The sequence below is a fragment of the Sciurus vulgaris genome, assembly GCF_902686455.1.
Source record: "Sciurus vulgaris genome assembly, chromosome: 2".
In the NCBI taxonomy this organism is placed as follows: Eukaryota; Metazoa; Chordata; class Mammalia; order Rodentia; family Sciuridae; genus Sciurus; species Sciurus vulgaris.
Genome location: NC_136462.1, coordinates 173,473,619 through 173,545,707, shown reverse-complemented (window position 1 = coordinate 173,545,707; position 72,089 = coordinate 173,473,619). Strand labels below are relative to the sequence as shown.

The 72,089-nt window shown below is 40.2% G+C and overlaps 2 long non-coding RNA genes and 2 pseudogenes across 5 annotated transcripts; 1 reads left to right on the top strand and 3 right to left on the bottom strand.

Moving 5' to 3' along the window:
* Positions 1–21,746: 21,746 nt before the first annotated feature.
* Positions 21,747–48,512, bottom strand: LOC306655001. 2 transcript variants are annotated; one of them, XR_013762155.1, is made up of 3 exons: positions 48,427–48,512; positions 47,710–47,794; positions 21,747–22,227 (listed from the first exon to the last, which is right to left on the bottom strand). It is a non-coding gene; the product is annotated as an uncharacterized lncRNA (long non-coding RNA). The 2 variants fall into 2 exon arrangements; XR_013762156.1 differs by lacking the exon at positions 21,747–22,227 and adding an exon at positions 44,444–44,904.
* Positions 30,477–49,629, top strand: LOC306655003. The gene is made up of 3 exons (XR_013762158.1): positions 30,477–30,604; positions 44,467–44,540; positions 49,391–49,629. It is a non-coding gene; the product is annotated as an uncharacterized lncRNA (long non-coding RNA).
* Positions 39,437–40,888, bottom strand: LOC306654133 (ribosome biogenesis protein NSA2 homolog; annotated as a pseudogene). The gene is made up of 2 exons: positions 40,631–40,888; positions 39,437–40,493 (listed from the first exon to the last, which is right to left on the bottom strand). The product of its transcript is annotated as a ribosome biogenesis protein NSA2 homolog (transcript).
* On the bottom strand, positions 43,269–44,359 carry LOC306653727 (ENTH domain-containing protein 1-like; annotated as a pseudogene). Its single transcript has 2 exons — positions 44,341–44,359; positions 43,269–44,306 (listed from the first exon to the last, which is right to left on the bottom strand). The product of its transcript is annotated as an ENTH domain-containing protein 1-like (transcript).
* Positions 49,630–72,089: the final 22,460 nt, after the last annotated feature.

Here is a 72,089-nt window from a genome sequence, read left to right as displayed (position 1 = left end):
CCATCTTCTATATGTATCAGCCTAACTCAGATTGTTCATGGTTCCAAGTGTTAAATGCTTTCACCGTCATTTCCAACAGAAAAAGAGGAACTATTTTCCTAAGTATCTTTGAAAGCAAGGGGCTCTTTTCCAAACGGTCGTCATCACAACCTCGTGCCTCAGTTCAAATGGCCAGAGAGGGGCTGCGTACCTCTCAGTCTTTGGCAAGGTGCACTTGTGAATGATGTAGGAGATGATGTTCTGTGGTATGTGAGGATAGTTACCACCAAAGTCCGTCGCCTCCTAACCATCACCTCCTAAACAGCAGCATTTATTAATCTAGTTGTGACCGTGGGAGCAGGAGCTGGAAAATTGACAGGCAGACGGGGTGGGACCTCCATAATTTTGTCTACAAAGTATCTGATGGGCCAGACAGCACGCGGTCAAGCATGTGAACAAGCACTTGAGCAAGCCCCTGAATAACACCTGATGAACAGCGGGGAGCGGCACAGGGTCACCAAGTGTCTCACTCTGATTGGGTGAAGAAACTCCCCTCCATGTCATCAGCCAATAGCTTTAAAGGTCATCTTCTTCAATACGGTATAAACCCCCTAGAGAGCGGCTACTTATTTAGGATCCCTCCCTTGTGAGAGTTGCATTTCCTCTCTGCCTAAAGAAAGAAATAAACTGTCATTTTGCTCTATGGGACTCGTTCTTCGGATCCATGGAACAAAGAACGTACACTTCCTCACTGCTGTTTCCTCTCAATAGTAATGCAAAATAGATTAGGAAGCAGTGGCTTGGGCCAGTGCCTCTCAAAGAACAGCGCTTAAGCCATCAGCATCACCTGGGAGGGGTGGTGCGCTGTCAGCAATCCCAGCAGCTCTGAGAGTGGAAGCAGGAGGATCGCCCAGTCTCGCCCAGTCTCGGTAATTTGGTGAGATTTTTCTGCAAATAAGAAATAAAAAGCGCGGGGATGTATCTCAGTGGTAAAATGCCTGTGGGTTCAATACCTAACACCAAAAAAAAAGAAAAAAAAAAAAAAAGAAAAAAGAAAAACAACATCACAGGCACAAGCTCACGCAAAAAGCTGAATCACTTGGAGAGAGGCAAGGCTGGAGGGGACATCCACTTGCTAGTGGCCGCAGCTTCCTTATTTGCACATCCTGATTGGGGTGGAGACAACAGGGCCTTTGGCATTCCCGTTGTGCTGTGGATTTGGAAAGTCACTCTGACTTTTTTCGTTTTCTCCCTTCCTTCTTTCCTCTTCTTCTTCTTTTTATTTTTATTTTTTGGGTTGGGGGAGGGCAGGAAGCACAACATAAAACTTGCTATTTTATTTTTTTTTATTTGGTACTGGGGATTGAACCCAGGGGCACTTAACCACTGAGCCATATCCCAGCCCTTTTTTATATTTTATTTAGAGACACACTTAATTGCTGAGGCTGGCTTTAAGCTTGTGATCCTTCTGTCTCAGCAACGCCCCCCCCCTACCCCCACTCCACCAGGTCACTGGGGTTACAGGATTTCATCATCATACCCAGCTAAAACTTTTTCACTTTATAAAACCAAAACTCTAATCATTATTCACCAGTTTCTGTCCTACATCACCCAAGTCCTTGGCAACACCTTTCACTTTTCTGTTACTATGATTTTGACCCCTTTATTTAGATGTTTCATATGAGAGGAGTTGTACAGTGTATGTCCATTTAGAGTAATGTAATATCTTCAAGATTTGTGTATGTTGCAGCATGTGACATGATTTCCTTCTTTTTAAAATTTATTTATTTATTTATTTATAGTTCCAGGGATTGGATCCAGGGAGCGCTGAAACACTGAGCCACATCTCCAACCCTTTTTATATTTATTTTTTATTTTGAGACAAAAGTCTCACTAAATTGCTTAGAGCCTCACCAAATTGCTGAGGCTGGCAACCTTGTGATATTCCTGCCTCAGCCTCTGAGTTGCTGTAATTACAGACATGAGCCACCACATCTGGCTCTTCTTTTTTAAATGTTTTTGCTTTGAGACTGCTGATGTGATGGGCCAAATGCTTATTCCCAAGAGGGCCTGTTCCCCTCAGCTCTGCCCTATCACTACATCATCACCAGGCTGAAGTTGACATCTGAGGACGTGAAGGAGCAGATTTACAAAGTAACTGAGACGGGCCTGACTTCCTCACAAATCCAGGTGATACTGAGGGACTCAAATGGTGTTGCATAAATAGGTTTTGTGACTAGCAATAAAATCTTGAGAATCCCCAGGTCCAAGTGCTCCTGATCTTCCTAAGAATCTCTGCCATTTAATTAAGAAATCAGTTGCTGTCAAAAACATCTTGACAGGTGTGGTGGCACAGGCCTGTAATCCCTACAGCTTGGGAGGCTGAGGCAGGAGGATGGTGAATTCAAAAGCCAGTCTCAGCAACTTAGGCACTAAGCAACTCAGCCAGACCGTCTCTAAATAAAATACAAAAAAGGACTGGAGATATGATATGTAGCTCAGTGGTTGAGTGCCCTGGATTCAATTCCCAGTACTAAAAAAAAAAAAAAAAAAAAAAAAAAAAAATCTTGAGAGGAAAGGATAAGGATTCTGATAGATTGCAGAACTTACTGATGGACTCAATATTATGAGACCAAGCAGGTCCTTCTCCCACAATGGAAATATGAGTCATCCACAGCCTCTGCCCTGGGGACCTAAATTTGTCAATGTACTCAAGTAATAGAATCATTGTTTAACTTAAAAAAATTATTTTGAGGTACTGGAGTTGGACCCCAGGATCTCATACATATTCAGCAAGTTCTCTGACACTCAGCTGCATTGATACTTCCCCAGTCCCCCCTTCTTAAATGCTGTATAACATTCCGTTGTGTGCCACATTTTCTTTATCTGTTCATCTATCCTGGGACACTCCTGGGACATTTGGGTTATCTTCACCTCTTATTTATTGCAAATAGTGCTGCAATTCATGTGACTGTGCAAATATCTCTTTGAGATCATGTTTTGAATTCATCTGGATATATACCCATAAGTAGGATTGCTGGATCTTATGGTTATTCTACTTAATTTTTTTAGCAGTCTTCAAAGTATCTTCTGAAATGGCTGTACTATTCTGATTTTTTCTTAAAGGTAGTAAATATTTTAGGCTTTGGGAGCCATATGACCTCTGTTAAAAATACTCAGCTCTACATGTTGCCATAAGCAACATGTAAATAAATGCATGGGGCTGGGTTGCAATAAAACTTTATTTATGCAAGTTGGCAGGGAAAAAAAGAAAAAAAGACCAAAAATAAAATAAAAGTTGGCAGCAGGACTGACTCCTCATATATTTGGGGGCAGGGAGTACCAGGAATTGAACCCAAGGGTGCTTAACGACTAAGCCACATCCCCAGCCCTTTTTATTATTTTGAGACAGGCTCTCTCTAAGTTGCTTAGGCTGGACTTGAACTTGTGATCCTCCTCCCTCAGTCTCCCGAGCTGAAGATTACAGGTGTGTGCCACCACGCCCCCATGATATGGTTTGGTGGTTGTCGGTGGTGGTTGTGCTGGGGGTTGAACCCAGGACCACGTTCTGCCAGAGTTACAGCTCAGCCCTTCCTTTAAATCTTGGCTCCTCTCTTCTTCCTACAGCTGGAGCACCAATCAATATCTGCCCAGGGTCCTGGAGGGCCAGCTTTCACCCAGCGCCAATGTTTCCATGGCCCCTGGCAATTTCCCTCATGCCTCTTCCAAGTTAGTACCCTCTCAGAAGATCATCGTGTTCTGACTTTTACTTATATTTTAATTTTCTGTGATACTGGGAATTGAACCAGGGCCTTGCCCACACTAGGCAAACACTCTACCACTGAGCTGCATCCCCAGTCCTTTTCTTTTTTTATTTTGAGACGGGTCTTGCTAAGTTGCCCAGGTTGGCCTTGAACTTTCAACCTTCCTGCCTCAGCCTCCCAAGTAGCTGGGATTATAGGTGTGAACCACTGAGCCTGGCTAATTCCTTTTTTTTTTTTTTTTTTTTTAATAGGTGTTTATTTTATTCATTTATTTATTTATATGTGTGGCCTAGAATTGAAACCAGTGCCTCACACGTTAGGCAAGTGCTCTACCCCTGAGCCACAACCCCAGCCCTATTGCTATATTTCTTATAATCCCTGCTTCATTTTGGCTAATTTATATTGCTGTGTCTTCAAATTCATCCTTTTCTTCTGCATTTATTATTAATCAATCAATCCAAGTTAGTGCCTTTTTTCCTTTATAGATACATTATTGGGCTCAATGGTGTCGCTGGCTCTTTGCGGTTTCAAAATCCGTGGATATTTGTCACCGCCTGCAGCAACAACTTGCACAGGTCTTATGGGTGGTGGAGTGGAAACTGAGGCATTTGTATCTTTCTCTTTGGTGCACTGCTTTCTTGCTTGTTTATAGAGGATAGAGGAAATGAGGTTTACTTGCTTTGAGAGGAGAGAGAGAGAGACTTTGCTTATCAGAGAGAAAGAAACTTTGCTTAAGAGAGAAACTTTGAAAGACAGGCTTTTCTCCGTTCCGCGATCTGCCTTCCACCGCTGCCCTACTCGCTGCTGTGTTCTTTCTTCTGGCTTTTTTGCTAATGGCTGCTGTGGCGAGTCTTCTCTGGCTACTGCCGCACGTGTGTCCTTCTTCTCCTGCTAATGGCTGCTGTCCGTGTTTTTCCCTCTGGCTGCTTCTAATGGCTGCTCGGCTAATTCCTTTTTTAACCTGCAACTTTTATTTTGATTTTTCATTCCCAACTTTTTATTTTGAAAGTTTCAAACACTCAAAAACTTGCAAGGAAAGTACAGAAACACCCATAAAGCCTTCACCAAGATTCTCCAATTGCACATTTTTTCCCTCACTCTCATTTTCTCTGGTTTTCCTGAATCATTTGAGAGTGACAGCAGATGTTGTGACATGTCATCTCTGTATACTTCACCAGAAATATCCTAAGAACAAAGACATGCTCCTACACAACCACAATATCACACTCACGAAATGTAACAGTTAAATTAGCACCGTTCTCTGACATTCAGGGCATATGCAAATTTCCACAAGTGTCCCAATAATGTCCTTTGTAGGTTTGTTTCTTTTTGATCTTGAATCCACTTCAGGTGACAAGTTTCATTAGCTGCCACTCCTCTCTAATCTCTTAATCCGAAACAGTTTCTTTACCTCCTTCTGTCTTTCATGGAGTTGGTGTGTTTGAAGAATCCAGGTTGCTCGTTTTGCAGAACATCAATTTGAGTTTGTTGTTTCCTCATGATTAGATTGAGATTAAATATTTTTGACCACTATCACAGATATGATACTGTGTCCATGTCAGAGAATCATATCAGGAAGCATTTTATTATTATATTTTTTTGTCCTGTTATAAACCATGTAGAGCAATTTTTTTTTTATTCATTGTGATAAATATACATCACTTAAAAAAATTTTAAGTATCTGGGGATTGAACTACATCCCCAACCCTTTTGAATTTTTTTTTATCTTGAGCCAGGCTCTTGGCCTTATGTAGCAAGTGCTCTACAACGGAGCACTTCCTAAGCACCTTTTTAATTTTATTCTGAGACAGGATCTTGCTCAGTTCCCAGGCTGGCCTCGTATTTGTAATCCTCCTGCCTCAGCCTCCCAAGTAGCTGGGATTACAGGCGTGCACTTCTAGGTCTGGCTTTTCTCTAAGAACTTCGTGTAAGAGAAACCAGTCACTCCTAGTTTCACTTAGTATAAGGTCTTCAAAGTTCATCCCTGTTGTAGCATAGCTTGTGCCAGAATTTCCTTTGTTTTGTGCTTGTGGGTGGATACTCGGGACTGAACCCAGCAGCACATCCCCAGCCCTTTTAATTTTTATTTTGAGGCAGGGCCTCACTAAGTTGCTTAGGGCCTTGCTAAATTGCTGAGGTTGGCTTCAAACTTGTGATCCTCCTACCTCAGGCTCCTGAGTTGCTGGGATGAAAGGAGTGTGCCACTGTACCTGGCTAGAATTTCTTTTGTTTTTAAGGCTGAATGATGATATTCCACTGTATGCATGTATTATGCTTTGTTTACCCTTTCATTTGTCAGTGGATTCTTGGGTTGCTTCCACTTTGGGGCTGTTGCAAATAATGCTGTTATGGTCAAGCGAATGTCCGTAACATACTTCTTTTTAGTCTATACCCAGATCATGAGTATTCTATGTGTAATTTTTTGCAATTTTCCATAGCAGCTGCACCATTTTTACATTTCCATCTGCAACATATCAAAGTTCTAGTTTCTCCTCATCCTTGCCAATACTTGTTGTTTTCTAGTTTTTTAAAAATAATAGCCATCCAATTGTGTGTGATGCAGCATCTTGTGGTTTTGATCTGCATTTTCCTAGTGATTAGTGATGTTGAGCATCATTTGAAGCATTTGTCGTTTTTTATAAAGCAATGTCTACTTAATTCCTTTGCCTATTTTTGAATTTTTTTTTTCGTACCAGGGATTGAACCAAGTGATGGTAACCATTGAACCACATCCCCAGTCCTTTTTTATACTTTATTTAGAGATGGAATCTCACTGAGTTGCTTTGAGACCTCACTACGCTACTGAGGCTGGCTTTGAACTCACAATCCTCCTGTCTGACTCTCGAGCCACTGGGATTACATGCATGTGCCACCTCGCCCAGCTGGGTTGTTTGTTTTTTTGAGTTGTGAGAGTTCTTTATATATACTAGATGTCAATTCCTTATCAGACTTATACTTTGCAAATATTTTTTCACATCTTGTGAGTTGTCATTTCACTCTCTTGATGTGTCCTTTGATGCAAACAATTTTTTAAAAAAATTTTTGGTACCAGGGATTGAACTGGGGCACTTGACCACTGAGCCACATTGCTTGGTCACTATGCTCTTCCAGACTTACCTGCTGGCCAGCATGGCTCTGCCTGAGAGCGTGGTGGAACTAGGAAGACCTTTTGCATCACTCGTTGCAGGCTGTGCATGGGAGGAAAGAAGGTTACTCCCAGCCAGAAGTGCCCCCATCCAAGACGCTCAGGCAGTGTTATCTTAACTCCCTAACTCTCCCTTCCATCCCTCTGCTAGGATAACTCTGGGAAATGAGTTCCAAGTGAGTCCCAGAGCTTGTCAACAGGATTTGGCTCCAGCTGCCCACAGTACTAATTTGTTGGACAGATGGTGCATTATCGGCTGCCTGTCCTTCTCTGTCTCACTTCTCCACTCCCTTCCTGCTCTTCAGTGAGCTTATTTCTCAAATCGAGTACTTGTACCAAATCGTTGTCTCAGTGTTTACTTGGGCAGAAACGCAACCTAGGACCCACATAAACACTGATTCCTACCTTGCTTGGTTCACTTAGCCTAACCTGGAGGTGGACCTGTGTCACTACACCAAGTGCTTACACATCTTCTGCCCCTCCCCCACTTACTGGGGTTTGAACCCAGGGACACTTGACCACCGAGCTCATCTCCAGCCCTTTTTCTGAATTTTAAATTTTGAGACAGGGTCTTGCTAAGGTGCTGAGGTTGGCCTCAAACTTGTAATCCCCCTTCCTTGGCCTCCTGAATAGCTGAGACTATAGGCATGCACCACTGCACCCAGCTGCTTCCTCATTCTTTTTGAGGACAAAACAGTATCCTCTTCCATGGATAAAGTTAAGGGTTGAGCTCTGGATCTGAATAGTCCGCAAGCTATTCCCCATGCCTTAAGTGGGAGTTGACATCTTTTTGTAGATAGCTGCCTGCTCTCTCCCGCCCTTTCCTGCTTCCATGATTCCCTCAGGCATCCCTTCCAGAAATCTGGGAAGCATCCCTAATTCCTCCCCACAATCTCTTGCTCCATAATTTATATATTACCAAATATATCACCTGGCATTCCCAAATGCTCTGCTTTAGTTTATAGCATCTGTCTTTCCTTCTTTCCTTCCTCTGTCCCTCCAGTCAGTGACTCCATTTGAAACCTCTGGTTTGGTGCCCTCATTCATGCAGGATCACCTAAATTGGAACACATTTTGTGATTCTGTTGGTCTGGACCCACGCTGGAGATTATGTTGCCTTTAAGTTTCCAGGTGATGCTGATGTTATAGTCTGGAAACCACACCTTAGGAGCAAGGATTAGTCTCTTTCCCCAAGACTTTTTTTTTTTTTTTTCAGTGCTAAAGATTGAATCTAGGGCCTTGTGCCTGCTAGGCAAGTACCCTACCACTGAGCTATACCCCCAGCCCTTCTTCCCAATTCATTTTGCATATCATTGTGAATTTATTTTTCTAGAACACTATGCTTTCTAGTATAAAAAGTCCTAGTGATTGTTGAAAATCCATGTCAGTAACTTTTCACTAATTCTTTATTTTGTGGGGGTGGGTACTGGGGAATTGAACCCAGAGGTACTTTACCACTGAGCTATATTCCTACCCATTTTTATTTTTCATTTTGAGACATGGTTTCACTAAGTTGCTGAGGCCAGCCTCGAATTTATGATCCTCCTCTCTCAGCCTCCCAAGATGTTGGAATTACAGGTGTGTGCACCACTGTACCGAGTTCACTGTTTCACTTCTAAAACCACAGAATATTTTGGTTTCCCCAACATAATATCATTGCTCAACTCCCATGTGCATGGTGTACAAGTTAGATATAATAGATGTGTTAATCGAAGTTGAAGAGAAAGACTTTGGGGGTTTTGACCCTAAAGTTTTTCCTCAACCCAGAAAGCTCCAGGCCACTGTGGCCAATCCACAACAATTCAAAACTGCATGGAACTCAGTTAAATATCAGAGATTTCGTTATGGTATTCCAAGGCTTTGGGAATTGAGTAACCTGCCTAAAGTCACGTAGCTGCAGATCCCTGGATTCCCCATCCCCTTGCATTCTCCTCCCTTAAAGCCCAGCCCAAACCTCCTGCTTTCTGCCCAGTTTTTCTTGGCCTAGTCACACCCGAGAACCAATATCTAGAGGCTCACCTCCACACACACAATACTCCAGCTTCATCTCATCCTAATCTCCTCTATCCCAAACTGTCTTCTTAAAAACAGGTTTGGAAGTGGTGAGAAAAAGGGTTCCAGATGTAGCTCAGTGGTACAGCACCCCGCTAGCATGGGTGGGTCCTGGGTTCTATCCCAGTACTGCAAAAGCAAAAAAAGGTAGTAAGAAAAGCGGGTTTATATCTTTTCTCCCCTCTCTTACCCTGCGATTCTTTCCACCTTGTGAAAAGGTTGAAGACCAGGTGATCCAGGGTAAAGTAGGTGTACCTCATTGACTGTCTGACCTCAAGTTCTCCATTCTGTGGCCACAGCCTCTGCCAGGTAAACATTGTACCTTATCTTCATACCCAAACCAGAGAAGCCGTCCCTCTGCCCAAGTTGGGGCTCACCTTCACCTGAAACCACCTTGCTTTCCTGCCTAGCCTGTGGGCCCTTGTTCACTTCTATGCCCTACACACTCAGAATGTCCTTATTATTTAATAAGGAGTGGTGTTGTTTGTGAATTTTTTTTTTTTTTGCAATGCTAGGACTCGAACCCAGGGCCTCACCTATGCTAGGCAAGTGCTCTATCACTGAGCTACACCTCCAGTCCTTGAATGAAAAATTTAAGGTTACAGTGAAAAGTCTTTAAGGAATGTAACTGGACTGTTTGAGAAATTAATGGCTCTTTTTAAGGTCGTGGTTCATCAGAGGTGAATAAGAGCATCTTTTCCTTTTTTTTTTTTTTTTTTTTTTTGCAATGCTGGGGAACAGAACCTGGGGCCTCAGGCATGCTAGGAAAGCACTATATACCACTGAGCAACATCCCCCAGCCCATTTCTTTTCTTTGTCACCTTTCCACTCAACTCCAGCAAGGGAGGAAAGGCTAGCAGCTTTCCCTCTGAAGTTCTGAACTTTGCGTATTAGACTATCCATTTTAAAAATTAAAGTGGACAAAAATATATGGGAAAATACCATCCACCAAAAATTGTTCATGAAGGAATAGAAAACCTGAATACACTTATGCATTAGTAATATTGAATCTGAAATTGAAATTCTAGCCACAATACACCTTACAAGTCCAGGTGTTCTCATGAGCAACTTTTGCAAGCCATCGAGGAACAGAAAACCTCTATCTTACCCAAACTAAGAAAGGAGATCTAACAACTTGGACTGGGGTTGTGGCTCAGTGATAGAGTTCTTACCTAGCACACATGAGACACTGGGTTTGACCCCAGCACCACATAAAAATAAACAAATAAAATAAAGATAAAATAAAGGTATTGTGTCCAAAAAAAAAAAAAAAAAAAAAAAAATCTAACAACTTGTATCAGGCTAATGGCTAATGTCATGAACTGCTGCCAGTGAACACCAAACCAGAAAGCACAGTGAAAGATGGAAACTAATAGTTTAGCTATGCTCATATAGAGGCATCAATTGGGAATAAAACATTAGCTAGTCAAAAGTAGCAATGTGTAAAATAAACATTGCCAAGTAGTATTCATCTCAGGAAGACAAAGATGTTACTTTACCATTAGGAAATATCAATATAATTTATACAGCTATAGAGTAAACAAGCAAAAGTCCTATGATTGTCTCAATAGATTTAGAAAAATCTATTGAGGATAAAGTCAACCAGAATTTTATGGAAACCATTAGTCTTCATGTGGGTTCCCCTAGAAGCAGACTCTGAACTAGGGTTCAAATATGAATAGTCAACACCAGAACCTCTGGGGAACATTGGTGATCCAAGCTATAGCATAGTCCTGATAACAAGAACTATCACAAAAGATTCTTCCAGAACCATAACCTGGCACAGGAAAGACTTCTGCAAGGATGTGAATCCATCAACTGCTTGTCCAACCTTGATGCCACCCTTGTTATTGATCCTTGGAACCAAGGATAATTGATTCTAAAGAACTTAGATAATCTTTCTCATTTTGTCCTTAAAAACTTTCCTCTTTGAGTATATCCTAGTTTGATCTGGCATTCGTATCTCCATAGCCATATTCTGTTACTCCCAAATTCTCTTTATCTCTGGAGAAATCTCTTTGCTCTTTAGGTTGAAGTATGTAAGAGAGTTGGGTGTGGTGGTGCATGCCTGTAATCCCACCTGGGAAACTGAGGCAGAAAGATGGCAAGTTTGAGATCAGTCTAGCAATTTAGCAAGACCCAGTCTCAAAATAAAAAAAATAAAAAAAAAGAGAACTCAATGGTAGAGGACTCCGGGGTTCAAATCCCAGTACTGTTAAAAAAAAAAAAAAAAAAAAAAAAAAAAAAAATATATATATATATATATATATATATATATATATATATATTAGAGAGGTGGGTTACAAATGCAACGGAAAAGGAATGGATGTCAAAAAATGTGACTGAGACAATGGGTTAGTCAGAAAGGAAAAAAAAAAGGCAGGCACAGTGGTATACACTGTAATCCTAGTGACTCGGGAGACTGAAACTGGAGGATTGCAAGTTCAAAGCCAGCCTCAGCAATTTTGTGAGGCCCTAAGCAACTTAGCCAGACCCTGTTTCAAAATAAAAAGTGTTGGGGATATGACTCAGTGGTTCAACCCCCGCTGGGTTCAATACCTGGTGCCAAATAGAAAAGGAAAAAAAATAAAATAAAAAAGGGGAAAAAAGCACCAATCAGATCCTTAACCCACACCACATTCAAAATAAGTTCTAGGTGGATTAAAAGTAAGAAAAGTAAAACTTTCAGAAGAAAATACTGAAGTATATTTGGGCTTCTGCATAGGGAAAAAGATTCATTATTATCTAATTCAACTAAATTAAAATTTAAAGTTTTGTAGAGATCCACTTTTCAGACTTGCACAGTCATGGAAAGCATACAAAATGAAAAGAAAAGCTACAAATTAGGAAATACGATTTTTAATATATATAATTGACAAAGAATTGTCATATAAAATATTTTTTAAAACCTACATGTAATGAGAAAAGAACAAACAATCCAAAAGGAAAATTGACAAAGGAAGGTATTTCTGTGACCAATAAACATATAAAACATATAAAGAGACAAAAAGAAACTCAACTACTTCTTCTTCTTCTTTTTGGTACAGGATATTGAACCTGGGAGCGCTTAACCACTGAACCACATCCCCAGCCCTTTTTATTTTCTTACTTTAGAGACAGGGTCTCACTAAGTTGTCCAGGCTGACCTCAAACTTTCAATCCACCTGCCTCAGCTTCTCCAGTAGCTGGGCAACAATATATTGTATTCTTGAAAAATGCTAAGAGAGTGGATGTAAAGTGTTCTCATCACAAAAGTGACAAGTATGTGAGATGAAGGCTAGATTTAATCATTCTACTATGTGTGTGTGTATACATATATGTGTATGCTTATATGTATATATTCTTCAAAACTCTGTTTTATACAGAAAATACATACAATTTTATCTGTGATTTTAAAAAATAAATTTAAAAAAGACACTGTAATGTTTTATTCATGGGCAAAAAAATAAATCTGAAGCAAATTTGTCTAAATGGTAACATTTATCTGAGTTGTAAGTTCCTAAGGGTTTGCTCTGTTATTTTCATGTCTTTGGATGTCTAGAATACTTAATTGCTATGGTTTGGATTAGTGACCCTCAAAGTCACTAACATGTTAAAGGCTCAGTCTCCAGCCTATGGTGCTGTGGGAGATAATGGAATCTTTAGGAGGTGGGGCCTAGTTGGAGGAAGTGAGGTCATTGGGGATGTGCCCCTCCTTTCCCTTTTCACTTTGCAGCTTCCAGGAAGTGAGCAGCTTTGCTCTGCCATGTGCTGTCACCATGATGTTCTGCCTTGCCAGCAGGCCAAAGGTAACAGGACCAAGTGACTGAAACCTCTGAAACTGTGAGCCCAAATAAATCTTTCCTCCTTCTAAGTTGTTTATCTCAGATATTTTGTCCCAGTGATGGAAAGCTAATATGTTCATACGTTAAAAAGAAAAGAAAGAGCTGTGAAATTTCATCTAAAGCCAGACTTCTCAATCTTTGGTAACACATACGAATCCCCTGGGGATCTTGTTAAAAGGCAGATGCTGGTTCATGAAGTCTGGGGTGGGGCTGGAGGCTCTGCATTCCATTCGAGTACAAGAGGTGGGATGCTGCTGGCTGCAGGGCCCTACTTTGAAAGGCAGTGTTCTAGGAAACTCTGTCCCAGGCCTCATGAAGTGGAAGTGAGGAGGTTGCAGATTCTGAGGGCACCTGCAGCTTTCCTGCCTATTTTAGGACATGCTAGAAGCTTGGTGTGTCCTAAAAACCTTCTTTCAGTCTCTCCCCAGCTGCCTCTAGTGGAATTTTTTTTTAAGTGTACTCTTCTTTTTAACCTCCTTCCTGACTATCTTTTTATTCTTCTTAACTTTTCATCATGGTAGGTTTGGATTCTGTTTTTATCTTTGCAGCCTTTGTAAAACCTTCCTTCATTGTGCTTTAGCTGTGTGCTCTGCCTTCATTGTTCTTTTTAAAATTCCTAATCTGACTTTGGAGAATTTTAAGATACAGTCTTATCTTGCTTCCCGCCACCCCCACCCCTGCCCTCTATGCCTTCCATGTAAACTGTCACCAGTATCCTTTTACTTTCACTGACTTGCTTCCTTCCCAGCCCTTCTTTCTTGCTCGATTTTTCTTTTTTCTTCTCTTTTCTTTTTCCTTGCTCTATTTCTGTTTTCCTTATTTTCTTTCCAACTCTTTTGATTTGATCCTCATTGTTTTATTTATTTATTTAGCAGTACTGAACCCAGGTTGAGCCCAGAGGTGCTGTATCACTGAGCTACATTCCAGCCCTTTTTATTTTGACATAGGATCTTGCTAAGTTGCAGAAACTGGCCTCAAACTTTCAATCGTCCTGCCTCAGCCTCCCTAGTTGCTGGGACTGTGCCAGTTGTAATCTTCATTGTTTTAATTCTCACTAATTTAATACCTCATTGAGGAATGATCATCCAGAAATGCCATCCTGGTTGACAGCAGGACTTTGGCACCAGGTTCTCTGACTTCAAATTCTGCCTGCAATCTTGGGAGTAGCTGAACTTCTCTGTGCTTTAGTTCTTCATGTGTAGAACAATACCTATCTCACAGGGTTATAAGGAAAATGAAATGCGTTACTATGTTAGGACAGTGTCCTGCTCAAAATAAGCACTGCAGACAAGTTAGCTGTGTTTTGGTTTGGATCTGGATTGTCCCTTAAAATCTCATGTGCTCAGAGGTGGGGCTTTTGGAAAGTGATTAGATCATGGGGGCTCTGACCTCATCAATGGATTAATCCATTGATGGCTGAATGGACTACTGGGAGGTGTAACCTCGCTGGAGGGAGTATGTCACAGGGGATGTGCACTGGAAAGGTTTATCTTCTTCCTGGCCCCTTCCTCTTCTTCTCTTCCCAGTTGCCATGAGCAGAGTAATTTTCCTCTGCCATGCTCTTGGGCCTTAAATATTTCTGCGTGGAGTCAGCCAACCATGGACTGAATCACAATAAGTCTCCTCTAAGTTGTTCTTGTCAGTGTTTTGGTTATAGCAACAAAATGCTGACTATGTATTGAATCTCCAAGATGGCATACAATGATCCGCAACTCCTGGTGTGTCCAAGTCATTGTACAATTCTCTCTCACATTGAATGTGAGGAAAGTAACTGGTGAAACAAATAGGATATTGCAGAAAAGATGGTAGATGACTTCTGTTGCTTGAATCACTTTTTTTTTTTTTTTTTTTTTTTTTTGAGATGCTAAGGATTAAACCCTGGGTCTTAAACGTGTGCTAGCCAAGCTCTACTGAGCTACACCCCGAGGCTTGGATTACTCATTTTGAAGGAAACCAGATGTCGTGTCCTGGGGAACTGAGGCCTTGTGCCAATAGCCACAAGAGTGAGCCATCTCAGAAGTGTGTTCACACACCCCATTAAGTTTTCAGGTGACTATACTCCCTGGCCACAGCTGCTGTCTTCACTGGACCCTTCTCAGAGACAAGTCAGAAATGCCACGAGAACCCCCCTACAAATTTCTGGTCCACTCACAGAAATGTTTATTGTGGTGTTAGGTTGCTAAATTTGGGGGTGATTTATCATGCTTTAAGAGAGTAATTTTACATATATTTACTGAATTTTCTAATTGAGTTCATTTTTTTTAGTTCATTTTTTAAATAAAGGTTAGCATTGTCTAAACTCACATTTTTTTATGTACACTTTCATCGTGATTTTCACCCACATTTCTTTTTTTTACTGGAGCATTATAGTTGTACATATTATTCTTCTTTTCTTTTAGAATTTATTTTTACATAGACTGGGAAGGAGGTGAGGGACAGAGACATTTTTATTTCCAGCTTCTCTTTGGCTCCCTAGGACTATTTGGCTGGAGTAAGAATGACCTTGAAAACTTCTCACATCCCCAGGAGCCTGGGAAAATAACTGCTTTTGTTTGCCACAGGACCACAGGCCCCAACAAGTACATTTGATTGACTGAGGCTTGCTGGTATGGTGTTGCCCCCACTGAGCCCTCAAACCTCATGCAAGAAAATGCATATCATGACATCCATGCGTTGTTCAGATGGAGGGTTGACAAACTACTGAGAATCAGAAGGGGCTGGAGAGGAGCCAGAAGGCGTGATCTGGGGTCTCTGGGAGTTAGTTCAGTCAAGGTTTGGTGAGCACATCCTGCCAGGGAGGTTCCATCCATGGAGGAGTTGCTTCAGGAGCTTAAAATAGGCTCCTGGATTCCCTCTTGTGTCCATGAACTACATCTTCTGTACCTGGACCAGTCTAGTCGGATGGAGATGCTCTTGCCTTTTGAGGCCATCTTTGCTCCCCTGGGAAATTTGGGGAGGTAATGTGGGACTGCTTGAGGGACTGGCATGCAACTCTTGGCAACACAGAATTGTGGTAAGGGGCATGGGCTCTGGAGTTTACATGAAGACTCTGCCACTCAAAAACTGTGTCCTTGGCAATCACTTAACCTCTTTGTGCCTTAGTGGCTTCTCCATATGAAGGCCAAAAATGGTCTAGTCTCATAAGATGCATATGAGGTTTAAAGGTGGTAAAATACGTAGAACGGACCTGGTGCAAGTAAGTTCCCAGACTCCATTATTCATCCTTGGAGACACTTGTGGATGGAGCTCAGGGTGCACTGCAGCTTACCAACTTCAGAATCTCTGGGAATGGAGACCAGGTCTCAGTGCTTCTGAAGCCCCCAGTACATTCCATCGGACTGAAAACTATTGCCCTAGGGAGACTTCTAGTGTCACTCAGATAAACTCTGGATTTGATGAAATATTCTTTTCAAAATTTCCATTGGGTCATTTTGGAAGACACCCCCACCCCTTTTTTTTCTGTGGTACCAAGGATGAACCCAGAACTATCTGTATGCTAGGAAAGTGCTCTGCCACTGAGCTACAGCCCCAGCCCTTTTTTCCTAAAATTTATTTTAAGACACGATCTTACTAAGTTACCCAGGCTGCTCTTAAACCAGAGATTTTCCTGCCTCAGCCTCTCAAGTAACTGAGATTACAAGCATTTGCCACCACACCCAGCTTGAGGGACCCTCTTATTGGAAGTCTTGCTCATGTTCGACAAAACCATTCCTCATCTCCTCTACCAAGCTGCAAACCTTACCAAGGTTCAGGAGTAAAATAGTTTTTGCAAATGTGTCCAGATAGAAGAAAAGTTCTCACTGACTCACACCACCCACTTTCTCCATCCCTCTTTGGAGAAGGGCACTTCCCAGGAGACATTCCTGGAAAAATTCTCCTTTGGTGTCACCAAAGAATTCAGCTCCCTAAACAACAAATCTCATCATTATGAACAACTATAATGTGTCAATAAACAATATGGAAAAAGAAATAATTCAGTTCCCCAGCACAAGTGACAACAATGTAAGAATTCACCTCCTACTAAAGAATGATTAGGGTACACACTATAAAATAATTTATAGACAGGTATGGTGGAGCACACCTGTAGTCCAGGGACTCAGGAGACTAAGGCAGGAAGATCGCAAGTTCAAGGAGACTCAGCAGCTTAGTGAGGCCCTAAGAAACTTAGTGAGACCCTGTCTCAAAATAAAAAGTAAAAAGGGCTGGGAATGTGACTCAGTGGTAAAGCGCCTCTGGGTTCTGTCCCCAATACCAAAAAAAAAATAGAGTGTATCTTAAACATGGTTTAATAGTTTGGAAATTCTTAATATTATGCTTTTTTCCTAAATACATGGAGAATAAGAAACCTAAAACTATGAATGTGGAAAGAGGGAGGAATGAATGTTGTAAAATCAGCCCCAGAATCCATCAGTGTTACTCATCACATTAACAGAATGAAGGACAAAAGCAACGTGATCATCTCAATGCAGAAAAAGCATTTGATGAAATTCAACACCCTTTCATGACAAATACACTCAGTAAACCAGGGATAGATGGCAACTAATAAAATAATAAAAGCATAATAAAAGGCACTTACAAAAACTCCACAGTAAACATCATACTCAATGATGAAAGACTGAAAGTTTTTCCTCCGAGATCAGGAACAAGACAAGGGTGCCTGCTTTCACCACTTCTATTCAACCCAGTACTGGAATTTCTAGCTAGAGAAATTAAACCAAAAAAAAAAAAAAAAAAAAAGAAGGAATGAATAAAAGGAAAATTATTAATTTGTAGATGATACAATCTCTTTTTTTCACATCGAAAAAGAACTTTATTTATTTTAAAATTTTATATTACATATACATATTGGACTGGGAATGTAGTCCAGTGGTAGAAGCCTTGTCTAACAAGCATGAACTCTGGGTTTGAACCCCAGCACTGCAAAAGTAAAAGTACACATTAATAGGATCCAAGACGATATGATCTTACATGCAGAAAATCATAAAGATTCCACCAAAAGTAAAATACTGTTAGAATTAATAAATTCTGCAAAGCAGCAGGACACAAAATCAATGCACAAAGTTAGTTGTGTTTTCATTTTATTCATTTATTTATTTTGTAATACTGGGCATTGAACCTAAGAGTGCTCTACCACTGAGTAACATCCCCAGCCTCCCCCCCCCCTTTTTTTTTAAAAAAAGACAGTGACTCGCTAAGTTGCTGAGGGTCTCACAAATTTGATGAGGCTGGCTTTGAATTTGTGACCCTCTGGCGTCAGCCTCCAGAGTTGCTGGGTTACAGGTGTGCCCCATTACACTTGGCTATGTTTTTATGAAATAACAAAGAACAATCTGAAAAAGAAATTAAGAAAACTATTCTATTTATGATGGCATAAAAGGAACAAATACTTAAGAATTAACCTAACCAAGGAGGTAAATGATGTGTACAATGAAAACTACAAAATATTGCTGAAATTTAAAAAAACATAAATAAATAGATAGATATACATGTATGTGGACTGAAAGGTTTAACATAGTTAATCTTGTAAGAGAATAGTTGAAGGACTTACATTTTCTGATTTCAAGAACTTTCCACAAACCTATCATAATTAAAACAGTGTGGTATTGACCTAAAGAGAGCCTAGAAACAAACCCATGCATATATGACAAATGACTTTTGATGAAGTTATGAAGAACATTTAAAGAGAAGGGACAGGGCTGGGGATGTGGCTCAGTTGGTAGAGTGTTTGCCTTGCATGCGTGAGGCCCTGGGTTCTAATCCTCAGCACCACAAAAAGTAAAAAAAATAAAGAGAAGGGACAGTCTTTTCAACATGTGATGTTGGGAAAACTTAGTACCATGTGTGAAAAAAAATGAAGGTGGACCCTTATCTAGCATCCTGTACAAAAATTAAGTCCAAATGGATCCAAGAACTGAATGTAAGAGGTACAACTATAAAACTCTTAGAAGAAAACATAGGGAAAAACTTCATAACATTAGATTTGGCAATGCTTTCTTGGCTACGACATCAAAAACACAGGCAGCAAAAGAAAAATTAAGCAAATTGGACTTTGCCAAAATTTTGGGGCTGCTGGGCGCAGTGGCACATGCCTGTAATCCCAACATTCCAGAGGCTGAGGCAGGAAGGATCACAAGGTCAAAGCCAGCCTCAGCAAAAACAAGGTGCTAAACAACTCAGTGAGACCCTGTCTCTAAATAAAATACGAAATAGGGCTGGGGATGTGGCTCAGTGGTCGAGTGTCCCTGAGTTCAATCCCCAGTACCCCTCCATGAAAATTTTAGGGGCTGAGGCCCGGTCACACCCGTAATCCCTGTGACTTCAGTCGTTGAGGCCGGAGGATTGCAAGTTTAGGCCAGCCTCAGCGATTTAGCAAGACCCTGTCTCAAAAAAAAAAAAAAAAAAAAATTAAAAGGGCTGGGCATGTAGCTCAGTGGCAGAGCACTAGCCCTGTTTGTCCCAGCCATTGGGTTCCATCTCCAGCACTACAGAAAGAGTTAGTAAGAGCCAGCTCCAATACACCACTGCAGCCATTTTCTGCCCCAAAGCTGGGAAGCCCAGCATGGTGATGCATCTCTGTAACCCTAGCGGAGCCTGAAGCAGGAGGACCACAACTTCAAGACCAGCCTCAGCAACTTACTGAGGCCCAAAGCAACTTAGTGAGACCCCATCCCAAAATAAAAATAAAAAGTTGCTGGGGATGTGGCTCAGTGATAGAGCACCTGTGGGTTCAATCCCCGGTACCAAAAAAAAAAAAAAAAGGTTGGAGAAACAGAGAAAGCCAATTTACAGAGACAAAAAGAGAGGAAGAGGAACAGAAGGAGCAAGAAGAGGAGGATAAGAAGAAAACACGAATGCAAAGAAAGGCAAAGACAGAGAGGTAGAGGAACTGTTGTCTGAATTTCTTGTTCAATTGTTGGTTCTACTCTGTCCTGCGATCTAACTGCATTTTTGCATCTCTGTATTATAAAGATGTACCCACATCCTTATCATAAATTCTACTCTTTTCATTTTTAATGCATGTATTTTTAACGGACAATAGACTATACATCTTTATGGGGTACATGTCTACCATGTGTACTGATCAGATCAAGGTAATCAGCCTCTATTTCTGCCCTTTTCTTGTTTAAGCTGTTGGCGTTTGCAAGCAGAAGAGCGTGTATTTGTAATACAAATACAGTTTCCTGTGGTCGGCCCTAAATATCATTTCCCTTTTCCAGTTTTATTTTTCCTTAGTCCCACTGTTTTTTTTTTTTTTTTTTTTTTTTTTTTTTTTTTTTTTTCCCCTCTTTACTACTTTTTTCTTTTTGGCAGGGTGAGGTTGCTGAGAATTTAATCACAGGGTGCTTTACCATTGAGTTACATCCCCAGTCCTTTTTATTTTTTATTTTGAGACAAGGTCTTGCTAAATACTGAGGGTCTTGCTAAATTGTTGAGGCTGGCCTCAAACTTTTAATCCTCCTGCCTCAGCCTTCCTTTGGGATTACAGGTGTGCACCACCACGCTCAGCTACCTTTTTACTACTTTCTGTATACCATGTGCAGGGTGATTTCAAAGTCTGTATTTTTAATATCTAAGTAATTTTTTAATGTGTGGTACTGGGGATTAACACAGGGGCGCTCTCCCACTGAACTACATCTTCAGCCCTTTTTATTTTATTTTGAGGCTGAGTCTCACTATTGCCCAGGCTTGTCTCAAATTCGTGATCCTCCTGCCTCAGCCTTCCAAGTTACTGGGATAACAGTCATGGGCCACAGTGCCCTATAATATCTACGTACTTCTTCCCATCAAAGTTTGAAAAATACTGAGGTGGGATGTCTTTGGGTTGCTGAACAGACAGAGAAACTCACCCTCTCCCAGCCTTCTGAAGGACTAATTGAAGTTCTTTCTCTCGACATACCACATTCAGTCCATTGGCAAATCATCTCAACTCCATCTTCAAAATATATTCAGAATCCGATGTCCTCTCACAATCTCCACTGCGATTCCCTCAATCAAGATTCTCCCTCCCACACCCTGGATGACTGCGGTCATCTTCTATCTCCTGATAGGGCCCTCTCTTCCCCTATTGATTCTCTCCAATCCATTCTCTATACAACAGCCAGACTGAGTCTTTAAAAATGTCAGGTGAGACTTTAAAGTCTCTCTTCTGTCTACTGAATTGTATCCTCCAAATGCATATATTGAAATTCTAACTCCCAGTACCTTAAAATGTGACTGTATTTGGAGATAGAGTCTTCAAAAAGGCAATTAAGTTAAAATGAGGTGATTAGGGCAGGGCCTAATACAATTGGACTGGTATATTTATAAGCAGAAGAAAATTGGACACAGATATTTACAATGGGAAGGCACAGGGAGAAAGTGGTCATCCATAAGTGAAGGAAAGCCAGGCACAATGGCACACGCCTATAATCCCAGGATTTGGGAGGCTGAGGAGGGAGGAGGATTATTGGGAGGCCAGCCTCAGCAATTTAGTGAGATCCTATCTTAAAAAAAAAAAAAAAAAAAAAAAAAGGAAGACAAGAAAAGGGTTGGGATGTGGCTCAGTGGTAAAGCATCCCTGGGTTCAATCCCCAGTACCAAAAACTGAAACAAAAAAATAAGCCAAAGAAAGCAGCCTCAGGAGAAACCAACCTTTCCCAACACCTCAACCTTGGACTTCTGGCCTCCAGAATAGTGAGAGAATGAACTTTTGTTGTTTAAGCCACCCAATCTGCAATGCATGGTTGTGGCAGCCTGAGTAGACTAATATTCTCAACAGATCTTGATTTCACACAGAGAAAAAGCCAAAGTTCTTACTTAAACCTGCAAAGACCTAAAAATAATAATAATAAACTTATCAGACTTTGAGTCTATTGCTTGGAAACTCGTTGTTTCAGCACATCAGAAGGTTGAAGAATTACCATTGTTAATAAAAACTAGATTAACAAAGTTATTGTTGCAAGAGGAAAAAATTTTAGCATTGGAAGGAAAATTGGCCATCAGTAAATATTAACTTTAATGATTGTTAAATAAATCAAAATTTCATCTCAGAAAGTCTAGCCAATTCTGCCTTCCTCCTTTTCTGATTGATCTGTCCTTCCATGGACATCATGGAAACAATTTTTTTAATGCCTTGTAGTTATACATAATAATGGGGTTTATTTTGACATATTCATAAATGCATATGACAGAGTTTTCTCCATCACGGAAATAATTCTTTAAGCTCTTTGTAGACAAGGCAAGACTACGCAAATCCCCTCAGTCATTAGAACTGGTTATTGATGGTAAGTTAAGGAGTGAAATACAGCAACACATGCAATTACCTGGTGGTTTATTGCTGAAGGATCATAAATCTCTAGGCTGTTGCACTGTTTCCATTGAGATGTCAAAACTGCTAACGGAAGTTGGGAAAGCTGGCTGGCTTCTGTCCAGGGCAGGCAGCTGGTATTCCATCCAGGAAATTAGCTGGCTCCTATAATTGGCACTGTAGGTCCCAATGGAGAGAAAGCAGACAGCTTTAAATGAGCAGTGTGTGAGAGGGTATGGTGAAGCCAAGCAGAGCTGGTTTGGGTGAAGAGCCTCCGTGAAGACACAGTGATACTTTCTAGACCTTGTGTACCTGCTAGCTAAGTCCACCAGGGCTGCTGTCACGAAGTACCAGACTGGGGAGCTTAAATAACAGAAACTTATTTTCTCAGCATTATGGAAGCTGGAAGTTTAAGATGAAAACTTCAGCAGGATTGATTTTTTTCTGAGGCTTCTCTCCTGCATTTGCAGAGGGCTGTCTTCTGTGTCCTCACATAGTCCTTCCTCTGTGTGTGATGTCTCTCTGTGTGTCCTGATTTCCTCTTCTGATAAGGACACCAGTCAGATTAGAGTAGGGGACCACCCTAATGGCCTCATTTTAATTCACTCTCTTTGTTACAGTTTCTACATCTCACTAGAGTCACATTCTGAGATACTGAGGTTGAGGGGACACAATTCATCCCATTCAGCTACCTGGTACGTGCCTCTCCCTGCTGCTGTGAGTGTTGGTTGCTTCAATGACTCACAACTTTTACCTTCTCCAGAGAATAGATCTTGGCTAACCAGGGTCACCTTGTCTTGGAGGTTTCCCATTCTTCAGCAACCTGTAATCAGTACTGCCTGGGCCTATTGCACCCAGGCTGGTCCTCTTGCCTCAGGGTGAGACTGACACTGTGGGATCATGCTAAGACTAGATTCTAGATGAAAATCAGATCTCTGTTCAGTTTCTACCTCTGTCCCATCCAGCCTACCTTCTCCCAGGAACTCTACCCCAATGAATCATGTGGACGTGAATCCCTGTCTCAGGTTCTACTTCTAGGGAACTTGACTTAAGACAGTGTTAGTTTAGAACTCCTTTAGGAATCTTTCTTTCTTTGTTTGTTTCTTTCTTTTTCTTTTTCCTTTCTTTGATAATACTGAATAAGATGGGTTAGATAATGGTCCCCAATTAAGGTTTTTGGTTTTTTTTTCTTTTTCTTTTCTTTTTTTAAATGTAAAGACCATTCCATGAAGGGAACCTCTAGAAACATTCCAAACATTCCAGACAACTCCTTTGTCCCAGGGCTGTGGGAAAAGGGAAGTAGGACAGACCTAAGTAAAGTCTAGGACTCAAGGACTAAACCAATAACCACTTTTCCAATACCTGTTTAGTATAAATGTTTACCAATTAACCTTGGTACTTTCCCAAGACCTGATTAACATAAATTTTGATCAATGCCCCTACCCAGTCACTATAAACCTCTAGACTGATACATTTAAGTGGCAACCCTCATCAGGTCCCTTTCTTTCTGTGTGAGCTCTCTTCTCTTCTCACTTGAATAAATCCTACTCTTATCCTCTTCCTTGTCCATGAATTTCATTCTTTAAATTTGTGAGACAAGAACCTGGAAAAAAGTCACAGGCAGGCAGCTGGGGTCTGGCCCACCATTGAGAGCTGCCACGTGCTCATAGGTAGTAGTGGAGAAGAATCCGGCTTGGCTGCAACCCTCAGAGCTGACAGCAGCAGGCATTCCCTTGCTGTGATTGGTTGCTAACACAAAAGTGGGCTTTCTCTGCTGCAGAGGACTGCTGCGACTCATGCAGACCCCACACACCAGCAGATGAGAGAAGCTGATTTCGCCTGGAACTCTTGTTTTAGTACCAGGGATTGAACCCATGGGTGCTCCACCACTGAGCTACAGCCCCAGTCCATTTTATGTTTTTTTTTTTTTCAGTGCTGGGGATTGAACTCAGGACCTTGTACTTGCAAGGCAAGCACTCTACCAACTGAGCTATCTCCCCAGTCCCCTTTTTATGTTTTAATTTGGTCTCACTAAATTGCTAAGGCTGGCTTTGAGTTTATGATTCTCCTGCCTCAGCCTCCTAAGTCACCGGGATTACAGGAATGCACCACTGTGCCTGGTGAATAATTTCAATTTTACACCTAGAAGGCAAAAAGTTATACTGTCATCATATTTTGTCTCCTCTCTCTTTGAAAGAGCTCTTCCCTCCTCTCTATTCCTACAGGCCTTGTCTTCACTCAGGGTATCATCAACTAATGCCTGGATAAAACATGACAACGGGTTTTCCTCCCTTCATTTCTCCACAGTGCCTTTTTGTAATACTGCTCGGATCATATTTTGTTTAGGCTTAAAACCTTAAATATTAGCCTATTTTGCTGGAACAAAATACCTAAGGCTTGGCACTTTGTAAAGAAAATAGGCTTTTTATATTTTTTATTTGTTCTTTTTAGTTATACATGACAGTAGAACGTATTTTGACATGTCAAACATACATAGAGGGCTGGGGTTGTGGCTCAGTGGTAGAGCGCTTGCCTGGCATGTGTGAGGCACTGGGTTCCATCCTCAGCACCACATAGAAATGAATAAATAAAATAAAAGTATTATGTCCATCTACAACTAAACTTTTTTTAATTTAAAAAATACGTGGAGTATAACTTTCCATTTTTGTGGTTGTACATGACATGGAGTTAAACTGGTTGCGTATTCACATATGGACATAGGAAAGTTGTGTCTGATTCATTCTATTGTCTTTCCTATTCCCATTCCCCCTCCCTTCCCTTCATTCCCCTTTGTCTAATCCAGTGAACTTCTATACCAACCCAAACTTATTGTGAGTTAGCATCACATGTCAGAGAGAACATTTGGTCTTTGATTTTTTGGGATTGGCTTATTTCTCTTAGCATGATAGTCTCCAGTTCCATCCATTTACAGGCAAATGCCATAATTTCATTCTTCTTTAAGACTGAGTAATAGTCCATTGTGTATATGTACCACATTTTCTTTATCCATTCATCTATTGAAGGTCATCTAGGTTGGTTCCATAGTTTATTGTGAATTGAGCAGCTATGAACATTGATGTGGCTGTATCTCTGTAGTATGCTGATTTTAAGTCGTTTGGGTATATGCCAAGGAGTGAGTTAACTGGGTCAAATGGTGGTTCCATTCCAAGTTTTCTGAGGAATCTTCACAGTGCTTTCCAGAATGGTCCTACCAGCAATGTATGAGTGTACCTTTTTCCCCACATCCTCAAGAACACTTATTGTTGCTTGTATTCTTGATAATTGCCATTCTGACTAGAGTGAAATGAAATCTCAATGTAGTTTTAATTTGCATTTCTCTAATTGCTACAGATGTTGAACATTTTCTTATATATTTGTGAACCAATTGTATTTCTTTTTCTGTGAGATGCCTATTCAATCTCTTTGCCCATTTATTGATTGTGTTATTTGGATTTTTGGTGTTAAGTTTTTTGATTTCTTTATATAGCCTGGAGATAAATGCTCTACCTGAGGTGCAGGTGGCAAAGATTTTCTCCATTCTGTAGGCTCTCTCTTCACATTATTGATTGTTTCCTTTACTGTGAAGAGCTTTATAGTTTGATACCATCCCATTTATTGATTCTTGATTTTCCTTCTTGCACTGTAGGAGTCTTGTTGAGGAATCTGTTTCCTAAGCTGACCAGATGGAGATTTGGGTCTACCTTTTTTTCTAGTAGGTGCATGGTCTCTGGTCTAATGCCGAGGTCTTTGATCCACTTTGATTTGAGTGAAAGATACAGGTCTAATTTCATTTTGCTACATACGAATTTCCAATTTTCCCAGCACCATTTGTTGAAGAGGCTATCTTTTCTCCAATGTATATTTGTGACACCTGCATCTAGTTTGAGATAACTATTTATGTATTTATGTAGAAGAAAACAGGTTATTGAGCTCACAGCTTTGAAGACTGAAAGACCAAGATTAGGCAGCACCATCGGTTTGGCCTCTGGCGAGAGCCTCGTAGTGGATGGCATCACAATGGCAGGAGTGTATGAGAAAGGGAGAGATCATACGACAAGATAGGAAGCCAGAGAGATTTAGGGATGAGGCTCACTCTTTCATAACAAGTTACTCTTGCAAGAACCAGTCAAGGTCCCACGAGAACTACACTGACCCCTTCTGAAGGCAATATTCCCAATAACCTAATTATCTTCCATTAGATTCCACCTGTTTGTTTGCTCTTTAAACCTCACTTCTTAAAGATTTCATCACCTCTCAACAGTGTCACACTGTGAGCCAAGCTTCCAGCCCCTGAACCCTTGAGGACCACACTCAAACCATAGCACCTACCCAGCTTGCTCCCAATAGCACCCTCCATCACTTATGCTCCTCACCTGCAGGAGAATTCCAAATGCAATACCATCATGACCTTCAAGGCCCTGCCCCAGGATGGTCCTACCTTGTCTTCTCAGTCTCCATACTCATCAGCCTGGGTGTTGATTCATGCTGCCCATCCTTATTACCTAGAATGAATACCTTTTTCCTCTCCTGTACTCCTACTTCACCTAGAAAAACCCTGCTTTTTTTCCCAAGACCCCACCACCTCTGTGGTCCCTCTATTCAGCTTTTTCCTGCCTTTCCCCTTCCCCAACTATCATGGCATACCAAGAACATCTGCTTTTCTGCTGTTAGGAGTAGATATGTACAAAGCTGCTACTCCTGCTGAAACATGAGCTCTTGGAAGAAAAGCAGCACACTTTGTCCATCCTTGAACCCCAGAGCCTCAGACTTGTTCTGACACAGGGCGATGCTTACTATATTTCTTTTTTTTTTTTTTACTGGGGATCGAACTCAGGGCCTTGTGCTTGCGAGGCAAGCACTCTACCAGCTGAGCTATCTCCCCAGCTGCTTACTACATTGCTGATGAACTGAACTAAATGTGTTTTAGGCCAGGGTAGTACACACCTATAATCCTAGCTGCTCAGGAGACTAAAGCAGGATGATTCTAAGTTTGAGATCAGCCTGGAACACAGTCTTAAAAACAAACCAAAACAAAACAAAATTGTTTTAGAGACAAAAACAACCTAATTTCCCCCCCTGCATGTAAAAGATATTCAGGCCAGAAAAGCTGGTAGCTTTTTTTTTTTTTTTTTTTTTTTTCAGTACTAGGGATTGAACCTGGGGTACTCTAACACTGAGCTACATCACCAGTTTTTCATTTCATTTTACTTTTGAGACAGGGTCTCACTAAGTTGCCCAGACTGACCTCAAAATTGTGATCTTTCTGCCTCAGCTCCTGAGTAGCTGGTATTACAGGTGTGTGTCACCAGGCCTGGTGCATTTTAAAGACGGCTAAGAGAGGCTTGCCCCTAAGTCATTAATTTACTGCAATATTCCCTATCAAATCTTGAACTTCAACCATATTGGTTAATATCAACAGAGATTTCACATGTTAGTTACTTTTGCTGTGTAACAAATTGCCCCAAATTTAGTGACTTGCAACAATGATACATATTTATCATCTCTCACAGCTTCTGAGTTTTAGGATTTGGAAGTGGCTTGACTGAGAGTCTCTTCTGAGATCATAGTCAGATATCAACCAGGGCTGCAGCTGTCTGGAGGCTTGGCCAAGCCTAAGTCCAATGGCTGGCACACTGGTTCCCTCCTAGCTGGGCTTCTCATCTTATAAGATTGCCTGTGTGGTCTCATGGCATGGAAGCAGCTTCCCCCAGAGTGAGGAATTCCAGAGGCCAACACAGAAGATTAAACACATTTTATAATTCAGACTTGGAATATAGACAGCATTTCTTCTACCATATCTATTGATCACACAGGTCAGTCTTGCCTCAAGACAAAGGGCTGGCAATGTAAGCTCAGAGGTAGCACACTTGACTAGCATGTGGAAGGTCCTGAGTTTCAGCCCCAGTACTGGAAAAAAAATTCAAAACACACAAAAAAAAAAGATAAGGGGAACTACATGGGGGAAGGACTCTCATGAAGTGACAATGATGGGGACTGTATTGAAAGCTGGTGATCACAACTAGACTGAGAACTTAGATGTATATTTCTATATAAAAGAAATAAAAGAACAAAATTTCTGCTGGGCATGGTGGTGCACACCTATAATCCCAGCAATTCAGGAGACGGAGGCAGGAGGAGCCAAGTTCAAGGCCAGCCTCAGTAAATTAGTGAGACCTTGTCTCAAAATAAAAAATAAAAAGACCTGGGGGTATAGGTCAGTGGTAAAACACTCCTGGCTTAAATCCACAGTAGCAAAAACAAACAAGCAAACCAACAAACAAAACACATGCACACAATTGGTATGACCTGAATGTGGTTTGTCCCCACTAACACTCATGTGGAAGCTTAGTTCCTTGATTCAGTACTGGGAGGTGGGGTACAGTGGGAGGTAGTTGGGTCATGGGGCAGAGCCCTCCTGAATGGATTACTGCTGTCTAGAGGGAATGAATTCTTCCTTTCGAAGGACTAGATTAGTTACCTCGGAAGTGGGTTTTTATAAAGCAATGTTACTTCTTGGGGTTTTTTTTGTTTGTTTTTGCCTTTTTGCACACAGTCACTCCCTTTCTACCCCCACCAAGATGCCTCTCCAGAAACTGACCAGATGGGAATACCCAGTCTTGGCTTTCCAGTGCCCAGACATGTAAGCCAAAATAAACCTCTTTCTTTATAAGTTATCCAGTCTCAGGAATTCTGTCATAGCAACAGGAAGTGGACTAAGACAATTACCCAAAGATTACTAGATCTTATATTATACCTTTGGAGGTTGCTCCTAAAACCTGAATGTCAGAAAAAAAATTTAATTTATGCCTAGGAGGAGGAAAGAAAATTTTAGATCCATCAGCAGCAATGATGTAGCTTAATTGATAATATTATTTATTTAAATAGCATTTCAATCTGATCTGGTGGAATATACCTGTAACCCCAGGTACTCAGGAGGCTGAGGCAGGAAGATAACAAATTCCATACCAGTCTGGGAAATTTAGTGAGACCCTACCTCAAGATAAAGGTCTGGTGATGTAGCTTAGTGGGAAAGCTATATCTCCAGTATGTAAAACAAACAAATAAACAAATAAAATAAAAAGCATATATATGTATATGCTACTTATTGATTTATTCATTTATTTGTTTCATGGATTCCAAAGATAGAAACCCACAACCTTATACAATATCTTTCTGGTACAAGCCAAATTCTTATTCCCTTGTATGGTAAACTATCTGAATTTGAGATATCCTCATGTATATAATCAAGAAATTATGTATATTTGTTGCTAAAGGAGTCTTCTTCCCATACTCTTTAAAACTGTCCTGTGGGGTCCTGTCTTTAGCCCTGTCTTATTCAACATGTTTATCAATGTTTTGCAATGAAAAAAATGGAAGAAATGTTAATCAAACTATTAAAGACTCAAAGCTTGCAGGACTAGTTAGTACACTGGATGGTACCACTAGGTATTGCAGCAATCTCTGTGGGCTGGAACAAAAGACTGCACATGGAAAATCAAATTTAACAGGGATATGTGAAAGGCCTATATTCAGTTTCACTTACTCAATTATTTAAGTCTAATTTGTCCTCAATCCACCCAGTCCTTTCTATTAGAAAGCACAAATGGTCTTGTTGTTTTTGAAAAATGCCCCCTTTTCCCTATTTCTGATACCCTATTTTGACAATCATACCCTACTCAAGATCCCCCTTCAGAATTTGGGGGAGAAGTTTCAGAGAAACTAGGCAAAAAAAAAAAAAGACCCCCATGCAAGTTCTCTATCACTGATCCATATCCCCAGCCCCCTGAGTAAGCTTCATAATATCCTTTGTCCTGCTTCTAATTTCCACCCTTTTTCTCCCCACAAGAGCCACACTACTCCTCATTTCAGAGTCTACCTGTGGGGAAATGAGCAAGAAAGTCCTCTTCTAGGAAGAACCCAAAGTTTGGATTTTTTTTTCTTGAAAAAATAAACCACCCAAAATTATTTATTAATTTGAAAGATACTTGTCAATAAACCCGGCAAGGAAAAATTAAACCATTACTGAAAGCACGTGAAAAAGAATACAAAAAGAAAAAAAAAAAAAGGAGGCAGATACCATGGACCAGCGATGTTTTCTTCAGCACTGATGGGTCACATCTTCAGGAGAAAATGGCGGCAGGCCACCACAAGGGTCTGGGCTTTATGGGGCCTTGGCAGAGCCAGGTCATGGGAGGAGTTAGTAACTCTTTGCTGCCCTTTTGGCAGGCAGGGCCAGAGCATGGGAGGGGTTTTGGTGGAGGGATCATATAGGGCAGGGTGGGAGGGTAGGTGGGGGAACAGGAAGGTAATTTCCTTAGGGCCAATTTTCTATACCCTTCATTACAGAAGGATTATATAACTCTGAAAGTTATATAATAAGTTGGGGTGATATCATATCTGGCTACTTCCTGCTGAGAAGGGACAAAGTAGGGGATCCCCTGTCAGAGATCTGGAAGACGATAAGGAGGTGGAAGATACTGTAGGCTCCTATACAGTCTTTTGGTGGTTATAGCTTGAGGGGATGTAGAGGGAGAAAACTTCAACATCATTATGGGTAAGCCAAAATAAACCTCTTCATCATCATTAAGTCCTTCCTTATGGGGCTTAAGAGTATCATGTGTGAACGAAGGAGGAGAATGTCTTTGCATGTTCATGGGAGGTGGTCTGGGCTAGATGGTTCCCCTTGTCAAGAAGTTGCTTCTGTGTAATGCTATCAAAGCAAGGGAAAAAAGTTATGACAAGAAAAGGAATAAACCAAAGGGCTCTCTTGCGTCTAGTGCGCACCATTATTGGGATAGGCAAACTTTTGGTTGTTAGGTACAATGTCAGTTTGAGGAGTAAGGAAGACCAAGGTACAGAAACTAGTCCAATTTTTCATAGGCAGGGGTAAATATGAGCCTTGCAAAAAAAAAAAAAAAAAAAAAAGCCTCAGAATTTGGGGGACACCAGGGCTGTGGGGCTGGCTTTTGATAGTTTTATCAAAAGAACTATTGTCTTTTCTTGTAAATGCCAGGTATGGCTGTACTTTGGTTATAACTGTTTTTGCTAGGTAGTCTAGACCAAGCTGGTGAAATTGATCTTGTTCCTATTTATTGTTAAGAGTTAGCTGAGTTCCCTCAGGGGCTTACTCTTGGGGAACTTGGGAGCAGCCTCTTAGCTCTTTTAGTGCCATCTGCTAGGATGGGTCAGGGTCCTTGACCATATGGCTTCCCTTGGAAGCATCAGGTACATCTCCCTTCTCCAACAACCCTCCTCTTTGGCATCATGTGCACTGGTCAGCTTTCTGTTCTCCACGGTCTCATGGATTCCTCTGCTCAGGAGGTCCTGTGACCCAGACAAGCAAAGGCTTTAGACAAGTCCCTTTATTGCTTGGGTCCAAGCTTCAAGCCTTGGTCTTAAACATCCAGATAGTCAGTTTCACCAGTCTTAAAGTATGAGTACTGGGTTTTAACTTTAATGTCTAACTTTACAGTCATTCATCCCTTTTATTTAAGTTGGGTCAGTATTAGTACTGGAAGTTAGCCTTACATCCTATTTGTCTATAGATGATGGTTGCAACTCAGATTGCTTTATTGAAATTTGTACTTCTGTAAGGCACTAATAACAGTTAAAGTTTATAAGGAAAATGCAAAATGAAATTAACAAGAGTAAAATCATATCAAGTTTATGTAATAACTATGAAGTAAGAAACATTTTTATAATCTTAAACCTTATTATAATTACAAACTATCTTGAGATCTCAGTAATCTTAACAAAAATTTATCCTTTTGAACGTAACTTTAAATGAGCTTAAGTCTAACCTACTTAGAAATTATCTTAACATGGAGTGAGGTGAGAGGCAGAGTCTTAACTCAGGTGAGGTGGGGCTCTTGGCTAATCGTAGATAAAGTGTTTTTTCTAAAGCTGATCTTTAATAAAGTTTATATATTGCTTCCTGAGTCTATAAGAAAGTTAGCTAACACAATATAACATTACATCTGAAACATGAATCAAACAACAGCTAAGAGAGCTTTTAGCCCCCTTTTGTGGGAAAGTGGCAAAATGTTTTTGTTTCACAATATTAACCTTTAAACAGATCAGCTCTCACATCTTTTAAAAATACATTTAAATGTCTAGCCCAGGGCAAAAAGTAACATAAAATTTGACATATCTTATTGATAACAGGTCCAGTTACAGAACATTAAATGACATAAATAAACCCCCAATAAAATTTTTTAATTTTATAAGTCTAAAATTACCATTAAAAACTTTAGTTTTGGAGAGCACCAGCTTGATAAAAATGTTCTATTAAACCTCCTACTTCAAGACTTGTGTACCTGGAAGATGTGAACACAGTTAGTATACAAAGAAGACCATAATAGCACCACAATTACGCTGACATTTTTATACTAATCAAGTTTACTTTTTTTTTTTTTTTTGTGGTCCTGGGGATTGAACCCAGGGCCTTGTGCTTGCAAGGCAAGCACTCTACCAACTGAGCTATATCCCCAGCCCTCAAGTTTACTTTTAAAGAAAAATTTAGACTCTGTAATGTAGGGTAATATTCTAAAATAACAGTTGTTGGGGTTTCAAGATGGCGGCCTAGAGGGTGGCTGCATTTCATGTTGCTCCAGGACTCAGGATTCAAAAGAGGAGATATTGAGACACTTGGGACCAACTCAAAGGAGCCGGGTGACTCTCTCCCTTTGGGAAGGCGTCCCGGATGGGACGGTGGTCCCGGAACACAGGGAACTTTGTGAAGTAGAGCTGCCGGCGAGACGCCCCTCCCCCCGCTGGAGCAGTGAACTCGGACAACTGGGAGCGCCGTAAAGGAGGCCGCTCAGCACAGTGCTGGGACTCGTAGCAACCACTGGGGCTCCGGCGGCTGCCCAGGGGAAGAGTGGCGAGGAGAGCTGTGTGGACTCAGAACACCGGGGCCTGCCCTGAGGAGGAGGAGGAGGAGTGCGGCCACTTGGATTCGGAGTGACTACACCAGAGCTACAGGCGGTTGCCAGAGAAGGGGCGGCGTGGCGAGCTGTTTGGACTCAGACCACTTCTGAACACCGGGGCCTGCCCGAAGGAGTAGGAGGAGGAGGAGGAGGAGGAGCGCAGCGGGTCGTTTGGACTCGCAGTGACTGCATTAGCGCTCCAGGCGGCTGCTCAGAGGAGAAGGCGAGTGGTGAGTTGTTTGGACTTAAAGGGACAGCTCCTGAACACAGGGGGGCTGCCTGGAGGAGAAGCGTGGTGGGTCGCTTGGTCTCGAGTGGCCGCACCAGAGCTCCGGGCAGTTGCCCAGAGGACCCGTGCTGCGGGTCACGTGGATTCAGAGCCACTCAGAGGGACTGCTCCTGAACACCCAGGGGATTATCTGGAGAAGGAGGAGGAACGGGGAGGGTCATTTCAACTCGGAGTGATTGATTGCCCCGGGCTACGGGTGGTTGGTGGGAGGAGGAGGCACGCAGTGAGTTTCTTGGACTCCTAGTGACCGCACCGGAATACTGGGCGGCTGACTGGAGGAAGAAGCCTGTGGCGGGTCTCTGGGACTCAGAGCGATTGTTCGGGGCCACAGGTGGCTGCTCAGAGGAGGGACCACACAGCCAGGCGATTAGGTGCAGAGCAGGGTCCCAGGATCTAGGAGGCTTCTGGGTGGAAGAGCCGCACAGAGACAGGCTTAGGGCGGAGCGAAGGTTCCAGGCCTGCGGGCAGATTCTCTGAGGAGGGGCAGCCCAAGGAGATTCATCTGCGAAGGGTGAGGCTCCCAGGCCCAGGAGGTAGGGCCGGGCCCCTGGGAACTTTGCAGAGAAAGGCAGCCCAGCCCAGGCGGTAGCTGTAAATTGAGGGGAAGCTCTAGGAGGGAACTGACCAGCGAGACCTCCCCACCGGGTGAGTCTTCCCTGCCGGGTGAGGTTTCCCCACAAGGACGGTAAAACCAGAGACTCAGGCCCAAACAGGCCTTGCCTCAGCCCGCAGCCTAGGTCCCCTTTGGATGACCAATGGTCAACAAGTGGAGGCACCTCTGCCCACTAGCAGGGATTGTACCCCACCTGAAGGCCAACACTCCTAGAGAGGCAGCTTCCTTGTGGAGCACCGCATTATCAACTTCCTCCAAGACTTCAGCCTACTGAAGGCTAAGGGGGGATATATATAGAAATCTTCAGGGACATTGTAAGTCAATAGAGGAAATCTGTAATATCTCAGTGGTCCACTGATACCTGAACAATATGAGAAAACAAGGAAAGAAAATGCTGCAAACAAATCTAGATGTTACATCAATAAAACCCAATGACAGCATGGCAGAAGAAATGACAGAAAAGGAGTTCCGAATGTACATAATTAAAATGATCAGAGAAGCAAACGATGAGATGAAAGAGCAAATGCAGGCATTGAATGATCGCACCAATCGACAATTAAAAGAGCAAATACAGGAAGATCATTTCAATAAAGAGTTAGAGATATTGAAAAAAAAAAACAAACAGAAATGCTTGACATGAAGGAAACAATAAACCAAATTAAGAACTCCATAGAAAGCATATCCAGTAGGATAGAACACCTGGAAGACAGAACCTCAGACATTGAAGACAAAATATTTAACCTTGAAAACAAAGTTGAACAAACAGAGAAGATGGTAAGAAATCATGAACAGAATCTACAAGAACTATGGGATATCATGAAAAGGCCAAATTTAAGAATTATTGGGATTGAGGAAGGCCTAGAGAAACAAGCCAAAGGAATGAACAATTTATTCAATGAAATAATATCAGAAAATTTCCCAAATCTGAAGAATGAAATGGAAAATCAAGTTCAAGAGGCTTATAGGACTCCAAATACACAAAATTACAACAGATCCACACAAAGGCACATTATAATGAAAATACCTAACATACAAAATAAAGACAGAATTTTAAAGGCTGTGAGAGAAAAGAATCAAATTACATTCAGGGGGAAACCAATACGGATATCAGCAGATTTTTCAATCCAGACCCTAAAGGCTAGGAGGGCCTGGAACAACATTTTTCAAGCCCTGAAAGAAAATGGATGCCAACCAAGAATCTTATACCCAGCAAAACTTACCTTCAAATTTGACGATGAAATAAAATCCTTCCATGATAAACAAAAGCTGAAAGAATTTACAAAAAGAAAGCCAGCATTACAGAACATTCTCAGCAAAATATTCCATGAGGAAGAGATGAAAAACAAAGAAGCAAATCAGCAAAGGGAGGAATTATCCTAAAGGAATTGTCAAATAAAGGAGGAAACAAGTTGTGTCAAACAAATAAATAAATAAAATTTAAAAAATGAACCAAATGACCGGGAAACCAAATCATATCTCTATAATAACCCTGAATGTTAATGGCCTGAATTCATGAATCAAAAGACATAGACTGGCAGATTGGATTAAAAAGAAAGATCCAACAATATGTTGCCTGCAAGAGACTCACCTCATAGAAAAAGATACCCATAGACTAAATGTGAAAGGATGGGGAAAAACATACCATGCACATGGACTCAGCAAAAAAGCTGGAGTATCCATCCTCATTTCCGATAATGTGGACTTCAAGCCAAAGTTAGTCAGAAGGGATAAAGAAGGTCATTTCATACTGCTTAAGGGAAGCATAAATCAGCAAGATATAACAATCATAAACATCTATGCCCCAAACAGTGGCTCATCCATGTATGTCAAACAAATCCTTCTCAATTTCAGAAACCAAATAGACCATAACACAATAATACTAGGTGATTTTAACACGCCTCTCTCACTACTGGACAGATCTTCCAAACAAAAATTGAACAAAGAAACCATAGATCTCAATAACACAATCAATAATTTAGACTTAACGGACATTTATAGAATATACCATCCAACCAAGAGCGAATACACTTTCTTCTCAGCAGCACATGGATCCTTCTCTAAAATAGACCATATATTATGCCACAAAGCTAATGTTAGCAAATACAAGAAGATAGAGACACTAGCATGTATTCTATCAGATCATAATGGATTGAAGTTAGAAATAAATGAAAGAGTAAAACACAGAAACTATTCCAACATCTGGAGATTGAACAATATGCTATTATATGATGAATGGATAACAGAAGATATTAGGAAGGAAATTAAAAAATTCTTAGAGGTAAATGAGAACAAAGAAACATCATATCAAAATCTCTGGGACACTATGAAAGCAGTACTTAGAGGGAAATTTATTTCATGGAGTGCATTTAATAAAAGAAGTAAAACTCAACAAATAAACAACCTAACACTACAGCTCAAAGCCCTAGAAAAAGAAGAACAGAACAGCACCAAAAGTAGTAGAAGACAGGAAATAGTTAAACTCAGAGCTGAAATCAATGAAATTGAAACAAAAGAAACAATACAAAAAATTGACAAAATAAATAGTTGGTTCTTCGAAAAATAAACAAAATTGATAAACCTTTAGCCACACTAACAAAGAGAAGACGAGAGAAAACCCAAATCACTAAAATTCAGAATGAACAAGGAAATATCACAACAGACAGGATTGAAATACAAAACATAATTAGAAGCTATTTTGAAAATCTATACTCCAACAAAATAGAAAATTTCAAAGACATCAACAGGTTTCTAGAGACATATGAATTGCCTAAACTGAACGAGGAGGACATACACAATTTAAATAGACCAATTTCAAGTACTGAAATAGAAGAAGTCATCAAAAGCCTACCAACAAAGAAAAGTCCGGGACCAGATGGGTTCTCAGCTGAGTTCTACAAAACCTTTAAAGAAGAGCTCATTCCAATACTTCTCAAAGTATTCCATAAAATAGAAGAGGAGGGAACCCTCCCAAACTCATTCTATGAAGCCAATATCACACTGATACCTAAACCAGACAGAGACTCATCAAGGAAAGAAAATTTCAGACCAATATCCTTAATGAACATCGATGCAAAAATTCTCAACAAAATTTTAGCAAATCGCATACAAAAACATATTAAAAAGATGGTGCACCATGATCAAGTGGGTTTCATCCCAGGGATGCAAGGTTGGTTCAACATCAGGAAATCAATAAACGTAATTCACCATATTAATAGACTTAAAGTCAAGAATCACATGATTATTTCAATAGATGCAGAAAAAGCATTTGATAAAATACAGCACCCCTTCATGCTCAAAACACTAGAAAAAATAGGGATAGTGGGAACATTCCTTAACATTGTAAAGGCCATTTATGCTAAGCCCATGGCTAATATCATTCTAAATGGTGAAAAACTGAAAGCATTCCCCCTAAAAACTGGAACAAGGCAGGGATGCCCTCTTTCACCACTTCTATTCAACATCGTTCTTGAGACTCTGGCCAGAGCAATTAGACTAACCAAAGAAATTAAAGGGATACGAATTGGAAAAGAAGAACTCAAACTATCCCTGTTTGCTGATGACATGATTATATATTTAGAGGAACCTGGAAATTCCACCAGAAAACTCTTAGAACTCATAAGTGAATTCAGTAAAGTAGCAGGTTACAAGATCAATGCTCATAAATTCTATGCATTTTTATACATAAGTGATGAATCTTCAGAAAGAGAAATTAGGAAAACTATCCCATTCACAATAGCCTCAAAAAAAATAAAATACTTGGGAATCAATCTCACAAAAGAGGTGAAAGACCTCTACAATGAGAACTTTACAACACTAAAGAAAGAAATTAAAGAACACCTTAGAAGATGGAAAGATCTTCCATGTTCTTGGATAGGAAGAATTAATATTGTCAAAATGGCCATACTACCTAAAGTGCTATACAAATTCAGTGCAATTCCAATTAAAATCCCAATGACGTACCTTACAGAAATAGAGCAAGCAATTATGAAATTCATCTGGAAGAATAAGAAACCTAGAATAGCTAAAGCAATCCTTAGCAGGAAGAGTGAAACAGGGGGTATTGCAATACCAGATCTTCAACTCTACTACAAAGCAATAGTAACAAAAACGGCATGGTATTGGTACCAAGATAGAAAGGTAGATCAATGGTACAGAATAGAGGACACGGACACAAACCCAAATAAATACAATTTTCTCATACTAGACAAAGGTGCCAAAAATATGCAATGGAGAAAAGATAGCCTCTTCAACAAATGGTGCTGGGAGAATTGGAAATCCATATGCAACAGAATGAAACTAAACCCATATCTCTCACCATGCACGAAACTAAACTCCAAATGGATTAAGGACCTCGGAATCAGACCAGAGACCCTGCAGATTATAGAAGAAAAAGTAGGTCCAAATCTTCACCTTGTTGGTCTAGGATCAGACTTCCTTAACAGGACTCCCATAGCACAAGAAATAAAAGCTAGAATCAACCACTGGGATAGATTCAAACTAAAAAGCTTTCTCTCAGCAAAGGAAACTAGCAGCAATGCAAAGAAAGAGCCTACAGAATGGGAGAATATCTTTGCCAATCATACTTCAGATAGAGCACTAATCTCCAGAATCTATAAAGAACTCAAAAAACTCTACTCCAAGAATTCAAATAATCCAGTCGACAAATGGGCTAAGGAAATGAATAGACACTTCACAGAAGAAGATCTACAAGCAATCAACAAACATATGGAAAAATGTTCAACATCTCTAGTAATAAGAGAAATGCAAATCAAAACCACCCTAAGATTCCATCTCACCCCAATTAGAATGGCGATTATCAAGAATACGAGCAACAACAGGTGTTGGCGAGGATGTGGGGAGAAAGGTACACTCATACATTGCTGGTGGGGCTGCAAATTAGTGCAGCCACTCTGGAAAGCAGTGTGGAGATTCCTTAGAAAACTTGGAATGGACCCTCCATTTGACCCAGCTATCCCACTCCTTGGCCTATACCCAAAGGACTTAAAATCAGCATACTACAGAGATACAGCCACATCAATGTTCATAGCTACTCAATTCACAATAGCCAGACTGTGGAACCAACCTAGATGCCCTTCAATTGATGAGTGGATAAAGAAACTATATATATATACAATGGAATATTACTCAGCCATAAAGAATGATAAAATTATGGCATTTGCAGGCAAATGGATGAAATTGGAGAATATCATGCTAAGTGAGATAAGCCAATCTCAAAAAGCCAAAGGACGAATGATATCGCTAATAAGTGGAGGATGACACATAATGGGGGGGAGGGAAGGGTTAGTGTTAGGGTTAGAGTTAGGGTTAGGGAGGGGGGCAAGTATGGAGGAAGGAAGTACTGTATAGAGGGAAAAGAGGGGTAGGAGGGGTGGGGGGAAGGGAAAAAATAACAGAATGAATCAAACAACATTGTTCTATGTAAATTTATGATTACACAAATGGTATGCCTTTACGCCATGTACAAACAGAGAAACAACATGTATCCCATTTGTTTACAATAAAAAATAAATAAATAAAATAAAAAAATAATAATAAAATAAAATAACAGTTGTTGTTTAACCAGAGTTGTACAAACCTTAATTCCTTTAAAACCAGTTGCTCTAACATAGATTAAACTTTGGTTTATACCTGTACATTAATATTTTACCTTAGGAAAAAGTCTTGAAGAGCTTTAATTGACTATGCCAATTATATATATGACCAATTCAGTTACACACACATACTTTTGAAACTTACACAAACCCTTTTGTAACTTGCTTAAACATTCTACAAGTTTACCACAAAGACTTTCTCACCCAGAAACATTTCCTTTTCCTTATACTTTCCATACTAAAACATATATCCATACCTAGAACCTTCTTATTTTTCTTGCCTAACTGTTGACCTCTTCTTTTCTTAATTTACACTCTGAAACAACCCATGTGAAATTTCTGAATTTAGACAAATTACTCTACTTTTTTTTTTTTCAAACCCGGTCATCTTAATGTTTTTTTGTTTGTTTGTTTTTTGTTTTTACAATTTAATAAATAGTTCTCTTAATGATTTGCAGATATGTAAGGCTGTTTGATAGTTTTCAGAGCCATCACAGTAATGGTGGGTTGTTGATTGATTTATAATGTTTAATAATTATAAGAATTATAAGGAGGGTAAAACTGCTGTCAAACCAGTAAGACCAAATTTATACATCCATCATTTTCAGGATTATTGGTAACCTGGGCATATTTCCCCCAAATAACTTTGCCTCCTGTGTTACAAAGCCCAAATCATTCACATTCACCTCAATGACTGTACCTTTGGTAATAGCACCCAAAGTTGTATATAGTGGGGTTGAGGGGTTCTTTTTCACACCTAGTATTGGTAGGCAAAGGTGGCTTTCAGTTCAGGATATGTTACATGGGTCTTTTTGAAATGTAAGTCCATGAATCTTTCCTATTTAGGTGATTTTCTTGTAAAGCCATCTCCAATAAAGCAGTTAATAACCATCCTTTTCCAGGCCTTTTTTATTCTCCTTCCCCACCAAATCACTTTTAATACTTCTGTTTCTCCCTTGGGAAGAGGGACTTCCCATTTTCCCCCCTTCTCTTTTCTTTTTCTTTCTTTTTTTTTTTTTTTTTTTTTTTGCGTGTGTGTGTGTGTGTGCACGGTGCTGGGAATTGAACCCGGGGCTTTCTGCTTGCGAGGTAAGCACTCTACCAACTGAGCTATATCCCCAGCCCCTCTTTTCATTTTTGTTTAATTGTGTTGGAAGGTACTTTTGCTCAGGTCTGTCCCTCTCTGTCCAGGAGATAGGCAGGCGCTGCTCCCTGTGGACTCTTTTCATCATTCTTTTGTTTGGTGTTTCTCTTTCCATGCATCTTGATAGTCTTTTTCTCATGGTAATCCAAACAACATCCATAGCAATTATGGTATAATTCAATATATTCATTTGGTGGCATGGTGACAGCTGCAGAGCTGCCAGGTACAGTCTCTGGGGTGAGCAGAAGCTCTCAATTTTCAGGTACCAAGGACCAAATTACTCTACTTTAATAAGATAAAATAATTTTACGTTATTTACAGTACTCTAACTGAAACTTTTGGACCCTTCGCGTATAGAATTATACCTGTTAGAACTTTAACTCTTAGTAAGCTCGTTTTCCATGAAGACACAGACAAAGCAACCTTAAACCTTTTTCCATTTAATGTTTAAGTATTATTACCCTAGGAAATTCAAGAAGCCAAGAGTGCTTGATTTTATATTTAGCAGTTACCACTTTAACTTTGTAAATTGATCAGATGTCTCTAACAAATGCATTTATGATTAATCCCGTTTATGTTCGATCTAATTTACTCATTTTTTAAATTTTTTTATTTGTTCTAATTAGTTATACATGACAGTAAAATGCATTTATGCATTTTGATAAATCATACATAAATGGAGTATAAGTTCTCATTTTTCTGATTGTACATATTGTAGGATCACATGGGTCATGCAGTCATATTTGTACATGAGGTAATAATGTCTGTTTCACTCTACTATCCTTCCTACCCCCATACCCCTTCCCCTCCCTTTACTCCCCTCTACTTAATCTAAAGTAACTCTATTCTTCCTAGTACCCCTCCCTTATTGTGAATTAGCATCTGCAAATCAGAGAAAACATTCGCCTTTGGTGTTTTGCGGTTGCCTTTTTTCATTTGGCATAATATTCTCCAACTTCATCCATTACAGCAAATGTCATAATTTCATTTTTCTTTAAGCTGAATAATATATAATTATAATTTATACCACATTTTCCTTATCCATTCCTCTGTTGAAGGGCATCTAGTTTGGTTCCACAGTCTAGTTATTGTGAGCTGAGCTGCTATAAACATTGATTTGGCTGTGTCACTGTAGTATGCTGACTTTAAGTCCTTTGGGTAAAAACCAAGGAGTGGGATAACTGGGTCAACTGGTGATTGCATTCCAAGTTTTTTGAAGAATCTCCATACTGTTTTCTATAATAGTTGCACCAATTTGCAGTCCCACCAACAATGTATGAGTGTACCTTTTTCCTCACATCCTCACCAACATTTATTGTTGCATTCTTGATAACTGCCATTCCAATTAGAGTGAGATGAAATCTTAGTTTGCCTTTCTCTAATTGCTAGAGATGTTGAACGTTTTTTCATATATTTGTTGATTGATTGTATATCTTCTGTGAAGTGTCTTTTCAGTTCCTTTGCCCATTTATTGATGGGTTATTTGGTTTTTTGGTGTTAAGTTTTTAAAAATTCCTTATATATCCTAAAGATTAATGCTTTATCTGAGGTGCATTGATAAAGATTTTCACCCATTCCATAGGCTCTCTCTTCACATTGATTATTTCTTTTGCTGAGAAAAAGCTTTTTAGTTTGAATCCATTCCATTTATTGATTTTTGATTTAACTTCTTGCTCTTTAGGGGTCTTGTTAAGGAAGTCAGATCTTGGGCCAACATGGTGAAGATTTGGGCCTACTTTTCCTTCTAGGAGGCGCAGAGTCTCTGTTCTAGTGCCTAATTCTTTGATCCACTATGAGTTGATTTTTGTGCAGGGTGAGAGATAAAGGTTTAATTTCATTTTGTTACATATGGCTTTCCATTTTTCCCAGCACCATCTGTTGAATAGGCTGTCTTTTTTCCAGGGAATGTTTTTGGCATCTTTGTCTAGTATGAGATAACTGTATTTATGTGAGTTTGTCTCTGTGTCTTCTAGACCCAGAATAGCCAAAGCAATCCTTAGCAAGAAAAGTGAAGCAGGAAGCATCACAATACCAGACCTCAGACTATATTACAGAGCTATAGTAATAAAAACAACATGGTACTGGCACAAAAACAGACACGTAGACCAATAGTACTGAATAATTCACTTATTTTTAACTGTAAAGACCAAGATATTCAGACAAGTGTAATTAACGGTAATAGCCATCTCTTTCTTGTTGAAGAAAAAATCCTAGAAGCAATGAATATTATATTCTAGACATTTTATAGAGAAATTAATATTCTATTAATTGATCACCCACAAAAACTTGTGAGTTAGTAATTTTAAAGACATCTTTATTCTCATCTGTTACATAATTTAACCAAATGAAAGCACACGAAAGAATACAAAAAGATGAGCTGGGGTTGTGGTTCAGTGGTAGAGTGCTTGCCTAGCATGTATGAGAAACTGGGTTCGGTCCTCAGCACCACGTAAAAATAAACAAATAAAATGAAGGTATTGTGTCCATATACAACTAAAAAAATTATTTTTTAAAAAGAGAATACAAAAAAAAAAAAAAAAAGAAAAAAGAAAATGGAGGCAGACCCCATGGATCAGTGATGCTTTATTCAGCGCTAGAGGGGCACATCTTTGTAGGGGAAAATGGGGGCAGGCCACCACAGGATCTGGGTTTTACAGGGCCCTAGCAGAACCAGGTCATGGGAAGAGTTAGTTACATTTGGAGGGCCCTTTTAGCTGGCAGGCCCAGGTCATGGGAGGTGTTTTGCAGGTGGGATCATTTAGGGTGGGATGGGAGGGCAAGTAGGGGAACAGGAAGGTAATTTCCTTAGGGCCTATTTTCCATATCCTGCAATTATTTTTTGCCCATGGTGATGGGAATCTAGAAAATGCTAATGTAAGTCTTTGAGACATAGAACCTCCAAGTTCTATCAAAAATCAGTTAAGATGCTTGGATTTGATCTGAACTGCCCTCAGAAGATTGAGGGTCCTATGAAGATTTGTTGGTTTGCAGAACGCTCCCGCTCATGCTCATGAGATGGCTGCTGATGACATTGAATTCTTGTCATCAATGCTCAGATCTTCATGTACTGTAAGCCCTGCACTTTTTACCTCCCCTAGAAGAATCTTGATGGAATTGTTTTCTGTGGGTTCCTTAAGCAAGCCTTTGGTGGACTGAAAACTAGAACAGGGCACAGAGGAGAAGTGTCTACATTTTAGATGGAAAACTCTACCCAATTACTGCTGGAAATATGACTTGTCTTCTTTTTAGCAGAATCAGAATTATCTGGAAGAATTTCCAGTAGACTGAGGTTGCTCATTTTCTTCTTCATTAGAAAACAATGGATCACTTGGAGCAAAATGGTGGTGGACCTTGGCCGTCTTACCTTTATGTTTAAGGGAGACAGAAGGTGACTACTGGTGGGACAAAGTCCAGAAGGAAGGTCCAGTCAAGGTTGGGGGTAAGCGATGAACTAAACTCTCTGGAGGGCCCAAATTGGGAGATGATATGGATAAAGTAGAAAAGGAAGATGTTCCCTCAGAGGTAGTTGGAAATTTGTCTGCAGAGATGGACTTTTTTCTGAGGGAGTAGGTATAGTATCTGCATCCCAGAGATTGCGAACTTCTTCTTGTCCTTCTGACAACCACATAGTTGAAGGGATAATGGAAGAAGGTAATGTTGGCAAAAGTGGCTTTGGATTCTCATCATAAAATAGCATCAGGTACTCTGTTGATTTCCAAGCATTTATCTTGAGTGGTAGAACCTCCTGGGACAATACAGTGACCGCAGGTGACTGCTTATCTTGATGCTGCTCTTGTTTCAATCCTGTTTTGTTTTGTTTTTCTACATAGTTTTGCCACCTTAAGAAGCTGATGCTTCTCTGAAGCAGGAATTTCTGGTGTGGGGGCAGATGCACATGCTGTTGGTGAGTTACCTGTACCGGGTAATCTTTTAGGAAATGTCATGGAATAGGAGGTACTGGTCTAGTCTGATGTGCCACTTTCCTCTCTTTACAGCATCTGTTCATCCATTAGCAATGTTATGACTTGCTTAGACTTTTCCTGGATATGATAACCTTGATCTTTTCTAGCTTCATTTATGTGTTGAAAGTCTTTTAGTATTTGAAGATTACAGAACCCCTCTCTGCAATGACAAATAACTTTCTTTGATCCATTCTTGATGAGAAAATCCATTCCTGATGAGATAATCCTTTAGGGTAAGGGATTTATACACATGGAGTCAGTTCTTCCCAGGATCACTGAGTCTCTGCCATAGCATATTCATAAACTCTGAGAGAGAAAAATTGTGTTGAAAGTCAAATCACTGATAATAGCATCAGAGAACTAGAGGGACCCCAAGGGTCATTAAAAGTTGGTTGCCTGACTTTATATTTCAACATCTGAGTAATTTTTCATGAAGTTTTTCACTTGCTCTGAATGCCATAGGTAGGACAAGTTCAAAGGTGAAAAGGGAGATGAGAACGATGGAACAGAAATTTATGTTACTGGTTTATAAAACTCCTGAGAGGTAGCTCTGCTGCTCCCAAATACAAGTGATTAATCTCCATGTTGATAAAGTATCAATTTCCTGAGTGGAAGGTGCCAGTCATGGCCCAGGGCCTTTTCCCTCTCAAATTCAAACACTCTGGATTTTACTTTAAATTTTACTTTAATCTGACTTTCATCCTTTGGGTGCCTAAAGATCCACCATGATCACTCATGGTCAATTATCTTTTCTTTGAATAGGCTAAAACTGCAGGTATGAACCAGGTGTGCTGGCATACTCCTAGGAAGGCTGAGGTGGGAGGATCTCTTGAGTTCATGACTTGAAACTAGCCCAGGCAACACAATGAGACCTCTCCTCAAAAAACCAAAAACTAAGACAGGCACGGTGACACACACCTGTAATCCCAGTTGCTTGGGAGGCTGAGGCAGGAGGATTGCAAATTCAAAGCCAGCCTCAGCAATTTAGCAAGGCCCTAAACAACTCAGTGAGACCCTGTCTCTAAATAAAACACAGAAAAAGTGTTGGGGTACAAAAAAATAAAAAAATTTAAAAAAGGAATATTCTCAATTCATATGTAAGAATATGGAACTTGATACCAAAATCAGGAAAAGGAAATGTAAGAAAAGAAAAGGATAGGTCAGTCCCTCTCCTAAACATATTTTAAAATGCTACAAACTAAATCCAACAATGTATATAAAGCATGTATCATAGTATCTTGAGTCTATCCAGGAATGCAAATTTGATTTAACACCTAATAAAACAATTCATTGCATTAACAGATTAAAAGAGAAAAATCATTTTATCTTTTCAGATAAAATGAAACAGATGGAGAAAAATCATGCAAAGAAATTTAGTACACATTCATGAGAGGAAAAAAAGGTGTCAATTCATTAACTTGCTGAAGAATTCCCATCAAAAATACATAGAAAACATTTTAAGTGAAGGAACATTAGGCATATTTTATATACATAGACCAGTGACTATTTATAGACTATTTATAGACTAGCATGTATTTACATAGACTATGTCTAAAGTTCCTTAACTTAAATGTTTTCTATACATTTTTGGTGAGTGTTCGTTGGCAGGTTAATGAAATAGTCACCTTTTTTTCCACTCACAAATGGGTATTAGATTTCCTTATTGCATTGTTATAATGTGTACATGTATGGATATGTAACAAAGAATCCCACTATTATGTATAATTATAATACACCAATAAACAATTTTTAAAATAGTCAAAAGAAAAAGGGCTGGGAATGTGGCTCAGTGGTTAAGCATTCCCAAGTTCAATCCCTGGTACCAACAAACAAACAAAAAACAGTGTGTTTGGTCATCAAAGGGAAAACAGATTTGGAACTCAAGCCCTCATGAATCTGTGTGCTTGGAAAAACAGGACTCCACTTTAGTTGGTGTAGTGGTAATGCTTCAATACCAAACAACTCCAAAATCTAAATGACTCCAAACTACAAAAGCTTATTTACACAGATTAACAGGCACTTCACCATCAACTGGCACCATATTGGGAAAGGAAGATGGATAATATGCACTGACAATTAATTGCTTTTTCATCATATGTGACACATGCCACCTCTGTTTATATTCTGTTAGACAGAATAAGTCCCATGGTCATATATAGCTCAAGGGAAGAGGGAATTGGAATCCTCCCTTATCCCCAGTCCATTAGTCTGTTTCTGTTACTAAAATGAGATATCTGAGATCAGATACTTTGTAAAGAAAAGAGGTTAGCTGGGTGTGGTGGCCCACACCTGTAATCCCAGAGACAAATGGGAGCTCTCCCAACTGAAGAAGGAGGATGTCAAGTTTGAGGCCCCCTCAGCAACTTATCAAGGCCCTAAGCTACTTAGGGAAACCCTGTCTCAAAATACAAAAGAATGGGGATTGAAACTTGTGGTCCTTCTGCCTCAGTGTTCCCACCTCCTCCCAAAAAATAAGAAAAGAGGTTTATTTAATTCACAGTTCTGGAAGTTCAAGGGATTGGCACCAGCATCTGCTCAGCTTTGGCAAAGGCCTCACAACAGATGGTCATATGAGATGCGGGGAGATCATGTGGTGAGACAGGATGGCACATGGCCAAGGAGTTGCCAGGATTGTTCTTTTATAACTCTCTTGGGAGAACTAACTTGGGGTCCCATGAGAGCTACCATAATGTCTCCCAAGGTCAGTGCATCAAGCAAGACCTAAAGAGCTCCTACTTGCCCACTTCTTACCATCACCACCCTGAGACCAAGATTCCAACACATGAATGGCACAAACCGCACCCAAACCTCAGCTTCCAGGAAACTCACCTGCCGGGGAATAATGTCAGCTTTATGTGTGTGTAGAGTAATGTGAAGGTCTTCGCATGAACATAATGATGCTATTTTTAATTTCTAGAACTAGGGTAAGATTTTTAAAAATTAACTTCTTTCTTTCTTTCTTGCAATACTAGAGATTGAATCTAGGACCTTCTGCATGTTAAGCAAGCACTCTATCACTGAGCTCTATCTCCAGCCCTGCCCCTGTTATGTAAAAAACAATTTATTCCATTATGTAAAAAGCGATTTATACCATTATACAGAAGCACTTACAGTTCGTCGTGGAGAGTAACAGCCTACTGGTGAAACAGGTCATCCAAAATGGAGAAGGCATCAACTAGTAATCAAAGACTAGCTCCTGAAAGGAAGGAAGGAAGGAAAGAAGGAAGGGAGGGAGGGAGGAAGGAAGGAAGGAAGGGAGGGAGGGAGGGAGGAAGGGAGGGAGGGAGGGAGGGAGGAAAGAAGGAAGGAAGGAAGGAAGGAAGGAAGGAAGGAAGGAAGGAAGGAAGGAAGGAAGGAAGAAAGAAAAAAGAATTCTTATCAAGGATTAATTTAATTTTAAAAACAAATATCAATTTGCTCTTCTCAACTTGATAGTCCACCTGTGGTACATCTGTCAGGTAAAAATATCTTACAACTGGGTGGTCCCAAGTTTAAATAAAAAACACACAGCAGAAAACATTTCACAGAAGGAAAGGAATTGCCAGGCACCGTGGTGCAGCCTGTAATCCCAGATACTCTGGAGACTGAGGCAGGAGAATCATAAGTTTCAGGTCAGCCTCAGCAATTCAGCAAGGAGACCCTCAGCAACTTAGTGAGACCCTGACTCAAAATTAAAAATTAAAAAAAGAAAAAAGAACTGGGGATGTTGCTCAGTAGTAAAGTGCTCCTGGGCTCGATCCTTAGTACAAAAGAAAGAACGGAGAGAAAAGGAACCAAATGAAAACAGCTGAAGAAATACACTTGTGAGCTGGGCTTGGTGACACACACCTGAAATCCCAGTGACTCAGGAAGCTGAGGTGGGAGGATTGCAAATTCCAGGGCAGCCTCAGCAAGTTAGCCAGGCCCTAATCAACAAAGAGAGAACCTGTCTCAAAATAAAAAATAAAAAGGACTGGGAATGTAATCCAGTGGTAAAGTGGCCCTGGGTTCAATCCCCAGTACCAAAAAGAAGACAAAAAAGAAATATACTATATATGAGCAAAAATACATGGGGAAGGAGGAACATGTAGTTTTCAAGTTAATTGAAGAAACCAAGAGGAGAATGGTCTAGAAAAAATGTGCATCCTGGAATGTCAAATGTGAAGATTTTAGAGTAGGAATCTAAATGACTTGAATCTCTCTAAATGAAAATGATATCTTGCAGTATTGTATTTCATGCCCAGTGCCTTTTATTAAGTTTTATATTGGGATGGTCTTCCTAAACTGCCCAGGTTGGCCCCAAACTTGCAATCCTCCTGCCTCAACCACAATAGCAGGGATTATAGATGTGCACCACTATATTCATCTAATTAACTATTTCTAATAGAAAGAATTCATAAAAAAAAAAATTCAAACTGGGAGTGTAGCTCAGTGGTAGAGCACATGCTTAGCACGTGTGAGGCCTTGGGTTCAATTCCAGTAAACCCGCACACACACACACACACACACTCAAATTGAGCTAAAAAAAAAAAAATACACACACTCAAATTGAGCTACAAAAAAAATAAAGTGGGATATAAACTTTTTCTTTTCCAATGCTGACAACTTTCCCACAAGAAGTATGCTTTTTGCAGAGGATTGCCTTCATCTCTCTCCAGGAGAGAAGAGGAAACTTATGAAAAAGTACCTGGCACTGAGCCCCAGTTTCTACCCGATGGATATGAAATCCCCAGCGTGTGCTGCAATTATCTCTGTCACTGGCTGTATACAAATGGGAGCTTTGTGTATTGTTTGCTTTACTCTTCTCTGCCAGCCCTCAGGAGGAAAAGCAAGGCTTCCAGAAGGACGGTCCTTCAGAGAAGCAACACCAGAAGCACCCTGAATCAAGATGAGTGGAAAATCATCCCAGTACATAAAGTTTGGATTTAAAAAAAAAGGAGAGAGAGAGAAAGAGAAAGAAAACCTTTTGTCAACTAGATACCCCACTTCCCAGATTCCTCTATGAAGTTCATCATGATTACCAGTTTCCTATGTCTCTGAACCCCAAGGTGGTCTACCACACACACATTTAGATACATGAGTCTGTTTTGTTGCTTATAATATACGTTGTATATAGTACTTAGACAATGCAAAAAAAAAAAAAAAAATATATATATATATATATATATATTGCAGGTAAAATTTTAAAAATAACTCCAGGATTCAGGTTAAGGAATAGCAATGAGAAGCTCCCTCCCCAAAGCCCCCATGTGCCCCTTCCTGATCATGACTGTCTCATTGCTGTAGATGCTCATGATTCTGACTTTTAGGATAGTAATTTCCTTGGCTTTAGAACATAGCTTTAGCCCTTGCATATATCTCTCCAAATGATATGAAATTTATGGACTTGAATCATAAGGGAATTCTATACATTGCTTCTTTCGATTAATATTTTGTTTCTGAGATTCATCCACATGTAGCTACACTTTTGCCATTTCCACTGTTGTAGAGTATTCCATCACAAATATCGCAACTTATCCATTTTCCTTTGAAAGGACATTGGAGTTTTTAATTTATTACATGAAATGCTGCTGTCCATGGGTCTTGGTGCACATACGTACAAGTTTCTCTCATATGTATACCCAGGAGGAGAATTACCAGGTTATAGAAGATAAATATCTTTGGTTTTAATAATAATACCAGACAGTTTTCCAAAGTCATCATACCAGTTTACATTTCTACCAGTAGTGTAAGAATGTTCCCATTCCCTATAGTTTTATCAATGTTTGGCATTGTCAAAGTAATATAATTACTGATTATTTTATACAAATGGAAGAACAGTGTACATTCATTCTCTGACCTTACCTTTTTTTTTCCTTTTATTACTGGGACTTGAACCCAGGACTTGGGCATGCTAAGCACACACTCTACCACTGAGCTATACTTCTAGTCCTTCCTTTTTTTTTTTTTTTTTTTTTTTTGTGGTACCAGGGGTTGAACCCAGGGGTGCTTAATCACTAAGCCATACCCCAAGCCCTTTTTATTTTTTATTTTGAGACAGGGTTTCACCAAGTTGCTTAGGGCTTCACAAAGTGGCTGAGGCTGACTTTGAAATTGTGATCCTCCTGCCTCAGCTCCCCAAGTCACTGGAATTATAAGTGCACACCACCAAGCCTGGCCAACCTTACTTTTTTTTTTTTAATTAAAATATTTTTTATTTTTACAGACACATTTTGATTCATCATACACAAATGGGGTACAACTTTTCATTTCTATGGTTGTACACAATGTATATTCACACCATTCATGTAATCATACATATATATAGGATAATACTGTGTGTTTCATTCTACTGTTTTTCCATTCCCATCCCCTCCCACCCCTTTTTTCTCTACACCATCCAAAGTTCCTTCATTCTTGTCTTCCCCCCGCCATCCACCCATCATTATATATTGTCATGCACTTATCAGAGAAAACATTAGGCCTTTTGTTTTTTGGGCTTGGCCTCTTTCACTTAGCATGATATTTTCCAGCTTCATCCATTTACCAGCAAATGCCATAATTTTACTCTTCTTTATGACTGCATAATATTCCATTGTGCATATATACCACAGTTTCTTTATCCATTCCTCAATTGAAGGGCATCTAGGTTGGTTCCACAATCTAGCTATTGTGAATTGAGCTGCTGTGAACATTGATGTGGCTGCATCACTGTAGTACACTGATTTTAAGTCCTTTGGGTATAAACCGAGGAGTGAGATAGCTGAGTCAAATGATGGGTCCATTCCAAGCTTTCTGAGGCATCTCCATACTGCTTTCCAGAGTGGCTGTACCAATTTGAAACTCCACCAGCAATGTATGAGTGTGCCTTTTTCCCCACATCCCTGCCAACACTTAATTATTGCTTGTGTTCTTGAAAATAGCCATTCTAATTGGAGTTAGATGAAATCTTAGGGTGGTTTTAATTTGCATTCCTCTAATTACTAGGGATGATGAGCACTTTTTCATATATTTGTTGATCACCTATATATCTTCTTCTGTGAAGTGTCTGCCCATTTCCTTAGCCCATTTATTGATTGGGATCTTTGTATTTTGTAAAGTTTTTAAAGTTCTTTATAACTTTGGAGATGAGTGCCCTGTCTGAAGTGTGTGTGGAAAAGATTTTCTACCACTCTGTAGGCTCTCTTTTTACATTATTGATTCTTTCCTGTGCTGTGAAAAAAACTTTTTAGTTTGAATCTATCCCATTTATTGATTCTTGCTTTTATTTCTTGTGCTATGTGTGTCTTGTTTAGGAAGTCTGGTCCTAAGCCAACATGATGGAGATTCAGGTCTAATTTTTCTTCTATTTGGTGAAGGGTCTCAGGTCTAATTCTTAGATCCTTGATCCATTTTGAGTTGAGTTTTGTACAGGGTGAGAGATAGGGGTTTAATTTCATTTCACTGCATATGGATTTCCAGTTTTCCCAGCACCATTTGTTGAAGAGGCTATCTTTTCTCCATTGTAAGTTTTTGGCACCCTTATCCAGTATGAGGTTACTGTACTTATGTATGTAACTTATGTATGTATGTCTCTGTGTCTTCTATCCTGTACCATTGATCTACCTGTCTATTTTGGTGCCAGTTCCATGCCGTTTTTGTTACTATTGTCCCATAATAGAGTTTAAGATCTGGTGTAGTGATACCTCCTGCATCACTCTTCCTGCCCAGGATTGCTTTGGCTATTCTGGGTCTTTTGTTCTTCCAGATGAATTTCATGATTGCTTTTTCTGTTTCTATGAGAAATGTCATAGGAATTTTAATTGGAATTGCATTAAATCTGTATAGCACCTTTGGAAGTATGACCATTTTGATAATATTAATTCTGCCTATCCAAGAACATGGGAGATCTTTCCATCTTTTAAGGTCTTCCTCGATTTCTTTCTTCAATGTTTTGTAGTTTTCATTGTAGAGACATTTTACCTCTTTGGTTAGATTGATTCTCAAGTTTTTTTTTTTTTCCCCCCAAGGCTATTGCGAATGGAGTTGTTTTCCTCATTTCCCTTTCAGATGTTTCATTGCTTATGTATAAAAATGCTTTAGATTTATGTGTGTTGATTTTATAACCTACTATTTTGATGAATTCATTGATGAGGTCTAGAAGTTTTCTGGAGGAGTTTTTTGGATCCTCCAAATAGAAATCATGTCATCAGCAAATAGTGACAGCTTAAGTTCCTCTTTTCCTGTTCATATCCCTTTAATTTCTTTAGTCTGTCTAATTGTTCTGGCTAGTATTTCAAGGATGATGTTGAATAGAAGTGGTGAAAGAGGGCATCCCAATCTTGTTCCCATTTTTAAAGGGAATGCTTTCAGTTTTTCTCCATTAAGAATGATGTTGGCCTTGGGCTTAGCATAAATAGCCTTTACAATGTTCAGGTATGTTCCTACTATCCCTATTTTTTCTAGGGTTTTGAGCATGAAGGGGTGTTGTATTTTGTTGAATGCTTTTTCTGCATCAATTGAAATAACCATATGATTCTTATCCTTAAATCTATTGACATGCTGGATTACAGTTTATTGATTTACGGATGTTGAGCCAACCTTGCATTCCTGGGATGAACCCCACTTGATTGTGGTGCACAATTTTCTTAATATGTTTTTGGATACGGTTTGCCAGTATTTTGTTAAGGATCTTTGCATCTATAGTCATCAAGGATATTGGTCTAAAATTTTCTTTCCTTGATGTGTCTTTGCCTGGTTTAGGTATGAGGGTGATATTAGCTTCATAGAATGAGTTTGGTAGGGTTCCCTCCTTTTCTATTTCCTGGAATACTTTGAGAAGTATTGGAATGAGTTCTTTTTTGAAGGTCTTATAGAACTCGGCTGAGAATTCATCTGGTCCTGGGTTTTTCTTGGATGGTAGGCTTTTGATGGCTTCTTCTATTTTATTGCTTGATAATGATCTGTTTAAATCATGTATGTCCTCCTGATTCAGTATGGGAGGAGCATATGTCTCTAGAAATTTGTCGATGTCTTCGGTATTTTCTATTTTGTTGGAATATAGATTTTCAAAGTAATTTCTCATTATATCATGTATTTCAGTGGTGTCTGTCATGATATTTCCTTTTTCATCATGAATTCTAGTAATTTGAGTTTTCTCTCTCCTTCTCTTTGTTAGTGTGGCTAAGGGTTTGTCTATTTATTTTGTTTACTTTTTCAAAGAACCAACTTTTTGTTTTGTCAATTCTTTGAATTGTTTCTTTTGTTTCAATTTCATTGATTTCACCTCTGATTTTAATTATTTTCTGTCTTCTACTACTTTTGCTGTTATTCTGTTCTTCTTTTTCTAGGGCTTTGAGCTTTAATGTTAGGTCATTTAGTTGTTGACTTTTTATTCTTTTCTTGAATGCGCTCCATGCAACGAATTTTCCTCTTAGTACTGCTTTCATAGTGTCCCAGAGATTTTGATATGTTGTATTGTTGTTCTCATTCAATAGCATATTATTTAGTCTCCAGGTGCTGGAGTAATTTGTGTTTTTTATTTTGTCATTGATTTCTAATTTCATTCCATTGTGATCTGATAGAACACAAGGCAGTATCTCTATTTTTTTGCATTTCCTAAGGGTTGCTTTGTGGCATAACATATGGTCTATTTTCGAGAAGGTTCCATGTGCTACTGAGAAGAAAGTTAATTCACTCATTGATGGATGGGATATTCTATATATGTTTGTTAAGTCTAGGTTATTGATTGTGTTATTGAGTTCTATGGTTTCTTTGTTTGGTTTTTGTTTGGAAGATCTATGCAGTGGTGACAGTGGTGTATTAAAGTCACCCAGAATTATTGTGTTGTCCAACCTTACCTTTTTAAAAACATGATACATCTTGGAATTTATGTTATTTAAAAGATATAGAATATACGAACATTAAATTTTCATGCTTGCAAAACATTGTACGTGTGAATGACTTATTTTTTCTCTGCACATCATTTTCAACATAAGGGAACACTTGTATGACAATGATGGCATCTATTCACAGCTCATTTCTTTGTCCATAGTAGGTGTCATCAAGAATCATGGCGCTCTTTCCCACTGAGCACAGACAGAGCCTCGGGTTCCTTTCAACACAGTGTTCTAGGATTGTGCTTCTGGCAGTGGAGTCACAGGACTGGCAACACCAGCATCAACTGGGAGCTTGTGAGAAATGCAGAATCTCAGATCCTACCCCAAACTCTCTGAATCAGATTCTGCACTTTAGCAACATGATGTTTCCAGGTGGTTCACCTCTGCAAGGAAGTCTGAGAAGTGCTGGTGTAGGCAGCCCCTACCCATCGATCAAAGTCATTCTATGCAATGAAGTGTGTGTGTCCTCCCTATTTCAGACACATATTAGGAGACTCTGACCTTGATCCTGTCCTTTCCAAGCAGTTATCTGTGCATTGGCTGAGGATCCAGGGGGCAGGCTGATCTGATCTGGCCAACGGTAAGAATCTCTAAGGGGTAGTTGGAAAAAAGAAGGAAAGGAAAGGGAAAGCAAAAGGGAAAGGGAAAGGGAAGGAAGGGAAGGGAAGGAAAGGAAAGGAAAGGAAAGGAAAGGAAAGGAAAGGAAAGGAAAGGAAAGGAAAGGAAAGGAAAGGGAAGGAAAGGGAAGGAAAGGAAAGGAAAGGAAAGGAAAGGAAAAGGTAGCTGGAGCATGAATTGTGGAATCAGGATATGAACACACTGAGAGATGGAGTGAGGGACTGACTGACAACTTGGAGTAAATAAAATCCGAAGACAAACAGAAGCTTTTTGAAAATAGGATCTTAAGAAGTATGGCACACCATTTTTCTTCCAGAACATGCACCTTGAGTTCCACAGAAGGGTTTCATTCTAGACTGGTTTGGGAGACACTCCTTTGCTTTTCCCTCCTCTTAGAAACTCATTACATGCATTAGAAAATATAGATTCTCCTAAGTGTCCAGGAAAGATGCCAGGTTTTCTTTGTTTAATTCAGCAGTTCCCAAACAGAACACTTTCTGTACGCTATCTATCAATGTACCACAGAGCTGGTGTTTCACAGAACACAGCATGGGAAACACTGGCTTGGGACTTTTAGTTTTGGGTTTGGTTCATGAAAAAGACAACACTGGCTTTGAAGCACATTAAGAGAAGTGTAGCTGATCGCAGTGGCACATGCCTGTAATCCCAGCGGCTCGGGAGGCTGAGGCAGAAGGATCACGAGTTCAAATCCAGCCTCATCAAAAGAAGTCCGCGTGGGCTGGGGATACAGCTCAGTAGATAGAGTGCTTGCCTTGCAAGCACAAGGCCCTGGGTTTGATCCCCAGCACCACAAAAAAAAAAAAAAAAAAAAAAAGGTGAGGCACTAAAAAAATAAAAAATTAAAAAATAATAAAAATAAATAAATTAATAAAAAAGTGAGGTGCTAAGCAACTCAGTGAGACCCTGTTTCTAAACAAAGTACAAAATAGGGCTGGGGATGTGGCTCAGTGGTAGAGAGTCCCTGAGTGGTAGAGAATCCCTGGTACTCCCACCCAAAAAAGGAAAGTGTATTGTTTGTTCATGGCCAAATAGAGAAGGTGCACCACTCCCTGCATCCTGATGGGCACTAAGTTGACTTCATAGGTAACTATGGGGCAAGGCACGTGGAGATACTCACAGATCTGCAGAGACAGAGAAGACAGTGAGGGCACACCACAGCTGTCCTGCTGGGAGGGTCTAACTTAGAGAAGCTCTCCCTTTCTTGTCTCAGTGCATGGTGACAATGATGGGGAGAAAATGGAAGGGCATTTAAAAACTTAGACCCCAAGAAGACTGAAAAGTCTCCTTGGGAGGACTTCACACTCCCCTCTCTTCACAGGGATCACTAAGTAACTGCTATGAAATATTTATTGGAACATTCTAGAAGGAAGTCCTAAAATTTTTCAGAAGGAGACCACAAAACAGACCGGAAGCAGGTGGATTAAAGATACAGAGAAGGGCTTGATGGTGTAGCTCAGTGGTACAGCCCTTGCCAAGCATGCACGAGGCCCACAAAAATAATAACAATAATTAACAAAACTTTAAATTAGCTGGGTGTGGTTGTGTACACCATAATCCCAGTGACTTGGGAAGCTGAGGCAGGATGGCAAGTTTGAAGCCAGCCTCACTAACTTAGCAAGATTCTGTCTCTAAATAAAAGAGAAAGGTTTGGGGGTGTAGCTCAGTGCTTACCTAGCATGCCCAAGACCCCGGTTCAATCCCCAGTATGGCAAAAAATGTTTCTAACTAAAAAAAAATAAATAAAGTTACAGAGGTGAGAAAAATCTCACCACAATGCAATAGAATCAAAAATTAATATCAAAAATCTAAGCCCCAAGTTTGACCTGAAAATTTTAATAAAATCTTTCTAATTAACTTTGGATTACAGATGAAATGACACAAATTATAAAACTATTCAGAAATAAACCATAATTAAAGAGTCACATATCAAAATCTGGGAGATGAGGTCAAAGAGATACTCAGGAAAATGCACACTCACATCTACACAGTGACGACACAAGACAGACTAACATTAGGTGAATTAAGTTTTCAACGTAAGAAGCTAACAAGTGAATGGCAAAATAAATCCAGAGCAAGCATAGCCGAAGTGACAAGAGATAATGGCAGAAATCAGCAAAAGAAGGACGATACCTAATAATAAATTTGATCAAACCAATTCATCAAAAGAAAAACAATAAACATTTTTGAAAAGTGTGATCAAAGAAAAAAAGAGGAAGAAAACAAAGATAACATTTGTAGTAAGAAAGAAGACCAAAGCACCAATATTTGAACATATATTTTGAAAACTGCAAGCAGAGGTTGTGGCTCAGCGGTAGAGCGCTTGCCTAGCATGTGTGAAGCACTGGATTTGATTCTCAGCACCACATATAACTCAACCAATAAGCAAACAAAATAAAGGCCCATCAACAACTAAAAATATATTTTAAAAAATTTTAAAAATGCTAGACTCAGCTTTATAGCAATAAATTTGAAAAGTTTAGGAAAAAAAGGTGTGTTTTCTTTTCCTTTCTTTTTTTCCCTTTCTCTTCTCCTTCTTCCCCTTCCTCTTCTGGTTCTCCTTTTCCTTCTTTTTTGGGGATGGTGTCTTGCTGTGTTGCCCAGACTTGCCACCAACTCCTGGGCTAAAGCAATCTTCCTGCCTCAGACTCCTGAGTAGCTGGGACTACAAGCACATGGCAAAGGCTGAGGTATGATTGAGGGTGTGTGTCTGTGGGTGTGAATGAAATGCAAATATCCAATAAGCATATGAAGAGATTAAAAACAGCTATCAGGTACAGGAAGGCAGGTTTGGTCTCACTGTAAGGAAGACTTGCCTAACACATTGGGGGAATGATTCATGAATGGCATGAATCATAGCATGAGAAAGGGACGTGGCAGCTCCATTGCTGGCTATAAAATGGACCATTTGTCAGGAGCATTTGTCCTGGGGGATTGGAGCAGAGAAATTCGTTCCTAAGATTCTCATGATCCATCTCCCTGAACTGTGTGTTGTTGCCTTCTATTGGTGGCTCTTGTCATTAGGGTCCATGAAGTTGCTCTAATGATCTCTTCAAGGTCAGCAATGAGTGTGGCCTGCTTTCATGGAATTGGAAGAGGCCAGGAGGCCAGAGCAGAGCCCCTTGCCACTCTTCACCTCCACCAACTTTCCAGATCCCCTTGATATATATGTGAGGATGCTTCTGAAATTATTAGGTTAAAGCCAGGGCCTGTCTAATGACTGGGCTCTGGAGCACAGCTCTATTTCTGGGGATAATAGGGGCAGGGAGTGACCAGTCAGTCCATGAATGGACTCTGACTCACTGGTTGTGTGGGGTTCAGGTCATGCCCCTGCCACACCAGAGATCACAACAGTAGCTCAGGTTGGAGCTGCACTGGAGACAGGCAATACCATCATGGGAGGTAGGTTGCACTAGAGACGCCCACCCCATCCCTGGGATGATCAGAGAAGCAGGGGTTGACCTAAGCAAGACTGGATGGAAACTGCCATGGAGTAGAATTTGCCTACAAAGCTCCCAGCTCTGCAATCTACTCAGCCCTCGCCTTTCACCCTGGCTCTCTTTTGCCCACACATCCACATTGGCCCAGACTGGAAAACCTCATAGCCTTGCTCAATCAGTCATGGTCAGGCCAGCCAAGGCCAGTAAACCAGTAAGTAGGTGACACATCATTGCCACACTGGCTTTCCTCCTTCTGGACTGGGCTGAGAATGACCAGCCAAGTCCCATGGCCTGGCCTTGGGCCACTCCACCGGCCAGGCAGGGTGAGTCACTCTTGTTTGGAGGACACTGCCTTCCTCTGATGGAGAACGTGAAGTTTCTTTCTCCTCCTAGAGTTCCAGACCGTTTCTTTAAAGACACAAATGTCAAAACCCCAAACACACCCAAGGGAACTCCTTGGTGCTACTCAGACCCGATTCATGACGGTACACCGCGAATGTCTCTGGGACCAGACAGAATGTTACTGACGTGGGTCAGCTCTTGTCACCCCTCATGGACAAGACTATGTTCATCTCCCCACTAACTTCTTTGTTTCCAATCTTCTGCCTCCACCTCTAGACCCCTCTGCTACCAACTCATACACATGCACATCCCAGTTAAAGCCGCAAAATGGGGCTGGGGAGATAGCTCAGCTGGTAGAGTGCTTGCCTCGCAAGCACAAGACCCTGAGTTTGATCCCCAGTACCGCAACAACAACAACAAAAAAGCCTCAAAATGTTTCCATTGACTTCAAAAAGAAGCTAATATTGCACCCTGTCCCAGCTTGGGTTTCTGCAAAAGTGTATTCTGGGTGCATGTAATTTGTTTATAAGTGATTCCAGGAAGTGAAGAGAGAGAGAGACAGGGAAGGAGGGGTACTGGTAGACCCAGACTAACACTGTACCTGAACTGGATAAGGGTCCATGGCGCTGGAGAAATTCTGGAGGTTTTTGAAGTGGGACTATGTCAGATGTCTGGAAACTGTCCACCATACTGTGCACAAATGTGCCACAATATCAATAGTACTCAGGTTCTTATCTTTTTGGCTCCACCATCCATCATCAAAATTTCTTCATGGTTGCACAACCCATATCACAGCTCCAGTGATTATATCTGCAAGCAGGCAGAAAGGTTAAAAAATAAATAAAAAACCTCTTTGCAGGATGGGGATGTAGCTCAGTGATAAAACCTAGCAAATGTGAGGCCCTGAGTTCTATCCCCAACATCTGAGGGTAGGCATCTTACAGCTGACAGTCTCCTTTTAAGGAATTTTCCCATACACCTTCCACCTACATCCCATGGGTCAGGTCTTAGTCACATGACCATACTTACAAGGGATGCTGGGAAACTTTGCTTTTATATTGACAGCCATATTCTGCTAAGATGATTCAATGCATTACTTATTCGGCCAATAATCTATGGTTCTATTACTAAGGAAGCGGGGACAATGGATGTAGGACTGGGCCTCCAGCCTTCTGTACCACATGGCAGTCCCTAAGATGGGGTATATTTCAAAATGGCATTACCTATGTCGAGTTCTACCTAACATTAAAATGCCTTATGGTGCCTATTGCGGTGGCACATTCTTGTAATCCCAGCAGCTCGGGAGGCTTAGGCAGGAAGATCACAAGTTCAAAGCCAACCTCAGTAAAAGCAAGGTGCTAAGCAACTCAGTGAGACCTTGTCTCTAAATAAAATACAAAATAGGGCTGGGCATATGACTTAGTGGTCAAGTGCCCCGGAGTTCAATCCCCAGTACCCACACACACACCCCAAAAAAGATGCCTTATGGCTCTCATCTGGTCATCTTGGAACATTCACTCCTGAGACCCTCCCTCTCAGACCCTAGCCGCCATGCTAAGAAGACTCCCAAGTCACCTGGGAAGGCTTCTTAGTTCATTGCTCCAGCTAAATTCTCAGTAGAGTTAGTATCAGCTACCAGCCATGTAAGAAGCCATCTGAAATTTGGATCCAATCAAGTCTTCAGAAGACTGCATCCCTAAACAACATCTGAACACAACCACACAAGAGATACCAAGTGAGAACTGCTCAGCTGAATTCAGTCAACTCACACAACCATAAGAACAAAACCAATCACTTAGTCACTAGATGTTAGGGTCATTTGCAATGCAGAAATAGATAACCAGAGGAGTGACAGAGAGAGAACCCTCAAGAAGTTGTCTGGGTCACCCAGGAATCTTGCTTGAGAGAAAGCATAGCCCAGCTCACCTTCCGGCACCTCTCCTGTTCCAGGTGTGCTAAGGACTGTGGCAGATGACAGCTGGTACCTTCCAGTGCATTGGTTCCATTCATACAGATATAAGCGGAAAGCAGTATTTAGTTATGCAGTGGGTGAAGATTCAACAAATATTTGCATAAAAAGATTTTTGTTCACTCTAAGCAAATCATCTGGTAGGTTTTATTTATTAGTTGGTTCTTTCTTTGCTTTATTTTGTTTTTCTTTTTGTTGTTGTTGTTGCTATGGAGCAAATGTGGCAGAAGAAAAGAAACAGCTTTCTCAGAAGATGTATGCATTTTTTTGTTTGTTTTTCCTTATTTTCCAGGAACCCCATTTCCAGGTGAATGGCAATGGAGTGGTTGTCAGGAGGTACTAGAAAGTCAGATGATTGCATTCTAGATGCCCAGGAAATGATGAAACTTGAGAGTGGGAATACACTTGATGCAGTCATGAATGAATGCCTCAGCTCAGGAAGTATGCTTCACTGCCCTATATGTGGCCTAATGCAGGGCAGGGGCCATCAAGAGCACAAAATACACAGGAAGATGCAGAAACAAGTGTGGCTGTGTACAGCTGAAGAAAGAGGGGGACTTGAATGTACATATCAGAAAATCTATATGGATAATTACAGTGATATATACACAAATATAGCAAGACAAAGACATTGATATGTGCATTTAGAGAAAGAGATACACAGAAAATATGGAGATTGTGTTTGTGTGTGGTTATTTGCCTATGTATGGCAAATGCAAGTATTTGTGTTGTAGCTAGATGTTTTTCCTAGTGAGACAAAGAAGGGATAGAATGTTGAAAGGAACAGTAATTTTACAAATATTTCTATCAGGGCGCAGTGACACACACCTGTTAATCCCAGCAGCTCAGGAGGCTAGGGCAGGAGGATCTTGAGTTCAAAGCCAGCCTCAGCAATGGTGAGACACTAAGCAACTCAGTGATACCCTGTCTCTAAATAAAATACAAAATAGGGCTGGGGATGTGGCTCAGTGGTCGAGTACCCCTGAGTTCAATCCTGGGTACCCCTTCCCAATATATATATATATATATATATATATATATATAATTTTCTTTAGTTATCTTTTCAATAATTATGGTTATAGAAACTGTCAAGCAACCTATGGATATTCTATTTATTTATTTATTTATTTATTTATTTATTTATTTATTTATTTTGGTACTGGGGATTGAACCCAGGGCATTTTGCCACTGAGTCACATCCCCAGTCCTTTTTATTTTGAGACAGGGCCTTGCTAAGTTGCTGAGGCTGGCTTCAAACTTGTGATTCTCCTGCCTCAGCCTCCTGAGTGACTGGGATTATAGGAGTGTACCCCCATGCACAGCAATCTGGGAATATCCTTTTTTGTTGTTGTTTTGTTTTGTTTCTGAGGTGCTGGGGATTGAACACATATCTAAGAATATTCTTAAGTCAAATTTAAAAATTGGTAGGCAAAGCCAAATATGATGGTGCACTCCTGTAGTCCCAGTGGCTCAGGAAGTTGAGGTAGGAGAATCACAAGTTCAAAACCAGCCTCATCAAGTTAGCAATATTCTAAGCAATTTAGCAAGGTTCTGTCTCAAAATAAAATAAAATAAAATAAAATAAAATAAAATAAAATAAAATAAAATAAAATAAAATAAAATAAAAAGGGCTGCAGATGTGACTCAGTGGTTAAGCATCCCTGGGTTTCATCTTTGGTACCAAAAATTAAAAAGTAAAAATAAAAGAGAAGGATTCTCTAGCACATGGTGAGGCGTGAGGTTCAATCCCCAGTACTGGAAAAAAAAAATGGCATGCAGAATCGCATGTGTACTGTGAGTGCAATGGTGTCCAAAAAATGTGTTTTGATGACAAACACTGAGATACAATATGTGAAATATGCAACGAATGTGTTAGAATAACAAATTTGGAATGATTACTTTTACTTACAAATTCTTATTATTTTTTCAATGTTTATGAATAAACACAATATAGAAGTAAAAACTGAATCCCAGGACTGGGATTGTGGCTCAGTGGTAGAGCGCTTGTCTCTCACATATGAGGCACTGGGTTTGATCTCAGCACCACATAAAAATTAAAAAATAAATAAAATAAAAATATTATGTCCATCTACAACTGAAAATATTAAAAACAAGAAAAGTTGAATCCCAGCTACTTGGAAGGTTGGTGCAGGAGAATTGCTTGAGCCCGGGAGTTCCAGGTCAACCTACACAACAACATAGCAAGACTCTGTCTTTAAAAAAAAAGTAATAGTTGGGAAGAAAATAAAGAAAAAATTAAACACCAAAAAATTAAAATCTGGGTCATCCAAGTAGGGACAGAGGTTTACCTCAATGCTGTTGTGATTATCTCAAGACCCAGGAAATACTAGTTTTGACCTCTTAAGTTCACTAAAGCAACATACAGCATTGTGATGGGCAGATGCTGACATGGAGGTTTTCCAAGTCCCTTCTACAGGAAATCAGGCCAGAAATTAAAAACGAGAAAGCACTGACTCATCCATGCTTTTGCTTCCTCATTTAAGAAGAACTGACAGCCCCACACTTGAACTATATTACACCAAAGGCCTTGGCCCTCTACTGGTCTGTGTTAGAACCATCTACATGGGCAGAACACCCCTTAGATTACACATCCTCATGCAGCTCTGTGATACTCTCAAAGACAGCTTAACCCAGGTCCAGGAATCAGGGAAAGGATCATGGATGATCTAGGGGTACCCACAGAAATAGTTGTGAATGGAAGCTAAGACTAAGAAATAATTGGAGAAAAAAATAATGAAATGTCCAGATTGCAGAGATCCTGGAGGTCCACCTTAACTATAGAAATAGAAGCGTACTGTCGATTTTTAATGGGCTGTGACCATACCCACTGATAAGTACTGCCACACGTGTTTTTAAGGTCCCTTCTAACCTGCCAAATAGGAGAATGTGAAGAGGAACATTTTGACCTCAGTACCACTTGGCTGGTCACTAAAATGACTTTCACTGATTTTGTACATCCTCTCTACATTCCCAATCTGTCATACCTACAACTAGCAATTATCTTCCTATAAATTTTAATTTTATTGCTTCCCTGCTCAAAACCTTCAAGAACTCCCCAGTCTATTGAATGGTCAGATTTCTTCTCCTGGTCCATCGGCATCTGAAATTAACCAACTCTCCAGGATGAGAACCTCAGTCCAATCAATTGAGTCAGGAGCTGGGCAGAGGCAGCTCTGTAGCTGCTGTTACTTCCTCTCCAAAGCTGACCCCGCTTGGGTCCTACAACACATATTTTTTATTTTTTGGTAGAAACAAACTGGAAAAAACAATGACCAAATGTATAGCAATCCCCTTAGATGTAGAAAAACTGCCAAGGTGAGGGCAGGAGAAGATGACATCTTTAAACTGGTTTTATATAAACACTCACCCAGAAGCTGTCAGTAGGTGTGAATCAATCTGTGGCCTACCTAGGAGAGTATGACACACACAAATACATTTACATTTCTGAAAAATTTAGTACTTAAGACCATTTGTCTCTGAAGTCAGTATTATTCTTGGCCTCTGTCACATGCAGCTGACCCTACACAAGTGCAGTCACCATTTACTATTTTGTCTGATCAGAAGAGTGCCTCTATCATTTGGGAAAGGCTTCCCCACTTTCTAATTGCATAGTGCTTAGGGATTCTGCAGGACCCCATTTCTGTCCATGGAGATGTTCTAGGGAAGGACACACAAGCCCCGTTGACCTGAAACTGGTAGGAGAGAGCCTTTGTCCTTACTGGTCCCAAGACTATAAAAACATGAGCTTAAAGCATGCTGAGGATCTAGTTCCAGCCTCCTTGTGGAGTCTGATGAAAAACAGAGGCTAAGCGGCATAGTAACTTGAACTGGGTTCCCCCGAAACAGACTCATTCCTCTGGCTGTTATGGCCAGGAAAATCAAACAGATCCAGCAGAGACCTAAGAAGGCATGTGCTTGGTGGCAGCAGCGGGTGTGGGTGTGTGTGGGGGTGGGGGTGGGGATCTCTTGGAAGCCCCTGAAAGAGAAGTCTGTGAATGAGGAAGAACGTAGCCCATAGCCACTGGTACAATTCCCAGCCTGCATGGAAGTGAAACAGTATTTGTAGTTAGCTGAGTCAGAATGAGAAGCTGGCCCTGGTCACAACATTTCAGCCCTGGATAGGATTATTCAGGTATAGAAGTCTCCAGATTTTCTTAAACTCTCTAGCTGACTTGAGTGGAAATTTTTTTTTTTTTTTTAATTTGCACTCTTCAGAGTTCTGAATGATTCATAGGTTCTTTTTGGATGTGGCCCTATTTTGAGGTCATTTTAAGGAGTTCTTTAAATATCCTGAATGCTCCATTTATAAGGGTGAATCAAAAAGAATCTCTTCCTCTGGGGGTGGGGAGAAGAGGGAATTAGTGTTTCCTGAGTATAGAGCTTGTTTTGTAAGACAAAAAAGTTCTAAAGATACTGCACAACAATGTGAATATACTTAATACTACTGGTCTATATACTAAAAATACTTAAGTTTAATGTTATGTTTTTCTTATAATAATTTTTAAAATTCATGTAGAATGTAGGTGCATAAATGTATCTAAATGCATCAAACAGTAGAGTTAAAAATGCGTGCATTTTATGGTTACATAAATTGTACTGGGTAAAGCTGATTTTAAAAATAAAAGAGCTGGGTGCAGTGGCACAAACCTGTAATCCCAGAGGCTCAGGAGGCTGAGGCAGTAGGATTGTAAGTTCGAAACCAGCCTCAGCAATTTAGTGAGACACTATCTCAAAATAAAAAATAAAAAGGACTTGGGGATGTGGCTCAGTGGTCAAGCATTCCGGGGTTCAATCCCCAGTACCCAAAATAAATAATAAAAGAAAAAGAATACTTCCTTCTGGGGCCCAACTTCATGACATCTTCTGAGATCCTGTCCAGAATTGCTGTAGGATTTCAAGCACTGACTAAGCTCCTTTACTGGACAGGGAGTGTCCTGGGGTAGATGCTGTGCTCTGGTTTTAAATCCCAGAGGGTGGTGTGATGCAGTGACTGGGGAGACAACCATGAAATACTGTTGGACCTGCCAATGTATAGATGCCTGACATATTCTCTGAGTGACATTCCTTATTTTTTATTTTTCTTTCTTTATTTAGATACCACGGGTTGAACCCAAGGACGCTTAACCACTGAGCCACATCCCCAGCCCTTTTTATTTTTTATCAGTGGTGGAATGCCCCTGATTCAATCCTTAGTATCACAAAGAAAGAAAGAAAAAAGAAAATGGAAAATTTTTTAAAAAAACAAATAAAAAAATGACAAATTGGCTAAAAAATAGACTAATAATAATTTGTAAGTAGATTGCAACCATTCAAAACAAGGATTTATTTATTTTGTGGTACTAGACATTAAATCCAACAGCAGTTTAGCACTGCTAGATCCCCAGTCTTTTTATTTTTCATTTTGAAATACTGTCTTGCTAAATTGCTGATGCTGATGTCAAACTTATGATCCTCCTGCCTCATCCTCCTGACTGGCTGGGATTACAGGCACATACCACTGTGTGCATGACTTAGCCAATTTTGTACTTCTCACTTCTGTAGTAAGAGTGAAACTTGCCATGTTAGCTTATAAGCTTTTCATTTCTACTGTTTCCTGGAACTTCATGACTCCTCTCCAGCCTGGCAGCAGCTGCTGTGTTGTGTCTACTGGCCTAGGGACAGGATGACACAGCAGAATGTAAGAAAAGGCAGTCTTGTTCTAAAGTCTTTATCGGGTTTGGTGCAGTAGATGAGAAGGCGACCAAGTCCATATACCAGGTTACTCTGTGGACCACTGCTGGTCCCTGAACTGTTTGTTAATTATCAAGAATAAACACTTAGATGCTTTTCTAGATGGCACACAATATCCAAGGTCATGATTGGCAAACTCATTTCACTGAACAATGAAATACCAAAAATATTAATGACCAAACAATGACCAAAAATATTAATCCATGACAACTGGAAGCAAACAGAACTGGTCCATCACCACAGATTGCTTGGTAAAAGCTTCTTTAGACTAACTAGAAGTCTCAGAGAAAAACGGGGGCTCAAAATTATGAGGTGAGTCCAGCAAGGTTGTGCACACCTATAATCCCAGCTACTTAGGAGGCTGAGGCAAGAGAATTCCAAATTCTAGACCAGCCTGGGCAACTCAGTTGTCTCAAAATAAAAAGAGCTAAGGATGTAGAAAGATCAGGAGCAGAATGCTCCTGGGTTCAATCGGCAGTACCCCCAAGGAGGAAAAAAAAACCGAAATAACAAAAAGTCTGCGGGTGTCCCTGCATCTTGTCCCTATGCCCTGGAAGTCCAAGCATTGCCATGAGTGAATGGTAGGGGTTGGAAGGGGAGAGTTGCAAACAGGACAAGATATATCCTTGACAGGCTGGGAAACTGGAATCTGAAAAAACCCATATCCCTTTTCTAAGTAAAATCTGGGAAACAGCAAGATCCTACCAATTCTTTGGGAAATAAGGAGATGAGTATAAATCGGGCAGCTCCCACAGCACCCGGCTGAGAGCAGCGGAATGATTTGACATGTGTCTATAAGGAGCCCAGGGGCAGTGAAGATCCTTGAACAATTCCACCAAATAAGCACAAAGACCACTTAATGCTCTCACATGTCCAAATGGAGTGCAGCAGAAGCTGAGACATAGATCTTCAGAAAATTCACAGTTGAGAATAAAGAACATTAGATGTGGTAGTACAGCAACCTGTATGCACCAACACCTGAGGTCTAGATGAGACAAATTAGCAAATGGCAGTGTGGGCACTCAAGGGTCAGATGTTTTCCCTCTGTGGAAGCCTTGACACTATGTGACACCCTTGTTACCAAATGAGATTGCAAAGCTGTCAGGAAGAGAAACATTCCCATAATGATCAAGAGTAAATTTCCATCACCTGGGAGAATGGTGACTCATGATTGAAATTCAATGGAATTTTTTTAAAAGTAGAACAAAATTGGAAAGTCTACTTCTTTCAAACTTGAGTCTGGGCTGAGATTTATGCCTGCTATGACTTTGTTTAATCAGGATGACAGATGCATGCCTGCACTTTTACCTTCTGATTTTAATGGGAATGTATCTGGTATTTTATTATGTCATATTTACTATTAATTCCTCCTATTCTCAATGATGTTAAGGTCCATCAATTTGAAGTTGCCTAGGGGTTTGTTTTTTAATAATAAAGCAAAATTAGGTGTTGAACTTCAACTAGTGCCTTTTTGGAATCTCTCAATATGTTCTTATGATTTTTTTCCTTCACCTATTGAGATAATGAAGTACCCAGTAGATTTTCTTTTCTTTTTCTTTCTTTCTTTTTTGACCATAATATCAGGGATTTACTTATAGATTCTCAATTCTGTTCCTTTGATCTATACGATGTTCTTATGCCTGTACTACAATGTCTTGATTATTGTTGCTTTGTGAAAGCTTTGAAATCAGGACATGTGGGTCAACTTTGGTCTTCTCAAGGTTGTTTTGGCTTTGGTGGTCTCTTGCATTTCCATACTTGATTTAAGACTGACTTGTCAGGAAGCGGTTGGTGGACGGGCGTATGGCAGCCAGGCCTACAAGGCCACGAGGACAGCTAGCACCGTGGGGTCAGTCTTTCTGATGCCACAAGTCGCAAAGGCCGAAAGAGGCGGTTGGGGGCTTCCAAGGGCCAACCCTTGGGCTCTCTGATGGCGGTAGCCTAGCCTACTCAACAGAGGGGGCCGCTGCTGGGCCAGGCGAGCATACAGATTTCCAGGGCCTGGAGGTAGTGGGCCGGGACCCTGGCGAGAGTGTTGCTGCCCCAATGCAGAGAAGCAGCCCAGGATGGATAAAGAGTTGAGGCCCCAGGAATGCTGAACCCTGCACAAGTGGAAGATAATAGGCTGTTAAAAATCTCCACAAGACTGCCCATGTTGGAGGAGCAGTGGGAGAGAAGGCAGGGCAAACTGGACTGGATCTCTCTGAGGATACTATGGAACATCCAAGCAAATAACTTTGAGGCTGTTTTATTTGGAAATGAAGAGGCATTGAAAGTTTTTCTGTCCTACAAGTGAAGAACTGAGCCAAGTTTTAGTAAAGTGACTATCCGAATTTGAAAACGCAAAATCACCTGGATAAGTGGGGGTTGAAAGCTGAAAACCTCAATGACATCAGTAGTAGAGCTTCAGAGACCCCAGAAGTGTGGCTAAATGTTTGAGGACCTGACAAAAGACACCTGGGTAATCTAGCTAAAGAGACCTGAGGAAATTGGTATGGAGAACCACCTGGCGTGGGGTTTCAAGGACCCTTTGCCTTGGACACCTCTTGGACCCAATACCCTGTCCCAGCTGTCCCATCTTGCTTTGAAGTCACAGGATCAACAGCAGTGCATTGGCCAATCAGAGGATATCTGGAAAGTCTTCTCTAAGCGTGATTTCTACTCTATGCTTGCCTGGCTGAGGGCCCTGAAGATGTGGACTCTCCAGTGGGCAGACCGTCTGACTACATTATTCACAAAGGCCTTCGAGGTAGGGTATCAAGCCCATCTCACTAGCAGCCAGCTCTGCCACATGTTCAAGGCTGTGCCTGCCTCCCTGACTTCAACAGACAACAGCATAGAGATTGCCTGTAAATGTAAGTTACACTGATGGCTATTTTGGCTACTGGAAGAAAGACAAATGAAGAACAACAACAACAAAAAAAAGACTGACTTGTCAATTTCCAAAGATACACTAGCAAATAGTGGCACCAGGACCAGGATTTAGGTCTTCTTATTTCCAATCTAGATACTCAGTCATGTATACATAGAAAATTTCTTCTAATTACACAGTATTATTTCTACAACACATCTGTTGCTTTCTCTAGATCTACCCTTGGTTTCAGAAGTTCAGTCCATGGTCAGCTGACTGCATAGCTCTGGGCCCAGGGTGAGGTTTTTTTTTTTTTTTTTTCTTTTTCTTTTTCAAGCTTTATTGGTTATCTAGACCCCTTGCGTTTCCATATAAATTTATTTATTTTTAAATTTGTTCTAATTAGTTAATAAATGACATTAGAATGCATTTTGATACATTATACACAAATGGAGCACAACTTCTTCCTCTGGCTGAACATGGTGCAGAGTCACACTGGTAGTGTAATCATACATGTATATGGGATAATGATGTTCATCTCATTCCACTGTCCTTCCCATCCCCACACTCCCTCCCCTCCCCTCCCTCCCAAGTTCCTTCATTCTTTCCCACCCACCCCCAATTATGGATTATCATCTGCTCATCAGAGAAAACATTTGGTCTTTGGTTTTCTGGTTTGGCTTATTTTGCTTAGTATGATATTCTCCAGCTCCATCCATTTACCTGCAAATGCCATAATTTCATTCTTCTTTAAGGCTGAGTAATATTCCATTATGTATATGTACCACATTTTCTTTATCCATTTATCTATTGAAGGGCATCTAGGTTGGTTCCATAGTTTAGTTATTATGAATTGAGCTGCTATAAACATTGATGTGGCTGCCTCACTGTAGCATGCTGATTTTAAGTCCTTTGGGTATAAACCAAGGAGTGGGATAACTGGGTCAAATGGTGGTTCAATTCCAAGTTTTCTGAGGAATCTCCATACTGCTTTCCAGAGTGGTTGCAACAATTTGCAGTCCCATCAGCAATACATAAGTGTACCTTTTCCCTCACATCCTTGTCAACCCTTATCATTGCTTGTATTATTGATAATTGCCATTTTGATTGGAGTGAGATGAAATCTTAGTTTTGATTTGCATTTCTCTAATCGCTAGAGATGATTAACATTTTTTCCATGTTTGTTGATTGTATTTATTTCTTTTGTTGTCTGTTCAGTTCCTTTGCCCATTTATTGATTTTGTTTTGTTTTGTTTTTGGTGTTAATTTTTTAAATTTCTTTATAGATTCTGGAGATTAATGCTCTCTACTTGAGGTGCAGGTGATAAAGATTTTCTCCCATTCTGTAGGCTCTCTCTTCACATTAGTGATTGCTTCCTTTGCTGAGAAAAAGTTTTTTAGCTTGAATCCACTCCATTATTGATTCTTGATTTAACTTCTTACTCTTTAGGGGTCTTGTTAAGGAAGTCAGATCTTAGGCCAACATGGTGAAGATTTGGGCTTACTTTTTATTCTAGTAGGGGCAAAGTCTCTGTTCTGGTGCCTAATTCTTTGATTCACTATGAGTTGATTTTTGTGCAGGGTTGGAGATAGGGGTTTAATTTCATTTTGCTACATATGGATTTCCAGTTTTCCAAGGTGAGGTATTATGGCAGAAAGTATAGCTGAGGAAAGCAGCTCAACACATGGAAACCAGGGAGAGAACCAGATTTTCTTAATATACCTTTAATTTTACATATTTGTTTTAATCCAGTTAATTTTATTATCTTATCATTATTTACAATCTTAAAAAAAAACAAAATTTATAGGTGAGTTTAGTCTGTATGTTTTTTGAACACTTATTTGGACAAGCTTTGATATGGGGATTATACTAGGCTTGCAAAATGAATAATGCCTCTAAACTTTTTTTCACACTCCAGTTTCTAGAATTTAAGACTACCAGGTTTCTTCGAGTATTAGAAATTTTACACAATATTTTCCAATTGGGGCTGAAAATTTGGGGGAAGTAAAATTTTCAATGTCCCATTTCCTATCCACCAGAGTTGATCTATCTAGCTGGTCTATTCAGATTTTTCATTTCTTTCTGAGTCAATTTTATTATTTTATTTTTTAAAGAATATATTTTGTCCTTCTTCTGAACTGGGGATTGAACCCAGGGATGCACTACCACTGGGCTACATCCCTGGTCCTTAATTTATTTTTTTATTTTGAGACAGGGTCTCACTAAATTGCCAAAACTGGCCTGAAACTTGAAATTCTCCTACCTTAGACTCCCAAATCACTGGGATTACCCCATGCACAGCTAAAAAAGTTTTTAAAAATATAAACTGCAAATTGCAAAAATTGACTCAGAGGAGCCAGATGTGGTACATACCTGTAATCCTAGCAACTCAGGAAGCTAAAGCAGGATTGCAAATTCAGGGCTAAACTTGACAACTGAGCAAGATTCTCAGCAAATCAGCAAGATCTTGTCTCAAAATTAAAGCAAATAAAAAGGAATGGTGATGTATCTCAGTGGTAAAGCACCCCTGAGTGCAAACCCCATTACCTACAAAGAAACCATGGTAGAGGACTTGCCTAGCATGTATGATGCCCTGGGTCCAATGCCCAGCACACACACACACACACACACACACAAATTAATTTCTTAACATAAAGTTATTCTT